The sequence below is a fragment of the Magallana gigas genome, chromosome 4, assembly GCF_963853765.1.
Source record: "Magallana gigas chromosome 4, xbMagGiga1.1, whole genome shotgun sequence".
Classification (NCBI taxonomy): Eukaryota; Metazoa; Mollusca; class Bivalvia; order Ostreida; family Ostreidae; genus Magallana; species Magallana gigas.
Window position 1 is genome coordinate 195073 of NC_088856.1, and position 54157 is coordinate 249229.

Genomic DNA, 54157 nt, shown 5'->3' on the forward strand with positions numbered 1-54157 from the left:
GGGAGATTACATTTAGAAAGTGAAAGTAGAACTTATATACATGTGTATGTATGCTGGCAGGAATCCCATGCTGGCATCTTATTATATTGTGCTACTGCTGCTACAGGTATTATGCTTACCTAAATTGGTCAACATCATAATGATAATCCAATTAAAACACAATAATGAATTCCTTTAGCTGATCTTAACTACCGTAATCCTTTTCTGCATACGGAAAACACAGACATGTATGTATGGGTGTTGCTAAAACGCGGAACGGAAAACGGAACGGAATGGAAAATATCATCACGTTTACCGCTTAAAAAGGGTATAGACTGGCCAGAAACGATTTACTTTGTATCTTTTATTTATATCTAATGAATGATTATCAACATGTTGCTATCTTATTAATATTCATATGAATGTCTATCAATTATAGCATTGTATTCATTCGGCTTTAGTTGAGTACGAAACGGAAAAATCAAATGTATTCGAATTGTGAAACATTAACATGATTAAACGAGCAAATTAGCTATAACTTTTTACTTATTTCTCTTATATAGTATTGCTGGCATATAAGCGTAACGTACGCAGTTAGTAAAAGCGTTTTATGCGTGTTTTGAGTATTTTTATATTATTTTCAAATATGATGCACATGTATATACTTACATCAAAATTGAATTTTCGGTGTTCTAGACGATCTTTTATCATACAGACGATACAGTATCATTGAGATGGAAGAAAAAAACTGTAGGACTGACGACATTAAAAAATTAAAATACAGTAAACATTAAAATACCCGGTAATTTGTGAAACTAGTAATTTGTGAAACTAGTATTTTTAGCAATGCAATTTTGTTTACGTTTGCATTACAAAGCATGCAGTTGTTTATTCCAGCAGCTATATACATATGATCCGAATAGAGAGCTCTAGACGTTGCCTGGTTTGATTTTCCGATTATATATTGGGACTATAGTCTGTCGATCCCAAAATATTCATGCAGCACATTTGGACGATTTATAATGGAAAATGTTGACATCTTTTCTCCATTTGGAAGTCACTCAGAAGACCTTGCACAATTTTTCAACACTATCATCCGGGTCTGTTAAAATGCAAAACCCCGTAGACTTCTTTATTTTTAGCCGTGTATTTATACCAGCTGATAAGCTAGAGAGGACGTTTTAAAGAAAGAATAATGAGAATGTTTAATGCTTCTAAAAGAGAATCGCTTGAACCCTGAGGTATATATAAATATACAGCAAAAAGTGAATCGAGGATATTTTGGGGCAGAATATAGTGGTCAATGCATGTACTGTTAATTTTGAGGAAATAAATATTCTTGAATAAATAATCTAATATTGCTAATATTTAAAAAAAAATTAAAAAGGTACATAAAGTATATCGTTTTAGCATACTTAACAAATCTATGAGGTAAATAACATTAGATAAGATTTTCCGTTTTCCTTCCGTTCCGTTTTCCGTTCCGCGTTTTAGCAACACCCATGTATGTATACACGTGAACCCATTTAATCGAAGAGCTGGGTAAAACTAGTACCCGCTAATGAGACATGCAAACCTGTGTTGTGTACGTAACTTCAGACAAAGATCAGTCATTTGTAACATGCATGTATTTTTATGACCTATTCTTCAAATCCACTTGCACTATTTTATTAGGTAAATAACAGCTTTAAGGTGGTGCAGGACACCTGCATATTGTGATGTACATGTATACTTCCTATTGAGATAAACAATAAAGTATGTTGAATATTGATTAAATATTTACCCCCCAAATAATGTTACCTAACATTGAAGCGCAATGGGTTAGAGCATTTACATGTCTGTAAGAGCATTGGGGTCCAAGGTGTATTTTTGGTAATTTACGAATTTTCATGGGGAGGGGGGGGGGGGGGATCTGGACCCCTCACTCCCACCCCTTCTCTAAATCTGTGCACACGATGATGTTCATGTAGGCACACAGAAGCAAATCTAAAACCGGCAACCGCCACGGGGAGGGGGCATAATTTAATTTTTAATTTTGTTTGTAATAATTATATAGACCATTATACTTCCTATGACATAAAATGTTAAGATTATTGATTAACTGAAAATTCACTGCAAACAGTTCTACCCCAAATTGCACATAAAGTGCTGCTCATGCCACGATGTGTATTATCATATGGGCAGGGATCTCATCCTTCAGTTATGAAAATTATAATTTTTAAATGTATTACCGGAGTTTGCATGTATAGCCTTCATTTTTAATTAAACTTGTACAAAACAGTGTTATTTAGGGGCAAACACATGGTGCGGGTATTACTGTCTAATGACAGCATCTAGTTATTACTTGTCCTAACTTCACCAGACTTCCATGGATTGTGCGTCTTATGATACTGATGCACCTGACAGGTTTGAATGCTGAGTCTGAGCCATAGGTTTCAGATGCTGGATATGGTTAAGTTTTTTGGAACAGGTCACATGTTTAATAGATAATAGTACTTTTTCAAACTTGCATAGATGATTAAAATGTAGTATGAATGAATCACAGAGGAAGCTTTAGATGCAGAGCTTGATCTCCATTATCAAGGATGCTAAAAAATATATCTTGGTTATTACAGGTCCTAACTTCACCAAACTTGAATGGATGGTGTGTCTTATGATACAGATGCACCTGACAGGCATGGATGTTGAATCTGAGCCATAGGTTGCGGATGCTGGAGCAGGTTAAGGTTTTAATTGCTAGTGCCCTCTGATGATGATATCTTAGTTATTACTGGTCTGAACTTCACCAAACTTGCATGGAGATGCGTCTTATGTATACTGATGCACCTGACAGGCTTGAATGCTGAATCTGAGCCATAGGTTTCGGATGCTGGATGAGGTTTAGTTTTTTTGGAACAGGTCACATGTTTTATAGATGATAGCTTGCATAGTTGATTTAACTATATTATAAATGAAATGCAGAGGTTGTTTCAGATGCAGAGCCTGATCTCAATTATGAAGGATGCTAAAGAAATCTCCTACCTCACTCAAACCTGCTCGATAGATAGATGTGTTTGTTGATAAATGATATAACATGATTCCTATGATAAAGTATTGTATGGTATTAAACAAATTTGTTTAATATGATACAATATAATATCATATGTAATATTATAAAAAGTTATATGATACGATATGATGTTGTATAAATTTTTTTGATATTTTATGTTATGATATTGTATCATGATATCGTTTACGTTATGTATAGTATTGTATATTATGAAAAGATTGATTGTATAATATTATATTGTATTATTAATTTATTATTTAATCACATGAAATTATTACATAAGATATTGCAAAATATAATATTGTATCCGATGATACTATATTGTATATTCTATAATATTGTATCATATGATTTTGTATAATATGATATTAGTTTCTGTAATAAAGAATTATATCACATGAAATTGTATAATATGATACTGTTATATTATATAATATCGTATCATACGATATTGCATAATATTATATTGGTTTATAATATGATATATCATCACATCACATGAAATTGTATTGTATGATATTGTAAAATATATTATTGTATCCTATTTATAATATAATATTGTATTATATAACATTTTATTTTATCACATAATATTGTATCATTTGATATGATACAATGTTGTATCAAATAATATTGTATCATATGATACAATATCATATTATGTATCAAAAATGATACAGTATCATACAATATCATACTATATTATACAATATAATATCATATGTTTCAATGTTACGATGATATACGATATTGTGTCAAAACAGAATCGATGAATATCCAAGATCATAAAGTATGATTTTCATTTAATATGATAAAGGTGGTCTCATAAAGGTGAAGTCTCATAAGGGTGATGTCTTGTCTCGGTGAGCTTTGTAATCTGTGATTACCTATGTTTTAAACTTCCCTTGGAGCTTATTTTCATGCAGGTTAAAAACATTGTTAAACTTGTATCTCATTATTATATTGTGTACCCTGTTGTTTCATCACAATTTTTTTCACAAATCACTGATTAAAAGAGTTATTTGTTTGTGTAAAACTTATTTTCATGAGTACTTTATTTTGCTGAGCTGCTTGTCTCAAAAATTATATGTTTAATTCAACTTAAACCCCAATTTTATTGATCCAAAACTAGAAAACAAACTGTTAAATTTATTTTGACCATTTTTCATGCAGTGGAATCATGGTTATCTATCTATTGTTTTACACAGGGAGGTTATAGCTTAGAAGGAACATCCCAGTGCATGAACATGTGTGTATCCGCTCTACTTGGAGACCCACTACCAAACATACACAGTGCTGTCCCCAGTAAAAGGTAAATAAAACATTCACAATGCTGTCCCTAGTAAAAGGTAAATAAAACATTCACAATGCTGTCCCCAGTAAAAGGTAAATAAAACATACACAATGCTGTCCCTAGTAAAAGGTAAATAAAACATTCACAATGCTGTCCCCAGTAAAAGGTAAATAAAACATTCACAATGCTGTCCCTAGTAAAAGGTAAATAAAACATTCACAATGCTGTCCCCAGTAAAAGGTAAATAAAACATTCACAATGCTGTCCCTAGTAAAAGGTAAATAAAACATACACAATGCTGTCCCCAGTAAAAGGTAAATAAATCATCACTTTAATATCCACGAAACAGATATATCAAGTACATGTGCACTCACTTTGGTCATCGGTTTTGCTCCAGAAGCCTTTAGGGGTACTATTTAGAGTTGTAGCACATAAAGAAAAACCCTTTAAATTACTGATAGCAGTCATCAGGGGCCTTAAGATGTCAACATCTGTAAAATTTACTCCTAATTTTAAACTATACAAAACTTTATACTTCTTAACATAAAAGATAAAATTTAGTGACAGATGGAGGTCATTCATCAGGTTCAAAGGTCATCCATGAAGTTCAAGGTATTAGGTCTTTACATTGATTGCTTATTTATGCATTTATACTATAGAGCACAGTGTTAAAAACACATCCTGTATTCGTATTACAGCATCAAATATAGATTTTTATTTTTTTATTTTTAGTAGTTTAGAAACCTTGCTCCTTCTGCAAAATTTAGAGACTTTTTAATTTCAGTGGTGTTGAAGCTATATGTAAAACAATGGAAGTTCAGGAGGCATTCTGGAAGACTCTTTTATTTAGAGGTAAGTTTAGTGTACATGTTATTTTAATGAATCTGTTAAAAATGTAACATACAGAATTCTGTCTAAAAGTACACAGAACACTTTCTTATACCAAGAGAATTTGGAAGCAGTGACTTTTTTGAACGCTGAGTTTTATTTCTGATTTTAGTGGAGTTACCGTCGGAGGAACAGTTAGAGGTGATCAAAGCAGAAAAAGCACAGAAGTTGTCTACGTAACCATACACAATGAGGAGAGAAGTCGTTACCATACAGGAGGGAATGAGGATTGACGGCTTATCTCTGTCATTATATTTGTCTACAGTTCTTCTACCTCTCTGTTTGACATGTACCGGTACATGTACGATGTGGATGGGGGTTTTTTTAACCAAAAAATCACAGAAAAAAATCAAAAAACTTATTATTTCTAAATTATTAATAAGACTAGTGTTATCATATGAAATTTTTATATAATATATCCTGAAAGCTCTAAAACCAAGTATAGTGTTTGGAAGCCTTGCTGGTTGTGTGTTGGATGATCAGCTTCAATTATCACCGGACGAACCCCTGGACAGTTAGACATATACCTGTGTAGTTTGTTACCTGATTGACACCTGATTAGATATCTACCTTTCTTGATTTGATATGAACCTGGATAACAGGTAACTTATTGATGATGGTCTATCTGTTTTGGGTGCGTCTATGTACACCATGGCCTGATATCAAAATAGTCAGTCCACTCCAAGCATACTCTGGGTTAGAATAGTTGTTTGTTATATTTCTTGATTCACGGATTAAAAAAAGAAAAAGCCTTCAGGTAAATGAATTTATATCAATGTCAAATTAGAGCTTTGTTTTTACCTGTCCATCTGTTGCTGCCTTCAATTTGTTTATTATACCACAAGATAAAGTCTAAACTAAATGCATTTGTAAAATATACATAGTATTTAGTATGCTAGATATGAAATTGACCTGTTTAGATTTAGAGTTTAGTGAGATAGCAATAAAGTAACAATTTGATCTTATTGCAAATAAGCTGCCAAAAAAAATATTATATGAGGCACAGAGGAGTTGTACTTGTGCGTACAAGTACATGCTTGAATCTAGAGGAGGGGGGGATCCAGAACTCTCTCCCTTTGAAAATTCTAAAATTATTTATAAAATTAACATAATATAATTATCGACAATAGCCTATGTACCCACTGGCATGACGAAATCTTCACTTGGACCACCCTCCCTGGAAAATTGTTTAAGGATCCACTCTGATGTAGGGCTTTTTCAAGGAGTGTCATGATTTCAAAACCATTTTCTACCTCGTTCTGGATATGCAGACAATTTTAAGTGACCTATATCATGGAGTCTCTGACTCAAAATTCCCTGGTCCGGGAATACTTGTATTGACAAATAGAAGACCTCTAGGACATTTGGACTAGTCTATTTCACTGAATATAGATACAATGTAGTTACGTAAAAGTATGCATGCATAATGTTATTTGTATTTTAAAAACTTTTGACTCTTACATGTAGCTAGTTGCTTATGTCAGAGTCATTCTAGTCTACTTTACATAAACTAAACGCACAGCTTGTAGGCAGTCCATCATCATCTTTATGAGAGCATCATTGACAATTTTCTTGCTTTTTCAAAAACCTAATTGTGTATTCTTAAAATGTTTTTCAGCTAAATCTGTGGCATCATTCAACGGGGTTTGAATTTCCTCTGAATTTGTCGTATTTTTTTTGGCATTGTGTGAGCCTCAAGACACAAATGGAGAACATTCATTTATTGATTCACATACTACTACTCTGTATAAAGATTTAATTCACTTAGGGGGAAGGGGTATACAATTTACAATAGTGTTACGGGATTTAAATACTGCACACGTGTATCGTAACAGATTTTATTGTGATGATCGAATGAGATATAGTTCAGATATATGGTATCAGAACTTATGCATTGACATCGCTGTATTAATTACTTGCTTATGGAATGACTTTTAGGTCTTAGTCCCAAGTCTGTCTTGAATATAATAATATAAATATATCAGACCGCTCTCAACAGTAGTCACTGGAGAAATTAAATCAAACACCCCAAAATTACTCTACCTTCAAAGAATTCAACCTTTAACCTTAAAACCAACCAACCAAAGTTAAGAATTACTAGACCATGAACAACAATCTCTCTACTTTATATGTATGGAAACCCATAAGTGACTTTACCAAATAAATAACTTGAATATAACTGTATAATACGGAAACATACAGCAGCAATAATAAATTAATTCAAACAACCAATAATTAAAATAACTTGCAACCTGTTCTATCACAAACTCCCCCTTGTTCGAAAAATGACTTCCACGTCATTTCACAAGTAAGAGCAAAAAAAAATTGAATAAACAAGGACAATATCAGTGTTATTTAACAAATAACACAATAAATTTTATTTACATGTATAAAGTTAAATTCAGTCGCACAGATCTATGACATTCATGCATAGACAAAGCTGAAATAAAACATGATATGTTCATTCTGGAATTTTCAATCAGTAACTCAGTTGTTTAAAACATACTTTATAAGCTGAAATAAAACATGATATGTTCATTCTGGAATTTTCAATCAGTAACTCAGTTGTTTAAAACATACTTTATAACAAAATCTGTTGTGTCTTTTGAGATGGTAGCTTTTCTCGTAGATTGGATGAAGTTTAAGATAAAATCTTTTTCAAGTTCGCATCTGGTCCTAAATTCATTATTACTCTTCCAGCCTCTCCTCGAAGTGAACGTCTCACTGCCTGTGTGATGTCTTCTTCTGAATGAGTTTTGTCTTGCATAGCACATTGCACTTCATACAGCCATAGATCAAATGTTGTTTCGGACCCCTTTTTGTCATTTCCGGTAAATATACTGAACCTTGGAGGTTGAATGATATATTTCCTTGATTTTTCAGTTTCTGTAGGTCCTTTTTCCTCTGGTTCTGTTTTAATTACTTTTTCTCCCTTTGACTCTAGATAACTTTTCATCCATGCCTCAAATTCTAGTATGTTATCAGCCTTTGGTACAACCTCCAAAGTTTCCAAAGTGTCAATCAATTTCTGATATTGTTCTGGTGTTTGCGCCATGTTGTTTGATGCAAGCAGGAAGTAAAAGAAAACGCACGAAAAACCCGTCATACGTTGTGCACAAATTATCTAATAGTCGGTTTTCTATTTCACGGATTGCGGTTCGCGGTGTATGGATATCCAACTAATTAAATCTAAGTAATTTAACTAAAGTATTATACTAATGTAAACCTTAATAAATTCTAAATAACTGCTGAAATAACCAAGTGAAAAACTTCAATGAATATTTCAAATACTCCACTGACTGATACCTGCCTTTGACAAACTCTGAGCACTACACTATAATTGATTAAACCAATATAACCAACACTATAGTTACTGGAATACTACACTTCCAAAAAATCAAAACACTGAACCACAATAATTAGGTCAATGTCATTCAGTAGGTCACTGTGAAGTTGAGTATGTTAGACAATTCTTGCTCACTTAGACTCACTCTAAATTATTTTTTTTTTTTTTTTTTTTTTAAATTTAAGAAAAATTTAATAACCAGTAGCAAAAATTTAAACTGGGGTATAACTGCTTAAAAAAATATCCTTACAATTGTTATTTGTTAAGCAATTGCTTCAGAAAAATCGATGCAGTACCAAAATATTTTCAAACTGAATTTGTAAACATGGAACTCTTCAATCAGCTGCAGCTGTTCAAAATTGTAAACAAAATTCTAAGTCAATTCAAGAGATATTTGTGAGTAAATAAATAGTGAATATACACTCACACAAAAGTTGTTAATAAACAGACCAATATAATTGTAAATGTTCAAATCTAATTGACTCCAACCAAAGTTTTCATCGCTCACCAAGACACAAGTTAATGACAGACAAAGCAAATTCGAACTGGAATGTCCCTGTGGATTACTCAGGATAGTACACGAATTTCAACGCCTGTTTTGTTGTAACTGGCAGAAATTGTCGCACAATAGTAGCCGTAAAAGTAATTTAAACATATAAAATATTCATCACATATATAGACTCACACATGGATCCCCTGGATTTGTTTCTGTTTCACGTGTTGTTGTTATTGTTTTCCTTTACGGGCCGCTTCCGGTAGAATACTTCCGGTGAGGCTCCTTGTGGGGTTTTCACTATTGTGAGGCTCCATTAGGGGATGCGTCATTCAAGCTGAGTCCCAACGTGGGCGCCATTTCTGTTACGGGATTTAAATACTGCACACGTGTATCGTAACAGATTTTATTGTGATGATCGAATGAGATATAGTTCAGATATATGGTATCAGAACTTATGCATTGACATCGCTGTATTAATTACTTGCTTATGGAATGACTTTTAGGTCTTAGTCCCAAGTCTGTCTTGAATATAATAATATAAATATATCAGACCGCTCTCAACAGTAGTCACTGGAGAAATTAAATCAAACACCCCAAAATTACTCTACCTTCAAAGAATTCAACCTTTAACCTTAAAACCAACCAACCAAAGTTAAGAATTACTAGACCATGAACAACAATCTCTCTACTTTATATGTATGGAAACCCATAAGTGACTTAACCAAATAAATAACTTGAATATAACTGTATAATACGGAAACATACAGCAGCAATAATAAATTAATTCAAACAACCAATAATTAAAATAACTTGCAACCTGTTCTATCACAATAGATTAGATGTCTACAATCGCTCTGTAATTTACATGTATCTTAATGTCAGTTCTTGAAGGAGCAAATTATAATTCAGTAAAATGATGTGAGACATTGTTAATCTGTGGCCTAATTCAGTCGGGTTTGAGATCCTCTTTTTCTTGACTTTACATTTCTTGTGCTTTATTGGGCAGCTGTGTTTATCGTTTGTGAGTGTAAAAAAAAATCATTCAGTTGTTGTTCATCCTGAATTAATGAAACAGTAATTTCCATGTTTTTAAAGGACGGTGAGGATTACACTAGTCTGTTGTCTAGTCCTAGTATTGTAATTATTCCCCTCACAACCAATCGCCGGGAAGATTTTTGACGTTAAGCTGCATAATTCTTTAGAACATTAGGATTAATTGTTTGCATAATTCTGTAGAACATGTGGATTAATTGTTTGCATAATTCTGTAGAACATGTGGATTAATTGTTTGTTGTATTACTCGGAGCCCAATCAAATCTTCCACTCTGTTTTGTTCTTTAGTCGTTGTCACTGGGTTCTCTATCTATTATGAATGTGTATTACCTTTCTACACTGCTGCCGATAGCTTTGTTTTAACATACCGTTATATTTTTAGTAATTGAAGTGCTATATTATATATATTTTTACTATATACATGTATTTACATCTAAGGAAAAATGAAGTGTGGATTTATAGATAGTTGCAATGTTGTATTGATATATTCATTATTACAGACGTTGTACTGTTGATTGGTTACTATATTATTATCTAGTTATGTGTGTTGATTAATACTGATTTGTTGCTACGTTTTATAAGTGTAACAGATAAAGGCTATTAACACTAAGTTCCCTGTCCTGATCCAAGTCTGCTGATTGTACAACCAAGTATGCCTGCTTGATGCAATATATTTACTAATACGCCATGTTTTTCTGTGGGACTTGGGGTTTTTTTTTTTCTTATACGTTTGTCTCTGAAATTATCTTTCTTGAAAACTTTTTCAACTTAGCTTGTAATCGGTAGGAACTTAATAATTTGTTATAGTTGTAAACAGAAACTCATTTCTATTAATGTCATCAATATATTTAATAAATTGCGAGGGATATTGCACACGTGGTATATAGGGTAGGCAGGGAGTACGCTCTGTGTGGAAGAGCTAGCATAAGGAAAAATAAAATATAAACGAAAACCTTTATTGCATTTATACACATGTGTAATACTTGCTCTTAGTACTCATGAATGTTCATGGTGATTTTAATTATACAAAAACCCCCTTTGACAGGGTATTTAATAGTACTCATGAATCGTCAAGAGGATTAATATTCAAAATTAGACGAAAGCCTCGTATTTTTTTTTACTCGTGAATATTCATGAGGATTTAAATTCGAAGCGTCAATGCAATTCAAACGTAATAAAAAGCTAGGAGTTTTGCGCCGACTTGCACATTTTTTCCCTAGCTTCCTTTTTGTGTCTTCTTTAGATTTGCAATATAACACAGTGATTAATACTGAATCAATTTTAAGGGCTATTTATTACACAGGTGACTGTACATTATAAAATTTGATATTCATGACCAGTAGTATCATTTGCTTAATGCGGCACCTTTAATTGTACTGACACTGTTCAAACACACCAACTGTTATGATTTTTCCTGTAACGATAATTATACCCTTCATGTATTTTTTTTAATTTTGAGAAGAATAGATAGCGTCAAGTGTCTCTGTGACCAAACGTATATATATCCTTATGTATGAAAATATTTCTAGAAATTTGAATTGCCAGCGGCTGCCTGATATATCTATGAAAAAATAAAATTGGCTGATGGGGAGTGGATCACGTTTTTGGAGTCAAACTTTATTCTTTACTGGATATTTCCCCTTATCAATTACTAGTATTGAAAGTATGTAAATAACAGGGGAATGCTTTGTTACATTATGTTATAGGTTGTACCACGTGATTCAGGTGAGCGACCCCCCCCCCCCCCCCCCGGGCACCGACACTGGGTCCGGTAAAATGTAATAACCAATGCAATATTTATTATAAAATTTTAATGATTGGCGCTAAGTCAATATACGTGTGCACATGTATTTTGTTTGAGTCTTTCTATTTCGCGGAATATTTGTGACGTTTTCATTGCTTGTAAAGGTTTCGTGACAATAAAGTAGTCAATTTATGTTTTGATTCTTCAATTCATTCTATACAGTAGTAGATACGATAATGTATGTATATATAAGTACAATTTGTAGTGAACTAGTTGTTGTTTTTTTGGAACCATGGTCGATGGATATTGTCTCTTGATGACCTTTCTAACTTAAAGTAAAGACACAGCAGGCTCTAACGTGAAGCGACACGGGAATTTTCAGAGAATTTAATATATGTAAAAATACCTAATAATCCGTCATAATCCCGCTAATCCCACCCATTGCGGATTGATAATCCGCATTAATTTTTATTTTATACTTATCATTATCAGACTGGATTAATGAATTAACGGATCGTAACACGTTCTTTTCTAATTACCTCCCGCTGAGAAAGACAAATGAAGCTCGCCCTTCCGATCACCTCCCGCAGCGAAAAGCCTAACTTATGAATTATAACAACTTAAATTATTAGAAATCATCAACATTTTTTTAATTCATAAGTTTTACAGTGAATGTACTCAATTTATAGTTTTATTTACCTCTGTTAGAAAAAAATATTAATTGAAAAACTCTCACTCCATTACACTGTTTTAACTGCCAAAAATTGTGTCTTTTACAAAATAGCAATTTTCAATTGTCAATGAGTCCAAAATACAACACTTCGATCAAAGTTATGTTATGTTCGATTTGATATTAGTATGATACGCTAAATTTCAGTTTTGACTCTTCTTTGAGGCAATTCTTGCACAAAGGCAAAATGTTATTAGTGAGTCAAGAAGGGTCGCTTCATCTTATATGGTTTTAATGGTGATAACACGTTAGACCTTGAAAAACAAAACATTGAATAGATAACAAATTACTTTCAATGACCTCGGCTTATAGATTTTGAATAAATTTTAAATATTTAAGATATTGCCAAGCTTGCAGTTACTCGCGGTGACTCCTCATGTATATATAATTATGAGCTGTGCGCTTGGCGCTTTTTGGCCGTTACATGTATGAAGTTGGCTATTTGTCTTTCTCTGCCATTTAGATAAGTAAACAGTGTTAGTGTATTTCTGTTGGTGAAGAAATATTTTCAAATATTCCAGATGTCTAGAACGTTAGGTTTTGTCTGTGATAATGTTAAAGTTAAAGTATTATAATTGTTTAACTCTTCCGTCTCCCCCCCCCCCCCCCCCCTCTCTCTCTCTCTCTCTCGTCAGAATAGAAAATTGAATCGTAAATCAGATATTGTGTTTATTAGTTTTAATTAAAAATAAAAACTAGGGTGTTAAAAATTTAGATATAAATTAAGTGATGTCGTCTGCGTCAGTACCTACCCCCACCCGCCCCAAACCTCGTTGTTTGCATCATACTGTATCCCTGTCCTCCTAAGTCGATGTAGTTCCTTGATGGATGCTGTGTAGACAAAATACACAGTGATGTCAGTTCCGACTGTGCACAACGCCTACGCAACACTTACAGGAAAAGTCTCCGCACCGAAAAAGAGTGACGAATGGTATACAGATGAACTCCCTTACTTATCGGTCCTGATCAAACTTTAGAAAGCTGTCACAAGACTTAGTGATTTATGCAGCGAAAGAATATTTTCCCTGAATATAGCCTTGCTTGTTAAAAAAGTTAACCAAGAAGAACATGCGTTTCTTCCAACCAACAAATAAAATATGAGAGGTGGGTTAACCGAGGCGGTTTTAAATACACGTCCCTTCGACAGAGGTTTCGAGTCGGATCATGTTAGCAGCTTTGTTCGAGCATTACCACCAGATTTATCCCAAAACTGTATAGCCCCCAAATTAGTGAACCACGTGTCAAGCTCGCATAGCAAAGGCGTCGCTAATGACTCATTAAGAAAAAAGATCTTTTTGCACACCAATGGGTACGGGATATCGCTGGAAGCTTTGGGCCCTTTTTTTAAATCTCTGGGTCGTGCAATCAGGGGTTAAGCCGATTTTCTTAATTTGCACCATTTACCTCCCCTGTTTTGAAGACAACGGAAATTAATCCGGGTTTACGACGGTCTTGGGCAACTTTAGAACTAATCGCGGAGCTAGCATTCTCGCCGCTCTTTAGGGGGTAAATTTTTATTTTACTTGAATCAAAATCTTCCGAAATAAAGTCGAACGGTCATACAGAACGGGATTTAACCTGTAAAAAGATTTACCCAGCGTCCTTTATGAAGATAAGGAAATTTTGAATGCAGGAAGATCGGATCGACAGAATTAACTGTAACACAAAATTTAGTGAAAGTTTAATATATCTCCACGGGGGCATATAGATCTGATCAGAGGGAGTAGAGTAATACTCATTACAAAGGGTGTCCACAGATCAAAGACTGACCGGTAGTAGCTGAATGGACCGGTATACTGTGTACGCTCCCTCGCCGTGTGTCAGCGCGTACACTGACACGTCAGCGAAAAACCAGTATAGCCCTTCTACACAAATTTATTTGCGTATTTTTTTCGACAATGACTTCTACATAATGCAAAATAAAGGAATAAAGTGGTTCAAAATGAATTAAGCTGTTGTATATTTTACATCATATGATGATTTTTTTTTTTTTACAGTTTTGAAATACTAGTACTTTAGGAGAGGGTATGAGCTATCGTAAAGATACCACAAATTTTACACATAAGAATCTCATAAGATTTATTGTGAAAATGAATAAAATCTTACTTTTCACTTTCGAAGAAAAATTATTAAGAGATTCTTATGTGAAAAGGGCTACTGCGCTCTCTCTCTCTCTCTCTCTCTCTCTCTCTCTCTCTCTCTCTCTCTCTCTGTCTCTCTCTCTCTCTCTCTGTCTCTCTCTCTCTGTGTTTCTCTCTCTCTCTCTCTTTAAACACAAAAATAAGATTTAGTCCTTATTTTTGATCTTAGGAAATTAAAGCTCATTGTGTTTTTGAAGTATAAACTTTGATAAATAATAGTTAACCAGAATTCTGTTTCTCTAAAGCTGGCCACAAAGTCATATTGGACAGAACCGAACACTTTCTCAAAATCGAGAAAAAGTTAAATACAAAATATGTGTTTGGACTTGTCTCTTTAAATTAAGGTTGTAATAACCAAAATAAAATCGTGCCACATTATTTTACTTCTTTGTTCCAGAAATTCATTTTCAAGGCCTTACCAATTTGCAATGTACTAGTATACCTAAAATTCACTTGCATATTGCATACATAGGTCTTGTAAATATTTACATTTTTAAGTGTCTTTGTCTTATTTTCAATAAATTCATCATTGGCACATATTCTGAAATCGGCGAGTACAGCGGCATCACGAAGTGCATTTGTTTTGCACCTCGAGTTAAGGTGATTCTCTTTACCTTGAAATAGTTTTTAAATCAGCAGAAAATTTAATTAATTGTGATAGATAGAATGGTGCATACATATACGATAAATTAAAATAGGCGATAGATATGAAGTTTTGGGAAAAAATTATGATTTTTAAAAATATAAGTCAATATGACAAAAGCCCCAGACGGATTTGAACTCATGACCTGCGGTTCACAAGCCAGACGCTAAGATGATGCTCAAGCAAATCGATAATTTGAATGATACGTACAATTTTTTTATAGGGTTGACCATTACAGCCGGTACGTGATCAAATCTATCTTAAAGTCCTTTGGGCACTAATGAATTTGATCACGTGTAATGATCATCTTATAAACGTTAAAAAATAAAACAAAACCAACCACCACCCCCCCCACCCCCCCCCCCCCCCAAAAAAAAAAAACCCACTTAGATAATAACCACAAGAGAAATGCAAAAACACAATGCAAATAAAATAAAATAGATTATGTCAAGATGATAGCCAGCAAAAGTCCGATGAGCTCATGTGAGTTGCTTAAAGGGAATTAGAATTTATATCCTTTTTTTTTCGTATATTGTAAGCTTTTTACTTTTGCCAATGTACGCCAATATTTATACATGTACTTAAATTAATACTAGTGTATAACTTTCTCCGTTTTCATTTGATTGTGTTCATACACCGCTTGGCTGAGGTAGTAGCCACCAACAGCGGCCATTAAGCCCGCAGAGGCTACCAGCCTATAAGGAAAATCATCAAAGTACTGAGAGTACTCGAAAAAATTATTTTAACTTTATCATCAACATATCTATATAAATATTAAGATATTCATCTGCAAAATTTAAAAAAGTGGCAAAAAGTTATGAAAATACAAATCTCCTACACAATATATATATTCAAGATTTTAAAGAAACATAGTAAACAAATTCATTAGTCGGTTATTTGTCATGTTAAGGTTTTGCATTGTACAAAAATTCCAATCGACTTTTAACTGTCATGTCGACATTTTACATATAACTTTCAAACAATATTATTTATAGTCTTTCTCTCAATTCTGAAACTATGACGGAACGCTTGGAACAGAAATACAGAGATCAGCTGGTCACGTGGATCGGTAAGACCTGTCACTTCCGGTTGTTGTACAAAATCAGCAGGGACGGGTGTTCCGCCCCCACTTTTCATCAACAGTGTGACGGTCAGGGGGCCACGGTGACAGTCCTGTACAACACAAACAACACGATATACGGGGGCTATCTGTCACAGAGCTGGAACTCGAATGGTGATTACATAAACGACTCGAACGCCTTCCTCTTCCGGTTGCAGTATAATGGGTCATCCAATCCACTGAAGTTTCCAATCAGTCAGCCAACGTATGCTGGATATGGTGACAGTAGTTATGGTCCATCATTTGGAGGTGGCTCTGACATGAATACTTTCACTGGAAGCGTCAGCTCTTCAGGAAACTATTTTCCTCTGAATGGAAATGTCAGTTCTATATGGAGTTATTACAGCTTAAACGGTCAAAACAGCAACTCAATCACTAACAACAATCTCCAAGTGACTGATCTGGAAGTTTATCAAGTCAAAGGTAGAACACTCTTATTCTATATGACAGTCATTGACATTAAACATCAAAATAACATCCCAAAGAAGACTACCTATGTATGTCGACTGTTGCGGCTTTGTGTTTGTCCATAGGCGACATAACTTCTGTTGTACTATCCTAGAGGATACTGTCAGTTGTATCCCGGATATTATTTATTCTACTGTCTATCCGCTTCTTTTAAAAACTGTTTCCTTGATAAACACAATTCTTTTACCGAAGTTAGGAAAGAGAAAAGAGGCTTCAGGCCGGAAATTAATAACTAATACTAGATTAGTTCAGTTTTTGGTCAATAGTCTTTTCTTTTAAAGCTATAGGAGCTGTATTTTTTAGACTTTTATTTTGCTGCAAAAACCTGCTAGTATATCAAGTCTGCATATAACTTAAACTTTAATGATAAAAAAGACTTGAAAGAACATTAGTTTTTGTCAGAAGAAAGATTTCTCTTCTAAGGAATATATAGCAGATCAATTTTTGTACAGGACGACAATAATTCAGTTTTGCTTCAATTAAGGCATCTCAACGACTTTTTTCCCACAAAAATATGGCAAACAGAAAGTTAAAAACCATGATATTTTTGTTATTTTAGTAGACAAAAACATTTTTGTAAAAAAAAAAATTCAACAAAAAAATTGAAGCTCATATTGCTTTAAGGCACCTAGCTCACCTTCTAAGTAAAAACAGTACATGCAGTTTTTGTGTATACAGATGTTATAGTTCTTGAATATGTACGTGGTGTCCAAGAAATCAAAGACCATCACTTTTGATATGTGGAAACGATATCAAAACTAGCTTAGATACTGATGTTCTACTTAAAAATAAATAACTGTAGTCCTAAGTAAAAATAAATATCGCTTCAGGTTTCAAATGTGTAATATTAAATCAAAGTTGCATTAAAAAGTAAACGTAAACTTGTACCTTGTTCCTAAGTTAAATAAATGGCCACAATAGGGTATCATAATTTTTTTTATCAATAAAACAATAGATAAAATCTGAAAAAAAGATGGGTTAACGATATCGATTCAAGCTGTGCTGAATATTTCAGAATTTCATTGCAGCTTTTAGTGACACAATTATATATAACGCAAATAGTTTGGCAATTAACGCTTCTCTTACTCAATGATTTTACAGTTCTCAAGCAGTATTAGTTTCTCAATATGTATTCTATTAATCACAGTCCTTTTTAACATGGAATTAAAAATACTTATAAATGTACTACAAAAATAAATTAGTTTACTGTTTGTTTCAATGTTTTGCAGTATAGATACATTTCTTTTGTGTAATTTAACAAAAAGTATAGTTTGTTTATTCAATGATATAGAAATCTAACTTGTAACTTTTTCTCAAACATGTTTTAAGAAAATGTTTTTATATTTCATCTTTATAATAAGGGACATGATTTAATAAACGGTTCATTTCATACATTTTTAATTTTATTTAAAGTAATTAAATTTTTTATAATAATCATTTCAAAAGTGGGATTTTTTCAATCTAGCATCCTTCGTGAGTGGTGAAAATTTTATTTTTTACTTCCAATCCATTCCATTTTAATTCAAGTAAAATTAAATGTTAGACCAAATATGCAAGCAAAGTAGTGGAGTTCTCAGAAAACCATCCATGGACTAAGGCGACCCGTAAGATATTATCAATTTTAATGCGTCAACAGCATTGTGAACTTTTGTAATCTTGCCAATTAATTGTCATTCCCCGAATGTCTTTATTATTTCGAAAAATATACTCATAAGCAATACCATTAAGAATAACAAAGGGTTTAATATTATTGTATACAGTTTGGGTCCAGTTTTTTTTTTTTTTTTTAGTTTTTTCTTTATCGAAATCCCAAACTTAAATATATATCCAATGATTGGATAAACAGATTATTGAATAAACAGAGTATTGCATAAAACAAACCACCGATACATTACATTTTGCTCATTCTGATTGAAACATTTTTTCTTTTATTTATAAATAGATGGATCTGATCCAAACAAAACGAAAATGGCTGAATCTTCACTTCTAGACAAACCATGGAGAAAGTTTTCCGAGTTTAATGCAGAGGTATATCTAATTTGATAGATAACTCTCTCCATGATAAATAATCATATTAAATACAAAATATTATTACTAGTGAGAAATAAAGAATATATTTAAAAATTAGGAATACTAGATTTTAATATTTAAATTGTATTTATTTGATGACGTGTAGATTATGTTTACTTTTATCACATTTTTAGAATTTAGATTAATGTTTTCTGTTCTAAGAGCAAGTTCACTTATAGTATGCTCATTTTTGTTGCTTACTTATATTTATATAAGCCAATCACAAAACTCAAAAACATTAATTTCAGACTGTTCAATATAAACAGAAAGTGCGCTCATCACCTCTTTTATAGGAACTTTGTCATGACCGTTCAGATTTTATCTTCTAATCAATGACCATAAGAAAACCTATATTCTAGAATGTAAAAAGAAAAATGTATTCAAATGCATATATTGATTTTAATACTAATCTTTTGATGCCCTACAATACTGATTTAAGCTACCGGTATCGTACTGATGAAAAAATATATTATTTAGAATTAAATTTTTCAATGGTCTTAAAGTTTAACGGAATGTTTTTACTTAGTGCTTAATGATTAGCACATCAGCATTTTTTGTTGGTATGAATTTAAACTTGTTTTACTGTATCCTCTAATTATATAGCTCTCAGCTATACAGCTTTCTCAATATATTGTATTCAAACAATGATTTTAAATTATTTCATAAAGACGGCAAACAAACTTAAAGAAGAACTGGTGGACTATGGACCGGACAGTGAGACAGGTGTAACAGCAGCAAACGTCCTCCTGATTGGTCAGATTGGCGCGGGAAAATCCAGCTTCTTTAACTCTGTCAACTCAATATTCCGCGGAAAAATCACCAGCAAGGCGCGAAGTGGGAACTTTGAGCATAGTCTCACCACTGTTGTAAGTTTACTTCTTATTCCTTTGAATGTTTTAATGAATTAAAATCAATTAAATGAAAAAACAATGATCAGTGATTTAAAAATAAAAAAAATCTTATTTCCAATAAGACCTAAAAAAGAGAAGACATATTTTACTTAAGTTACAGCAATATGTAAAGCAAAAGATTGTAAATTTCTAATTTAGTACCGCAAGTACAGCATCAAGGACCATAACTCTGGTCAGAATCTGAAGATTCGCCTGTGTGACACCCGCGGTCTGGAGGAGGAGTTTACCATCGACTCCCAGGAGATATCTTACATACTGGACGGCAATGTACCGGACAGATACCAGGTATGTCAGATAACAGATACATGTACCAGGTATGTTAGAACAGATACCAGGTACATCACAGAACAAATACCAGGTATGTCAAAAAACAATGGAGAGAGGAGTGTGTTTCGGTAATACATAGTCCCTAGGCCATAAACTGAAAACAAATTAAACAAAAGCAGATTTATTGACTTATTTAAAGAAAATTATCTTTTAAAAACGTTTGTATATTTAACAAATGCAAACAAGTAATGACAGAACTTAATTTAATCTTCTAGTCAGTTTGAAAGTTGTACTTGCTTTTTAAAAAGATATTATATTAAAAATACACTTCCTCTTTATTTTCAGTTCAACCCCTCATCGCCGTTTACTACAGAGACGTTTGGGTTCATCAGGAACCCCAACCTAGAGGACAGGATTCATTGTGTGGCTTTTGTGGTGGACGGAAGTACTATTGATGTTATCCCAGAGAAAATCCTCAAACAAATGAAAGCCATGCAGAGTCGGATGAACCAGAGAAGTAAATAAAAACGACGTTCGCTAAATTGTACTTTGCTTACATTTGTAATAAAAACAACTTTTTAAAATAAGTTTATTAAGACCGATCAACCCAATTTTTTTAGAATAGATTTTGAGGAGAATAAATAAAATGTTGTGAAAAGAATCAGTTGTGTAATTTTAGTCAAATAATCAAGTTCGTTAAAAATGCATAGCCTATATACGAGTTATAGAGGTAATTTTCATAGTATATATTATCACTCTTCTTTAGAGATGGTGTTAATGGGAGTGTTACCATTACTTTTTTGTAGTTATTTTTTTAAAAAGCCATTAATTTAGTGTATTCGACCTACTTTCCCTAATCTTTTTAAAAAAGTATTGAAAAATTATAAAATAAAAATTATAAAGTAAAAATATGACTTTAGATGGCCTTACTAACATTTTGTTTTCTTATCTAATAATTGTTACCTTCATTCTTGTCATGAGGGTTTTAGAGTTGTTGAAAGATATCATTTTAAGCTAAAGGTGAAAAGTACTCGAGTTAAATCCAAATCATGTCCATAGCCAGCAAAAAACCGCATTATTAATTTTAAAAAATTCTATGTTAACCCTTTCTTTTTACATTTTTTTAAACAATTTAAATCAGCTCAATTAAAATGAACACAACACAATGAATCATTAATTGCTTCACCAGTATAGGTTTGTAATGTATACATTTCGTAATTTTTATCCATTTTCTTTATGTATAAATACAAAAGATCCCCTTTACTTTAGATGGTTTTTTTAGTTGAGATTTTATTAACTTAATCTGGAAAATAACTTCTTCATTGACTGTAGAAGCTTTGATAATAAGATGTGATTATTACTATGTATGAATGGAATGTAGCTAAACGGGTTGTTGAACTGTTTAACTTGAAATAAAACTATGCATAAGCTTAGTTGATTAAGTCACAGTCATATTTTGTTAAGTAAAGTTTGACCTTCCCATGTCGTATCATCTTAACTTGTTTGTTTACACAGATGTCCCTCAAGTGGTGTACCTGACAAAGCTGGACAAAGTCTGTCCAATGGTGGAGGAGGATGCAGGTCACATGTTCCACAGTTCAGCGGTCCGTGAAGCCGTGGATAAAATAGCTGACGTCATGGGACTACCACGTGGTTTCGTTCTACCAATTAAAAACTACGAGAGTGAAACAACATTAAATCAGAATATAGATATCTTGATTTTGAAGGCTTTGAAGCAGACGGCAGATTTTGCTGACGATTACATGGAAGAGCAAGTAGAAAAACTGGCGGCAGAATATGGACGAGAGAGAAAAGAGAAAGAGTAAACTGTCGTTTAGAACCAATATCAGACCAGAGATTATTATATTTACCTATCGAAAGACTGAGGAGTTCATAAAAATATGAGGAGAGACCTCATTCAGAAGAGAAAGTGTAAATCTTGACTGTACGTGATATAAACAGCAAAGTCAACTAAATGTACTTAGAAAAGAGAAAAAAGCAACGTGGCTTAAGACTGAAATGATTGTTTAAAGAAATAAGAATATTAATTTTATTGTCTGTATTGGGAACCATATTCATAATTTACAATCTGTCTTTGATTACAAATTAAAATAAGAATATGCATACAACCATTGTGAAACGGGATTTGTTACTTTTTATGTAATATCTGACTCTCATCTTGCTTTTTTAATCGTTTGTCATCGGAAACCTGAACAAATTTTTACTGGGACAAAAGGGACTGAACATTCAAATATTTTAAAAACTTGATAAAATGTTTTTTATTGACAAGGCTTTCGTGCTTATTATTAGCTATAATAAAATTATCATTTCTTTCTTTGTATCTGGTTTTTTTTTATCAAAGAGCAAACTTATCTAAGGATTCAAAGTTTTGAATTTACTTTACAGTTTGTACATAAGTACATAATTATTAAAGTGTCGATTTTCTTACAAGTGTATTCTTTCATTTTGTTTAAAAAATTGATACATGTATATATTAATAAAAACAACAAAAAGAAACCAGAAGCTTTGAGCAATTAAATGCAGCTCGCAACAAAAAGGGAAATGTTAGTTATTGGTAAATTTTTTTCATAAAAAAAATGATTGTAAGTAAAATGAATATCTTAAAGAAGCCCACTTACATGTATCATGGCATAAAGTTCAACCAAATAAGGACCAAGTGCAAAGTATTCCAAATTTATTCGAGCACAAATAGTAGATCATAAGTACTTTTTTCCCTTTTGTTTACAGAAAATGTTCAGCAATGTAAAATCAATCGTTTACATATTCTTTATCTACTGTGTCGGAATTGCCAAAACAAGAAATAACATTAGTAATGGTATTGATATATAAACATTATTGAGCCATTTCGTTAATCTATGATTCTTGCTTTAAAAAATACAATACGTATGTGCTGAGACTTTTGGATTAAATTTTGTTTTCATAAACAATTGCTAGTATATTGAGGTCAGGGTTTTTCTCATATTTTCTTGATTAAAGTCATTTAAAAAGTGATCGGTTATGGAGAGACTGTGTAGCGTTAAAGATAAATGTCTGAAGTAGAGAACCATTTTACGACACCAAAACATATATCATGAGCAACTGTTCTTTTATAAATTTGCAAATTTAAAAAGTTTATTTTATTTAAAAAAATTAATACAATAAGGTGTTTATTGTTATACAAAACGTAACTAAACGCCAATTCTTAGATCAATTCTTATACGTATTTATTTATCTGTATTAACATCTGTTCTAAATATAAATGTATTTCTTAGAAGCATTTATTACTAACATTTTTCGGGTTTCGTCATATAAATCACCACTCTATATTAAGAGGATAATAATAACAGGATAAAAATATAATGGGTTTTTAGTTTAGTACTGTTACAAAAGAAATGTTATGTAATGCCTCAAATCAATTTTTAAAAGTACTTTTTCGTTATTAATTTTCAGCAATCTTTTACAAACAAATAATCACATTTTCCAGCGTCTTTGTACGTGATAACACTACGAATCGATTTTGTAATATTATGAGCCCTTCGGACATTTTTGGTTTTGATCACCCCCGACCGTATTTAGTCACCTCATAATACTAAAAGAAAGATTCCTTATTCTTTAATACAATTTCAAATATGAAATAAATGGAAGACTTAGTTATATTTCAGTATATCTGAGTAGATTTGACTTACAAGGGTTTATTCTTTTACGTTATCCGTTCTGTGATTCAATTTACCATGCGTTCTGTGGTTTCATTGATATTCAAGGGTATCAATTTTCGTGGATAAAGTGAAAAACACAGTTTCAAGGATATGTAAAATTGTGGCCGATGACCCAATCAATACAAAATGTAAAAAGAAATTGCACTTCAATGAACAGTTAACTTCATGGATCAACTTGATAACGAAATCCACGAAAATTGGTGTTCAACGAATATTGATGAAACCACAGTATATCTTTCATTTATCTTAACGTCGACTTTCAGCATCTGTTTAGACTTTAATGTATTGTAACGTGTCGAGGGGTCCGTACCTAGTCAATTCTAGGGTCTGGGGGTTGAATATAAAAAAAATATCGAACAATAATAATTTTCCTCTCTAAAATGATAAGTGATTACAATTGGCCTACAAATATTTACAAAATGGCCTTCCCTTACTTAGGGTAAAATCACAAATGAATCTGGTCGGCCGGGATTGTGACTTTATTAATACCACGAGATAAACACTATTATATGCCTTATTCAGGCGGTAGTGAATACCCGCGGCACGCCCTAGCTGGGTAACCTACTGAAGAGGTAAACCCTTAGTAGAGGCAGTCACTGTGTTAATGCCTTATGCAGGACGGACAGTGTACAACCTCTAACCAAAGGCGTACCCCTTCCCTAATACTACTAGAGTATCAGCGACGACTAAGCCAGGCTAACCTCCGAGAGGACAGCCTCTATATTAACCAACTAGTGGTCAAACACGGTTGGTCCTATTAACTATGAAAATGTTGGAAGCCTCTCTCTCAAGGCAACCCACCTACCAAAACCGTACCTTAGTCTCGCAATTTCTCTCTCTCTTCTCTATGAAGACTGCTAGGGAAAAGAACGCTGCAGCTGCGATGCGCTCGTTTATATACCCTCTGTGGGTCACGTGACAATCTCCGCTGGTTGCTAGGCGACAATACAAACACAGCTATCATGTGCCGTACGCATGATTCAACATTACATAAGTTAAAATCGTTACACTACCCACGCCTTCGAAGACATGCGACCCGCATGTAAAGAAAATGTGAAAACTACCAAGTTATATTTATTTAGCATATGTACTTAATCTACAAAGTTTCTTTACTTTGCAGAACAAAACAATTTTCCTTAAAAATGAATTTCAAATGATTCACATATCAAACACAACTTTTTCTTTAGAAACAATCTTAGTGTCAACATTTCCATCTCTGAATTTCTTGACAGTTTTCGTTGTCAGGATTCTTTTCAAAGGATCCGTTTGAGTTCCGCAGTCCCTCCTGCTTCCAAACGAGTTTCCAAAGTTTTCACCACTTAATGGAGTCTGCACGGCTTGATCCTCCTTTCTCAACTTTTTAGGTTGTGCAGGAGACAAGTGAACATCCGAAGATTTCCGCTTACTAATTATCGGAAGCGAAGGCGTTGTCGGCTTCCTAAACATCCTTCCCTCAAGCAAACTTTCATCTACCTCTTTCTCTTGAGATTCAGCTTCTTTATCACTCGTGGTGTCTCCATCATCGTCTTTATCGCTATCCTCATCTGAAATTTCTCCAATAAGATCTCCCGGATCTTGAGCAAGCCAATCGTCTTCCCGCTGTTCTCTCACTTCTTCACACTTATCCTCCTTGCTTCCCAACTTAACGACTTCTTCCTTGGCTAGGCCAGGGTGACATCTCTTCATGTGTCGCTTCAGGTTAGCTTCTTTATTATTACAGAAGTCGCACACAGGACATTGGAAGGTCCGCATAGCACACTTGAAGACGTGTCCTTTGTAGTCTTCTTCACTTCTTGCTGAATAGGAACACATTGGACAACGCCGAAACTCATAATTTGGAGTGGTCTTAGTCTTTGCCATCTACAACAAATGAAAAGAGTATAAGTCACTGTACTCTTACAGACATTATCATACTTAACACTATTTATCAGGTTTATCAACATAATAATCATGAAGCCATTTAGGTGGCCTTCTATCTCTAACAGGTCTATTATTACGGACAGGGCTATCATATGCAACATCATCTTTGCCCTCTTTATCGAGTGGCTCTTGATCTTCCTCTAGTGGTGGAAGTTCCTCATTTGAAAGTACCTGCGGATACTTCTTTCGCATACGGTCAACATGTATAACTTGTTCACCCCCTTTAGGACCACAGTTGATCAAATACGTTATGTCAGACATCTTTTTGATAACCCTATATGGACCTTGCCAATAGCTTGTAAATTTTGAAGAGGTCCCGGGCTTTCGTCTCGGAAAGAAAACATATACCTCTTCACCGCTAACAAATGTTTTCCATTTCAGTTTTCTATCATGGTAGTGCTTTTGTCTAACCATGGCTTGTCCAATATTTTCTCGGACAACATTGTGAGCAATCTCTAGGCGTTCTTGGAGTTCCCATACCCATTTGTTTGACGGAGACTGTTTAATGTTACGAGGTGGTTCATACATAACATCTAGTGGCGTCTTTGTCTCTCGGCCTAACATTAGCATATTTGGAGTCATCCCAGTAGTTTCCTGTATGGATGATCGATAGGCCATCATAACATATGGCAAATGGACATCCCAATCGGAGTGGTGCTCATTTACAAAGGCACTGAGCATAGTTGTTTAAGTCCGATTAAAACGCTCTACCATACCATCTGACTGTGGGTGGTAGGGAGTCGTATGTGTCTTTTGAATGTCAAGTAGCTTACATGTCTCCTGGAAGAGTTCACTTTCGTATTGTCGACCTTGATCCGAGTGTATTGTGTCTGGGACACCAAGTCGAGTAATCACCTCTTCTACAATTTTTGTAGCTACTGTTTTCGACTCCATGTTAGGCATTGCAAAGCACTCCGTCCACTTAGTAAAATAATCAGCTACAACTAGTATATATCTGTTGCCATTATCAGTCTCGGGCAGTTCTCCAAGAATGTCAGTGGCTATTCTTTCCATGGGAGATCCTGAACCAACTATTTGCATCGGGGCTTTATTTGTCATAGTAGGCGCCTTCCTCTTGGTGCAAACCTCACAACCTCTAATGTATTGTCTGACATCTCTTTGCAAACCCGGCCAGTAGTAAGACTGTCGTATTTTTGCCAAGGTTTTATGCACACCGAGATGACCAGCTGCTCGATCATCATGGCAGAATTTAAGAGTTGTTCTCCTTTCTTCATTTGGGATTACAGCTTGTAATTTTTGACTCTTTGAAATCAAATCATCCCACTTTCTGTATAGAACACCTTCATGTAAAATCAATCTATCCCATTGAGACCATAACGATTTTACAGTCATGGACTCCCCTGAAATGGCATTGTATTCAGGACGCTTTTTATTTGCCAACCACTTCTTTACCATACCTAGATTTCTATCGGAATCCTGCATTTCACTCAAAGTAACATCTCCAGTGAAACCAAAGGCATTGTCTGAATCCTGCTTTAAAGCAAGGCAACCCAGTCTATGATCACTCTTACACTGCTTGCATGGCATTCTGCTCAAACTGTCCGCGTTATTGTGAAACTTTCCTGGCCTATGTTCTATATAGAAGTCATAACTTGACAGCATTTCTATCCAACGAGCCAGCTGCCCCTGGGGATCTTTAAAGTTCATCAACCATTTTAATGAACTATGGTCGGTCCTTATTTTAAACTTTCGGCCATACAAGTATTGTCGAAAATGTTTGACGAATAGCACAACAGCTAAGAGTTCTTTGCGAGTAACGCAGTACTTCCTTTCAGACTTCGATAGACTTTTACTCGCAAATGCTACAGGTCTCTCTACTCCATTCTGTATTTGCGAGAGCACCCCGCCTACGGCTTCATTGCTAGCGTCAGTATCAAGTATGAATTCTTGATCGAAATCGGGGTGAGCTAAAACTGGGGCTGTCGCTAGTTCTTTCCTGAGCCTATCGAAGGCATTTTGACAGTCATCGTTCCATCTAAAGGTTATATTCTTCTTCGTCAAGTCATGTAACGGTTTTGCAATCATTGCAAAATTTGGCACAAACCTTCGATAGTAACTGCAGAAGCCTACAAATGACCTTAACTCAGTGAGGTTAGATGGAATAGGCCGGGGCATTACAAAGCCCGAATGGCATGACCTTAAATTGATACAAGCCTCTTCTTGTAGCAAAAGCTGTCTTGCTACGATCATCCAGAGACATTTCCACTTGCCAGTATCCAGAGTTTAAATCAAGAGTGGAAAACCACTTGACTCCATTCAACTGATCTAGTGAGTCGTCAATCCTTGGCAAGGGGTAAGCGTCTTTGATTGTCACGCCATTAAGCTTGCGATAATCGACGCAAAATCTGGTTGTACCGTCTTTCTTTTTAACAAGGACGACAGGTGACGACCATGGACTTGTTGACTCTTCAATAACATTTCTCTTCATCATGTCATCCACATGTTTATCAACCTCTGTTTGCATGTGAAATGGAAGTCGTCTTGGGCGTTGTTTGATGGGCTGTGCACTTCCAGTATCAATCTTATGCTCAGTCACATTTGTTTTCCCTAATTCTGCATCTGATACAGCAAATAACTTTGAATACCGCATTAAAAACTTATATATCAAATTGGCATCTTTGGCACCCATTCCTTTTATTGTTCGTTCGTAAAGATCATGGAGGTGATCAGGCATTGCCTGTTGATTGTCGTCAAAGCATTCATCATTCTTTACATCCTCTACATTTTCTACTGGCACCAGGTTTGCCACTAATGTCCCCTTATACACATTAAGAACTTGATCAGACAAGTTCAGCATTCTAACTGGTGCAAATTTTTCTCCAGTTACAAGAGCTCGCGCTACTAAGGCTCTGTCTGACTCCATAAACCGACATGAAGGTTCTATTAGACCTAATTCTGGGACTTTATCAAATATTGGAGGTAAAACATTGCACTTGGCGACAACCTCACAACTCGGTGGTATACAAACATCATCTGCTAATGTGACCCTGCAACAGCCAATTTTACCTTCCATGTGTAAAGCATGCCGTTTGCCTCCTACTTTCAGTGACAGGGATTCCATATCTATAAAGCAATGGTGGTCTTTCAGAAAATCAAGACCTAGTATACCATCAACCCCTATTTCTGCAACGGCAAACGCTTGTGCAAAACTGTCATTCCCTAACTGCATGTTGATTGTTAGTAGACCGTCAGTCTTTAGTGGTGTACCATTTGCAGTTACTATTGGTCTACTCAGCCTCACAAGCTGTGAGTTCCGAAAACCAACGGAGTTTAAGATATCCGGAGATAATATGCTCAGTGTAGCTCCTGAATCTACCAGCAATTTAACAGCTTTGCCATTCACTAATGCATGTAAAAACATGCCAGCCTCTCCAACTTTGTAGGTGACACCAGACCTTCCTGCAGAACTTTTTGTATTTGGTTTGTTGGATTTAGGCAGACCATTCTTCGATGGACCTTGGTCTGAACTCTTTGTCTTATCTAATAACTCTAAGTACTTGAAACACTTGGCTTTGACATGTCCTTCCCGTTTACAATAATGACAAACTACAGTAGATTTTTGTCCGCCTCTTTTATGCGTATCTACTGTGGGATGGTCTCTGTCTTTCTTTAGAATTTTTATTTCATTTTGAAGGTCAAGTACCGCCTTTGCCAACACCGAAATTGGGTCTAACTTTTCTTCATCACTCTGTGTAGACCTTGCATAGGTTGGACTGTCGTGCATTCGATGGTCTGCCGCCTGAAAAGCATCCAACTCAACAGCATGTCTCACGGCATCATTGAGATCAATGGGCCTTGCTTGTCGAACCCTTAGACGCATGTCTCTATCTCTCAGGGCGTCTATAAACTGCTCTTTGGAAAGCGTCTCTTTTACCTCAACTGGTGCTGTTGGGTAGGCAAGATTGGTAAGCCTCCTTATATCCTGACCTAATTCAGGCAATGAATCTGAGGCTTTCTGTCGTCTCTCACGCAGCTCTATAGAGTTCTGTCTGATTTGTCGGGGAGAACCTCTCTTCAAGCGCCTTACACAACAGTCTGTAGTTGCACTTTTCACCCTCTGGTAGGTTTCCTAATACACCCTGGGCTTGACCCCTCAATGATACCGCCAAATGCATCCCCTTGTCTGAAACAGACCATTTGTTAAGGGCGGCACAAATTTCAAAATGTGATTTGAAATCAACCCAGGATGAACTACCATCAAACTTGTCTGCCTTAACTCCTGAACGGACGGGCTCATTGTCATCCTTTTTCTGACGCCTGCGTGTTACATTGTCCTTGTAAGGCCTTGAGTCATCTGGGTCATCAATGGCTGCAGAGTCGATATACGGTGTACTTGATACACGTTGCTTGCGGCTTGTCAGCTCATTGAGGTTTTCCACACAACTAGGCTCGTCATCTCCAAGAAAACTGGTGGTCTTCTTTAATTGCTTAGGTTTCGCACCAGAACTCTTATATGACTTTTCACCCAGTAATGTGGTGTGCCTGCTGTCAGGTATGCCTGAATCTCTGGCGTGCGATTTCTCTGCTGTCTTAGGCAACCCGTCATGCAACTGCCGCAATTCTTTTTCTAATGCGCTCATCATAATTTCAAAAAATTAAACACAATACAATCAAAAGAATTTATTCCGACTAAAATTCACATAAAGTAATCAGCTAATAATTCAACAGTTACCCAGATCCCACCGCGCTGCCACCATTTATTTTTGTAACGTGTCGAGGGGTCCGTACCTAGTCAATTCTAGGGTCTGGGGGTTGAATATAAAAAAAATATCGAACAATAATAATTTTCCTCTCTAAAATGATAAGTGATTACAATTGGCCTACAAATATTTACAAAATGGCCTTCCCTTACTTAGGGTAAAATCACAAATGAATCTGGTCGGCCGGGATTGTGACTTTATTAATACCACGAGATAAACACTATTATATGCCTTATTCAGGCGGTAGTGAATACCCGCGGCACGCCCTAGCTGGGTAACCTACTGAAGAGGTAAACCCTTAGTAGAGGCAGTCACTGTGTTAATGCCTTATGCAGGACGGACAGTGTAAAACCTCTAACTAAAGGCGTACCCCTTCCCTAATACTACTAGAGTATCAGCGACGACTAAGCCAGGCTAACCTCCGAGAGGACAGCCTCTATATTAACCAACTAGTGGTCAAACACGGTTGGTCCTATTAACTATGAAAATGTGGTAAGCCTCTCTCTCAAGGCAACCCACCTACCAAAACCGTACCTTAGTCTCGCAATTTCTCTCTCTCTTCTCTATGAAGACTGCTAGGGAAAAGAACGCTGCAGCTGCGATGCGCTCGTTTATATACCCTCTGTGGGTCACGTGACAATCTCCGCTGGTTGCTAGGCGACAATACAAACACAGCTATCATGTGCCGTACGCATGATTCAACATTACATAAGTTAAAATCGTTACAGTATGATTTAGCTGCAGTACTGTTTTGTTAATTTACATTTACATCCACCCGAAATTATTAGTATCCTATGAAACGTAAATTCTGATAATGTGGTCTATTGCCATTAAATAATTTGATTTCATTTTATTTTGGTTGCAAGTTTTGAACTTTGTTTTTTTTTAGTCATAGCTATTACCGTTTTATAATCAGGAGTCTGCAATATTTCATTTTTATTGACAAGGTATAACTGAAAAGTAATTACTTTGTCTGCCATTTTCCCCTTTTTAGAAAACCGCTAAGCAATCCAAATTTCCTCTCCTCACTGTGCCAAATATTTTGTTGTACACATCTTATTCCTGTAAACATATAGCTTACAGCGCCATAGTTACTTATAAATTTGCGATGAAATGCAAATGATAAAATTATGCTATTCACCTAACTGAGAGATATTAAGTGAACTGAATTGGCATAATTATGTCTGTAGACACCTTTCCATACATTTAAGTTTCATTTCAATTGACTGAATGGCAGAACTTTATCCTGTGGTGATCAAATGTGTGCACTTATTTCACAACAGAAGAAAAGAATATCATTTAAATGGGTTAATGCATTATAGACTAACATAATTGCTCCGAATAACAAAGATATACAACAGACACTCTGACAGGTGTTCAATCAGGTGTAACAAGTACAACGTAGACCCGTGTACTGATATCAGAGATAACGAAACTACTATCATGATGGTATATGTTCATTTATAAGCCAAGTTGTGTTTATAATGTGTTATTCGTTCGATGTAAGTATGAACAATACAACTGTAAACTTCTAACTTAGAGAACATAACGGTCAATTTAATAATAATGTAAAGATATCTTTCTTATTCGAATTTTACAGTTTGTTTGTCGACCGTTATAAAGCCTATCCAGTTTTGGTAGCTTTATCTTTTATAATTCGTATTATTTGTACTTTCATTTTTGATCTTCTGTATTTTTACCCATGTGAGTTATTATACTAAACGATTCCATAACTGCGTAGCAACCTCTATCTAACGGGATCATAGAATCATTCAGTATATCGAATACGATTCCTTTTCGTCAATTTACACAACGTAATACAGATTCATACGAAAGCCGAGAAGGATCATTCGAGATACGAGATTCGAAATACGAGATTCGAAATACGAGATTCGAGATTCGAAATTCGAGATTGAATATCTAATTAACCAATCAAATCAAGGATCTGAAAACACGTATCCTAGCGACATCAAACTGTTCTAAATAAAGATTATTAGTACATGCTCTTATATACAAATAAATGCTATGTTCACTTCTCCCTAGCTAACTAAATAATTCTTTGTATTTATTTTTACACAGAATATTCAAGTAGAATAGTAATAATGCAGTGTGTTTCGCAGATCTATGTGATTTTGTTTGCCCTTGTGCATTTCCACCTGATGCGTTTGAACCCTGGGGTATTTCACCACCAATAGTTTAAACCCCGGCTTTATTCACCCTTTTTGTGTACAAATGCAGTTTTTTTCGGTAGGGGGGTCCTAGGCCAATTTTCAATAATTTTACTATGTATATTAAGCTTCAATTTTCCCGAGGAAAGTCCAGACCCCCTGACCCCCTTCGTTATAGACCTCCTCCGCGCATGAAGATTAGTATCTAAAATACGTTTTAATCTAAATATAAATAATCAGTCCAGGTTTCACCAATAAATATAAGCATTACTTATCGTTTTTTATGTATACAGGCATACACTAGTACTATGATTATAAACTAATCATTGAAATATTATCACATCATACGGAATTATTAATATATACAATTTTTTCCCCTTTTCTTGAGTAAACTTACTTTTGGCATTGTTTTCAATATAGAAGGATACATATTCTGTACAATTAAAGGTAGGGATAATAGGGTGCCAATTTGTTCACATTGCCGATTTCTTGTGCAGAGAACAGTAAAATTTTAAAAATTTGATTGTGCATGAATTTTTTAAAATCTATTGTTGTAGTTTGTTATAATTCATTCATTGATATATCAACAAGAAAGAATAGAAGGTATAGACAGGCATATGTATCACACCCAAGTTGAGTGTCTCTGTAGTTTCCTACCCCCCCCCCCCCCTCAACGCATCAAAATTGACAATAATTGCATATAAATCATACAAAAGTTTAATTTGTATGAAAGTAACTCTCTAAAGATGTAAATAAGCACTGCAAAGATGTGTGTACGTAATATACTACTACATTACACTTAGCCAGATAAAATGTAATCAGGGTGATAGCTACAAGTGGCGAGAAGTGCAAATTTACCAATTTGTCGCCATACACACAGAACACCAAATAAAGAAACTGTGTGTGGTGTGGGGAATGCATAGAGGATGGCGGCAAATTATCTCAAATAACCAGTGCGAAAATCAACAAATAGGCTGTTATTTGTTACCTATCCTGCAAATACATTGATAAAAAATGTTATCGTCACATAACATAGCCGATTAAGTTAATGTTTACATATTATGGTCAACGTACATGTAATTCTAATGTACATGGAGGCGGACGTATCAGGCGGGGATCCAGAATTTTTTTTCTCCAAAAATGATCGGTTGAATTACATTAAATGCTTTGAAAATTGTCTTACAGTATCGCGCGGGTCAAAATGCATGATAGAAGCTATGTACAGTGTAATTGGAAACTTTCATTTTATATCAATATGTAGTAATACCTATCATAACAAATGAGAGTATAGCCCAACTGCCACAAACAATACATGTCTTTTACCGGCACCACCCCCTCCCCATAAAAAATGAAACAATTGTCGTTTTATTTGCTAAACATGTGTGTGGTTCAAGATTTTTCTAAAGGACATACCCGATTAGAATTGAAAAATTAGTCGTTTAAAACTAATTTTGTCAAATTTTTTAGATTCATTTAGTTATATTTTGGTTCATTTGGGTAAATAGATGCACCAGCGCAGCTCTAATTTATATATAATCAGGCCATAAATTCGAAATATTTTCAAAAATTAATAGCTTTCAAACCAGTGGATAAAAAAATGAAAGTCGAACTCGATTAGTGCTAATACCTGTGTTGAATGAATGGTACAGTAGGATATGCGCAAAAAAGTCCCGTCTACTCTTTCCTACCCTATATTTATTAATTGGAACATTAAATCCGATTATAAGAGTCAAATTTAATTAAGTACGGATATATTTTGCCGAGCCAAATAAAAAAAAAAAGCCTGGAAAACGAAGAGAGAACGAAGTGGGGACAGAATAACTGACAAATTAAATTAGGACTATGTAGCCCCCCCCCCCCCCCCCCCCGAAATTTATATATTGAAAACAGATTATTGAGTACAACATCCGCACACACTTTAAAGAAAATTCCATGTTTTTTTTTAATCATTTTTGGTAGCTAATGTAAGAAATCACAATTACCCCAAACCCCTCCACGGAAAAGAAAATGCTAGGTGATGAGAGAGAGAGAGAGAGAGAGAGAGAGAGAGAGAGAGAGAGAGAGAGAGAGAGAGAGAGAGTCGATGTAAATCACAATCACACCGTTCACAATCACACCGTTCAAATTAAAGCTTGCTAGTTGGTCTGCCCTATCCTAGCTACCTCCTCTCTTTTCTCCTTTGAGTGGCTTAACTGTCTGTATATGCTTATATCAAATCAAACAATTTCAAATTCTAAATCAAAATTGAATATGACACTACAAAACTCTCTCTCTCTCTCTCTCTCTCTCTCTCTCTCTCTCTCTCTCATATCGACAATGACATTGATACCCTACAATACACTATTCCTATCTGGATTGTTGTCGTTGAGGTTGTAAATCATTATATCTCCTATGGTTTAAAACTTTATCATAACCTATATTTTGACATGTCGATTATTTCATTGAATTTCGTTTCATAGCTAAAACCACACTCAGTTTTAATTATTTAGATCAAACAGATCTTTTTTAGCAAGCCGATTTTTACACAGTTGGGGCGAATACACTACGGGTTAAAATGGTTCGGGGGGAAAATACATACAGGACAAACAAAATCACATAGATTCGCAAAGCCAACAGTGTTTTCACTCATTTAATTGTTTATATTGTGTGGGGTTAATTCATTAATGTTAATTTAACCATTTTATAACCATTACATAAGAGCTATTAAGACATTTATTTGCAGGAAAGAGCATGTACGAATGATCTTTATTTAGAACAGTTTAATGTTGCTAGGATACAGGTTTCAGATCCATGATTTGATTGGTTAATTTAGATATTGAATCTCGAATTTCGAATCTCGAATCTCGTATTTCGAATCTCGTATTTTGAATCTCGAATCTCGAATGATCCTTCTCGGCTTTCGTAGATTCATGATATAATTCTTTTCAGAAGGTTTGAATTTAACTTCCTTGCTCTTAATTATATTTTTACGTACTGCATTTATTAATAGTCATGAAAAGAGCATACGACAACCTTTAAATGAAATATTTTAAAAATCAATTCGATCAGTAAATGAATTAGCACATTTCCTAATGTATCAGTCTTCAGTAGACGATATTTGTTTACGTTTTAGCGACTTCGTAAAACACAGACAGGTGAATGGGGAAATGGGATTTTTTTTTTTTGGGGGGGGGGGGGGGGGAATAACCCAATCCACAATTTGCAAAAGTTGTGTTCCTTTGCGGGTCTAACCCAAAGGTCAAAAGAGAAAAACTCAAACTTTTTTTGTTCTTTGTGATACCAAATATGTGGGCGTCCTGAGATAGATCTCTTTGAGTTTAATTTATTCCCTGGATATTTGGGTTGCTCCATCCCGGGGCAATCAAAATACACAATAGAAACGGAATTTTAATGTCAAATGACAAAGTTACAAACCTCTGAACTACAAAGGCTACTGTGAGAAACCTATAGGTTTTCCCCCAAAGATGGCGGCAATGGGAAATATTTTTTGTAAAGTGTGGATTGGTCTATAAATCTTCATATTTCCCTCACCATCATGCAATAAATGTATAAAGTGTATTGAACATTTAATAACATTTGTATTTTAACCGTCAAAAAGACCTTTTGAGAATAAAACATATTGTCTCCGGTTAACTTGTTCTTTATTCTAGAAATTAATTTTTTGAATAAATGTAGTGCAACAATATACTTATCAAATTTAGTGTTACTAATTACATAAATATTAATCATATGAGCTTACACAGTTACTTGTGAAATACCTAGAAAGAATCGCAGGGATATTTTCCGAGATATATTTCTAGTCGTTGAAAAACTCCAACGGACCAGGCAATGTGTTTAAGATTTTATTCGTTGACGATAGACTGTTCGTATTCAAAGAGCTACGAAAGAAGGATATATATGAATATAACTTAAATATTTATTATGGGTTTGAATTTACTGAGACATTTAAGGAGACTAAGTGGTAAGCAAATTAACCATCAATTCTGCCTTAAACTTTGAAATATTATATTTGTGGCCATACAATCAATATTAGTATATTAATTTAGTATATAAAATCTAAATAAATTAGCTTTAAAATAATAAAACATCGCATAACATGTCCCAGACAACGTTGTAGTTCATATGAATCCTAATGTTGACACTGTTTCTTATTTTAGAATACATCAACAAAATTTAATATGCAGTTTGTTGGACAATCTAATTACAATTAACTAGATTAACCCCTTCTTTACAATACGCTATGCAAAAGTGTTGTAGAGATGCCGTCTCACAAGTCTAATTGAATTGCAAACAACAGACATTTTAGTGTGTGACAACGTCATTTTAGAGTTCATTTTTGAATTCATGGCGGCTCTTTTGAATCAGCAAGACCAGCTGATCTCGTGGATAGGTAGGCCCTGTGACTTCCGGTTGTTGTACAAGATCAGCAGGGACGGTTGTACCGCTACTAAGTTTCACCAGAAGTGTGACGGTCAGGGTGCCACCGTGACGGTCCTGTACAACACAAACAACACGATATACGGCGGCTACCTGTCTCAGAGCTGGAACTCTGATGGTGGATACATAAACGATCCGAACGCCTTCCTCTTCCGGCTACAGTACAACGGGTCTTCCAATCCATTTCAGTTTCCTGTCAGTGATGCAAAGCATGCTGGTTATGGAAATGGTAGTTACGGTCCAACATTCGGATGTGGTCATGACTTATCCACTTTTTATGGAAATATTGCACCTCAAGGAATCAATTTTCCTCTCAATGGATATGTCGATCAGATAGGAAGGTGTTTCACTTTATATGAGCATGATTGCAACATTATAACAAACAACAACCTTAATGTGACAGAGCTTGAAGTTTATAAAGTCAATACCCAATATTTCTTATGTTCAACTGTCAATTATTGTAATTGAAAGTTTAGTTACCAACTGTGGCGACGGCTTTGCTTTGGTATATTGGATATTATGTTTAAGTGTGGTATTGGAAAAAAACCCACCACAATCGTTGTCTATTCACGATTGATATTTTCACTCCAACCACTCCTTTATGGATACAAAACTAAGGAAATGGATAATAAATATGTATTTGTCTTATCCAGTATAATTTCCACTTACTTAACTTAAGCATTTTAAAGGGACCTAGATACAATTTGAGGTCCAAATTGTTTATTTGTATTGAATGATTCACCAAAAATTCAATTATAGAAATCAAGTTATGATTAAGAGAGATACAATGTAATAATCAATTGTAATGTAAACAAAGCCCTCAATCTAATTAAAATTAGACCTTTCATCTCGCTCTCTGTTATATATGGATACCGCTCGTGAATCACCATACGATCAGACTGCAAACGTTTTCGCCATCCCTGGCTCTTCAGGCAGTTATGTGCATATATATATATGGTCGTTTACCTTAAATTACAACCTACTTGAGTTATTGGCAACGCATCCTATGTGTACATATTAAAATGAAGGTCGAGCTCAAAATTATCTGAAGTTTTAAATATTTCTCATAATGAAAAACAAAATCCTTGTGCTATTTTTATAGCAAGGTTCGGCACAGTCATCGCCATTTGAGCCCGGCTTATCTGCTACGAATTTATGACTATGATTCATGCAAAATTGATAGGTTCAAAAATATCCGTTCGCCGCTTACTTTTCCATGCGTATATCCGTTCATTATTCATATGAATAAAGGATACAACCGTCCCTTTTATTATAACCAAGCTCCGAATTTAATATACTGCTTCCCATATCGATAACACAAATTTTAAATTATGGACCATCCACAGATGAAACTCTTACAATCAAAGATCATAAGTAATAACTATTATTTTACGCTGGAAATTTCTTCAACAACTTAACTTGAGTTATTTATCTTTCTGTCATCGATTTCTTTTTAATATATTATTGATTTATTGATGTGTGTTTAAATGTCTTTAATATCATTAGATTGCATATGTTTTTAAGTACACGTAGGTATTTACCAATTAAATTTCTGGATCTCTACTCATGAACATGAACAGATATTCAAAGCTTCTTCACTTTTTTCTCTTAACATACATTCCAGGTTTAAAAAAGTAAAAAGAAGAAAAGATACCGACCAATTCAATAAATTAAGAGAAATCTATTTATTTTCTACAAATGAGGAAAACTGATAAAGATTTTGTAGTTATCTGATAATACGCATTATGTAACATATGATGGTATTAATTACCTTTTTGCAAACATATCAAACTAATGATCAATGTTAATGAAATACTATCACTTTTCTTTTACATACACGAAATCGATGGTAAACGGTTTTCTAATAGAATCACTTGTACAGTATAACTTTGCATTTAAAAGTACTGATGATGCAATCAAGAATTTGTCGATAGACGCATTATTTACAGTATATTTTCGGAACGTTATTTGATTAACATTTTGATATGTTTTAAGCTTGCTAGACTTGTTTGAAAGTATAAACATGTATGCTGTTTTAAATGAAAATTTTAAAAGAAAGAAATATTTTCATTTTTCCATAAAGCAAAAGTTATAAACTTTGTGCAAATTATACAGTTGAATTCAAACGCATTTAAAAGTATTTAATATAAATTCGAAATTATTTTTTTTTGACCGGGCCGGTCAATAAACGCCCGACTTTAAAATATTCATTAGCACGTGATGTGACAAGCTAATTTTAGAACGTACAACAAGAGGTCGACGCGGAAACATGGTCGGTCCATTGGCAGTGGCATAACGCGTTCGAAGAGAAAAGAAAGAAAGAGTTTGACAGCAAATGTTGTAAAAATGAGAATCTATATTGAAGATCACTTTGGGCGGTGGACACATGTTAGAAACTTCGTGTTTAACTTTCTTGTTATAGACCAGCTGTGGGCCAGCTGTGGACAGGTGGGTCACACAGCAGTGTACTTTCTTTGTTTAATAAGATGTTCACTCCTAAAGGAAAAGGAGCTTGCTTGTATGTATATGATACAATATTCATTGCCTGAATATGATAAAACGTGACTGTAAAGCTATCACTCGAATACTTAAAATCTATAAATTGTATATATTTTGAGTCGAGGGGCCCCAGACGGGACAATTTTGACGTTGTATTTTGATAATATATGTTGTCAATGTGTGAAAATAATGGTCAGGTACAAAAGACCTCTCATCGATTGTCTCCGATACCGATACGCAACCATCCTCATAAAATGCAGATGACAATATCTGATATTTTTCTGTTAACAGCACACAGACCTGTTCATATGAATTCAAACAGACGTAAACAAACCTGTCATATTACCTCCTTCTGCATGCTGCCCTTCTAAATTATTATTCCCGCACACATGCGCAGTTCCACCCTAAACGTTAATCGTTTATGAATATGCATAGGTAAATCTCCGTTATTCATTTTCAAATTATGGCTAGTTCCTCGTTAATATTTATCAAAAAATTTTCATATATCTAGTTATGCTGACAAAATTTGGGTCTAATTCTCAACATTGCAAAAATGCCGTTTAAAACGGTATAAATACCGTTAACGGTAAAGGTTAAAATCGAAACTACATAAATTAGATCATTAACAAGTCTGGTCAAGAATTTTAAAGCAGATATAACAATGCAATTTTTGAATTAAGTATTTTAAGGAGATTACAAAGAATAGAAATTAGTTATTTATTTATCTATTCATTTTATATTAACACTTCATAATCTAAATATGTAAAAAACAAACCTTCGAGATGTATAAAACATTAACTTTCTGTAGAAAATGTTATTTGTTTCGCTAATTGTCAATTACATCATGTTAAGCGTTTTAGAAATAATTTAATTTTTTTTTTTTTTTTTATAATTGGTTTTGGTTTTGATATAATAAAAGATATATAAAGATCCGCATTTTGAAATTATTTAAAACCAGTATAGCTCATTTCATTACTAAGATTAAAAGGTGCGACATTTATTGTACCTAAAATACAATGTATTTTTTTATAATTTGAAAAAATGCTTTCATAAAGGAAGAAAAACAAATACCCAGCAGCTTATAATTATATAAAAAAAATATTGTATTTCTATTTCTATTATAATTGAAGCAGAAAATAGAAATTATGTTGAGTTTATTCATTAAAAAATATTTCTGTGCATGTTTATGTTTCATTTTAGATATCTCTTCTGCGTATAGAACTTACGCACATATCGGTAATGCCCTCTTATTAACGTGGTTTTTTTTTACAATGAAACTATCTTCCTTATTAAATACAATATGAATAGAGTTAGTAAATTCTTCCTTCAAAATGTTGTTGTAATAATCAGGCATTTTTGGAAAAAGCAACACAATAAGTGAATTTCTGAAAAATATTAATCGTAATGAATACTTTTTACCTAAACAAAAATCGAAAAAACCTTTAATTAAGGTGGCTCTATACACCACTTTTTGATGACGCAGTACGCAAAAAAGTAAATCTGGTAACATGCATTTCCGGTACTTGCTGATTTAAACTGAGGTAAATTGTATGGGAACCGATATTTGAAAAATTTATATTTAGGAAATTTTCTTTAACTCAGAAATGAAAAGCCCCCAAGGTGTTTGGGCCTTGGGACTTAGGAACGATAACCCTTACACGAGGAACTTTAATACCAAATAAAATTTAAAATATTCTTTGTGTTTATTTGTAATGGTTTTCATTCAATTTTTATGTCACATTTATTAAAATACATTTTCTTATAACATCAAGCAACTTTTTCAGATGATTTGTCAACAGAGTAAGAAAATATGAAAAAAAAATGTTTTGGGGAAATACTAAAAAAATTGCAATAATAACATTTTTGAATGTTAAGAAGTGTTATATTTTTTTTATGTGTCCGAAGGAAATATCCATCATATGACAAAATAATTTCTCTCAATTTGTTGATAGCTGTCTTTTTAAAAAATATTTGACAAAAACACGAAAAAACATTTTAAAAAACTCTTTAAAAATACCTATAGTATCCCTATCGTCATTTTAACACATTTTTGTATTTGATAAGTATATGTTTTGTGGTCTTCTATTGAAAATTGGAATAAACTGTCGGTGTATAGAGCCACCTTAATATTAAATCAGTTTTCAAACAGGAAAGCAAATCAAATTGTTTGAATGTATGTATGATAATGTCATTTCGTCCTGTTGCTCTTGAAATGCATGTGAACTCTTCCCGTTTGAATCTTCCTTTAAAATATCATATTTTTGCTTTCATTTGAAGTAAAGGTCGAACAAGATATCTGTGAGGTTATGATCACCCCAATCTGATGTTAATATACCGAATAAGCGTTGGGAAGTTGACATTGACTTTGTTTTAAAATGGTTTGCTTAAAAAGAGAGTGTGTTAAACTTTGACAATTTACGATGAATATTTTTAAAAAAAATCTTTGTCATAACTTTAGGCTATAAATAAACATTGTTGTCATTCAACAGGAAGTTAATATGTGATTGCTACTGACTGAATAATACCAAATAGAAACATACATCATTTATTTCTTAGGCACAGACATATTGACAGACAAACACGGGTTAAAGAGCATACCCTCGCTCCTTCGGAGTATGGGAATGATTCTAAAATATGGTGTTTACATCTACACACCAAAAGCACTGGGGTTAAAGAAAGAAGGCCAAACGGTTATTGCTCAAAGAATACGTGCTTGGAAATTTGAAGAAACTATCACGAATACAAAGTCCTTAAGCAACATATATTACTCTAATGTTACAATGCATGATGTTTATAAGTTCAAATTGTGCAATTTACTGACAAACGGTCATGGTCTTTGGTTGGCAAGTTCTAGGGATATAAAAGACAGGAATATGCTTTAGCCTAACGCTTGTCAATAAAAATAATTGCACGCTGTTGCTCTATATTGTATTTGTCACAGTCCTTCCAAAAAATACAGTTTTCGAGTTGCAAGGGTACATGACCTTTTACCCAAAAGGAGGCCAATTAAACCCGTTATATATCATATTGTTCTTAATACTGGTACACCACTTTAACAGGGTCACAGGGGTCAAGTACAGTGGTAATGGTGTATTTTTTATTCATCTATAAATAGTAAGCCACTTGAAGCCATTGAAAAATTATTGGTTTACTGTTGACTGTTTATCTATTTTCTAACGCAAATGGCTTATCAGATCATAGAGCATATGATTCAAAGTATAGAATAGAGATACAGACAGTATACTACAATAGTATTTCCATATCTGGATATATCAACCATACGAGGTTGGTCAAAAAAACTTTATAAATGGTAAAGAAAAACTTGCTCCATTGATAACAGAAACAGCTATCACAGTTATTTGGCATGGCTTTATCTAAACAATCTAATTTGTTTAATTTCATACTGATAAGAGACGAAGTCAATATATAATACTTGGATATGAAAATTACCACACCTAAAGATAGTACAAGATAGTCTTTATCAATGGTATGTAGCTGAGCTTCAAAATGGAGTCCATCTCCACACAAATGTAAGTAAAAGGCAAACCTAATAATTTGACGAAGACAACCCATTATCAAAGTTGTTGAATGTTTAAGCTCATTTGTTATAAAATAGTTTTCAACTCAATCCCCATTTTTTCGAATTTCTAACAGAACTTGAAAAATACAATGAAAAAAATTAACTTTCTTAGGGGAGATGTGTGGCCATCTATTACATTTGAGGATAAAGTTGTAAACATTTCTTAAACTGTCTTGTTTTTGCTCAAAACTGAATTAAACTGTTGTCAAAAGAAAAAAGCAATAAATATGAGATTCTGCATGGTGTATTGCATTAAAAAACAATGCCTTTTTAATTATTTTGAACTGCGCAGCTACAGACTTTAATTCAAGATTTAAAAATCTAACAAACTATTAAAAGGAGGTAATAAGTGACCACTATTCTATCATTTGTTGAGAAAAATGTCTATACTCTGTCCTAAATTTTTGCTTCCACCACTTTTCGCTTGATATTTTGAAATAATAAAAACCTTTGTGCTCAAACTACGTTCATCAACTAAAATAAAAAATGTCCAGATTATCTATTTTAAAATGCCCCCTCTACCGCTTCAGGTCTCAATACACATCCCAAAATAGAAACTCTACGGGGATTTTACATTGCATCAGCCATAAATAAGCCCGATTGATAACGTTGAAAAACTGCACGAGGTGTCCCGAGTATTTCCGAATGGAGAAAAGATGTAAACATTTCCCGTTATAAATCTCCAAAAGAATTTTGTTTTCGTTCCTGTAAACATATGAGTGAAAAGGGATATTTTTTATAATGAAGATATCTTGGATATTTTCCCTTACAGTACTTCTTTTACAGGTATGTGTATTTTTATTAAAAATCATCAAAAATGATGGAAGCAATAACTTGAGACAGACTATAAACTTGCATATTTGATTTGTAACTATGTCTCAAAAGAGAGTACCCCACTCTTAAAATGGGTCTAAAAACCATCAATTCGCAGGAGATATGTTTCGTCTGTGTCTATGGTAGTACATTGAAGTTCCCGTATATTTTTATTGAAATATATAGTTACGTATCTTTATTTTTCAATTAAGGCAAAAATATTTTTGGACCCCTACACAACTCTAACACTTTAATTCAATGTATACTTACATAACTGAAAAAGCACATGGAACTGGTATATAGAGATGTATGTCATATTCAACACAGATTCTACTGAAAAAATTTTTTCTATGAAAATATAACGATAAAGGGCCTCCATTTACCCAGTTCTGAGTACAGGCTTGATTTTTCTTGTTCTAAAAATAGATACCATGCCGACTGATTAAAATAGGGTACCCTATTATGAGGAAGTTACAGTAACTGTAACTATAATAATGTGCAAGATTAAACCTTCTTCTCTATAATGGTTATAGAGCCGACATTGATACACCTTTTTCTTTTTTTCAGATTTTTAATGTTAAAAATAAGTCTGCCCCTTCGCAGTTCAACAGCTGTTTTAAGTTATTAAAAATGCATTGTCCTGTTTTTCCATACGTAATCTGTTTACTGACCAACATGCAGAACCTCATATTTAGCTTTTTCAACTTTTGACAATAGTTTTGACCACTTTTGGCAGTTCAAGGAATGTAAACATTTTTATTCTTAGGTGTACAAGATGGTGGCACATCCCGCTTAAAAATAGAGTCACTCAACAGCCATGTTATGTATTCGCTGGAAAGACTTATATGTCTCTTATATGTATATCTTAAATTATATTATTGAATTTAATTATGATTTTGTTAAGCTCAATATATGGAGCCCTGTATTTACATAAGGTTAGGAAAAGTAGTGGGTGTCTTGATGCTTTCATAGTGCATATTAGGGTGTTTCACCGCTTGTCGGAAGATGCTGCAATTTTATATACGCTGTCTTCATGTCTTTATAGCGAAACCAACTCTACCTACTATTTCAACCTCTAATTACTTGTATGTGTAAGCACTTAAAGCCCTTAGAAACTAAGTACTTCATCCTAATTTGTTTATTTGATCAGAAATGTTGCTACCTGGAAATGCATCAAATTTCAAAATTTATACATAGTATTTCAATTTGATCAACATCAATCATGCGAATTGGTTATAATTTAGTTCAAGAAAGTTAAAGTAAAACCCATTGGGGTCATGATTTGAACAAGCTTGAATCTACACTTCCCGAGGATTCTTTCTCACAAGTTTCAGCTTTTCAGACCAAATGATTTTGAAAAGATTTTTTTTCAGTAATCTTAACATAACCTCAATAATATTTACATGTAACTATCTTTTCTTATAAAAGTCTTGATCAAGAGATCATGAATTTCACAGTATTGGTAGAAGGCTTTACATCATTATCATGCACAAGGTATCCTCTGTCTGCTGTTAAAGTAAAAGCTAAGAGTCCATATATTTTCACAATAAGGTCATATTGACCTTAACGAGGTTGAGTACAGTTCGAGTACGCACGCTTTCGCGCACCGTTTCATTTGCAATGTGACGTCATCTCTTTGCTTGGTTGACGCCATGGAATTATGGTTTCAACTGCAGATATTCAGCAAAATTTGTCACAAATAGCTCGTTCCAGGCGTAAAAATGAAATTATTTTGTAGAATTAACATAAATGTCTTGAAGTATAGGCTATTTTTGGGCTCGGGTCGAAAACGTGAAGAAGGTTAAGCAAGCCTGGCTTTGTGTCACGTTTTCTTACCCCACCTAAATATAGTTTTAAAATACATGTATTTCAAGACAGTAACCATGTATTTTATATCTATGTCGCTTTACATGTGATGTTTTATATATTTTACCGCTTAAATATGACTGAAGGTTTTTAAAATACTATAAAGATCACCATTTCCGCCTTTGTCAAATACAAAATAGCCATTATCCGACAAATCTAAGAAATGGGATGTACAAAAAAAATTGGATAAGGCCCCTAAAACAAACCAGGTGGTAAAAGGCTTTTTTATTTGATTATTTGATACCTTTTAGCAATAACTTTAATATGTGAAAAAGAAAAAAATCACTAGGGAATCAATGAAAAAAAGTGCAAAATTGATACATATCAAGCAAAATCCCATGGGGTCTTATGTTAAAAATTAACAAACTTTTAAAAACACCCTTAAAAACCGATGTGTAAAATGTTTGATTTTTTGTTTTAAAATGATTATCATATCAGTAGAAATGCATGCAAAAAAAATCATCATAAAATCTAGGGCAGAACAAATTAGATATCTGACCCAGAGGCCAGCAACTTCGCAATTTAGGCAGAGGGCTTCTTGTACATCGATTTTATGTATTTTGTTTGATTTTAGGTCCTCTGGGTCACTCATGTGAATAATTGCTATTTGTCTTTGTCTGTCGCCCTGCGTCATCTGTCGTCCCTTAACAGTTTTACATTTCTTACGTCTTAAAAACTACAAGGCCAATTCTTACCATTTTGGTTTAAAGTATCTCTAGGATAAGATGATAATAAATAGTGAAATGTATGACCCTACAACACCAGGGACCTCATGGGCAGAACAATTAAAAAGTTGAAACATCTTCTCTACTTCCATACATAGGGCCTGAACGTCTAACCCAGAAACCATGGATTTTATAATTTAGATAGAGGGCATCAAAGACATTTTAATCATGCATTAAATTTTTCTCAAGTATAAATAAGAGTAAAAAAAAATATATTCTATAATTAAATATTCACCATTTGGCCATATTGGCCAAGAACGATGTCTGACCTAGTAGCCATTAACTATACAATTTTTGTAGAGGGTTTCATGGATATCAAAACAATGCACTTAGTGGGTTTTTTTCTTCAATTTTTAAGGGAAAATTTGGTCTCCTCATGAGGCCCCGATGGGATAAATTAAGTTATATGCTACACAAATTTGATTCCTTCTTCTCAAATTGGCTGTTTTCACTTAAAAGGTAAAAATACAAAATTTGAATGCACGACGCACAAGAACGGATGAAAACCAATTAATGATCACAGGTTCGATTAGCGACTTAGATGACCTAAACAGATTTCGCTAGTATAAGAAACATTTTCCCAAAGGTATCGAGAACACTATGTATCTAATGTAAATATAAATTAAAACTAAATAATCTTCCTAACCCTGATTTTTTCATCTGCAAATTAATACTGACAGGTATGAAGGAATGCAGCACATGTCAGAGGCAGTGTTTTTTGGGATGTCTTGGATAGTGGGTACCTCCTATCAGCTTGCTATGAGGAGGCGGACAGTGGACATCTGGGAAATGGTCAAGAGAGGAATATCACAAAATGATTGGGCCGTATTGATGATGGGTGGAAGTTACAGAGAAGGTTTTAGATGGATTGGATCAGATATTGACTGGATGTTATGGCCAAACAACCACCGGGTGATAATGGACAAGTCTCAGTCTGGTTCTTACAACACAGCCAATACAACCTTGATTCTCTCTGACATTTCTGAATGTCCACCAGGATTCACTTTACTTCAGTTACTGACACCATCAAAAAGAGAACAAGTAAAGTTAGCATGTGTCAGAATGAATGACAGAAACTATATATCAAGTTCAAAAGTCAGACAGTTATCTTTGCCAAGAGAATTTCCTGATTCTACTCAACATGGACCATGCTACAGTGGTTGTGTTGCAGGGATGGTAGAATTTGATCTTGCTTCTTGTTTCGCTTGTGACTTTTGGCCTCCGTCTGCTACTGCATGGACAGACAGATGTCATTCGTGGCCTGATCCTGAGGTTGTCAATGATATTGTAAATAATGGATGTCATTTTGTAGCAATAGGACACCCATTAGGACTCCATCAACATGAAGAATGGAGAATTTCTTTTACTCAAGCTGAAAATAAACTTGTTAACTCAATGAACCACTGTCAGTTTTTGACATATGCGTTGTTAAAATTTTTCTTAAAAGAAGTAATTAATCTGGAATCAGAAGAATCCGCGCATCTGTTGTGCTCCTATCACATGAAGACAGCAGTTTTTTGGGCGATTCAACAAAACCTACTATCTCACTGGTGTCCACAAAATTTCCTGGCCGGTTTCTGGGTCTGCTTCAAACTCCTCCTTAAATGGGTGCATGAGGGGGTTTGTCCTAATTTCTTCATCCCACAAAACAACCTGTTTCTGACAAAGGTCCATGGCTCAGCACAAAATAGATTGTTTCTACAGTGTCATGAATTGTATGAGAAAGGTCTAGCCTGTCTATTACAGAGTTCCACTATCAGGTCCTGTCTTATTGACGCTCTGTGCTATCCCAGAGTTTTTATTTGTACAGATCAAAATGTAATGCAGTCTGAAGTTGATAAAGATTTAGAAATCATCAGCGAGTCCTGTTCTTATATTTTTGATTCGCAAACACCAATTAGTGGAAACCCAAGTGGCCTTTCCAAAGAACTATGTCGCATCATCAAAGGCATACATATTATGGAACAATTAGTAGTTTCAACCGTTACACCATATCAAGTTATCTTGTTACAAAAACTTACATCAACTGTTCTTCAGTATGCAGCCTTTCTATTACATATGAACACTAACGAAAGTGTAAATAAAAAGATGTATATTGCAGACAAACTTTCCTGTCGCATGCTTAAATTTGCAGCCAAGTTTGGGTATGTGTCTGATTTGCTGCATATTGCCATGTATTATTACAAGACAGGTAGATACAGGAAAGCTTTATCTGTTATAGATATCACAAAAGCCAGGTTAGCAAAGCCATATTTGGTGTATTTGAACCAGGTAGATAGAGAGATATATACTGAGGCTTTGGGGGGACAGTCCTGGTCTACAAAGATTAGACAGGCTGTAGCAGAAGACATTAGACTCGATAACCAAATCTGTTATATCAAGGAACTTGTATTGGAACAACGGTCAGGTCGACAGAAAAGCATGGTTGCATTAAATGTCCCAGTCTTTGTAATGTTACACTTCCTTGAGTTCTTGTGTTACAGACACATCGATACAACATTATCACTAAGAGCTTTAGATGAGCTACAGGTCCTAGTTCACTATGATGAAGGACACTATTTAGGTTTTATATTTAGAGACATCTCTTGGGAGATCCTCGGAATCTGTCAACACATCAGAGGGAATCGCCAGGGTGCTTTGTACTCGTTCCAACAATCACTGAACGTACAATATCCATACAACAGAATACAAGCTGCTACACAGAGGAGAATACAAGATGTTCAGGCAACCTCATACCAGTAATGAAATGAGTTATCAGAAACAGTCAGTCCATCAATTGGAAATGTTTGTCAACTCTTAACTTCTAAATTATTCATCTTTGGCTTTTAAAAAGATAACCGTTCTTACATGGGCGCCGCCATGTTTGACGCCACTTAATAAAAACTGATATTAAATATTGATGGATAGTGGCAGAAAAAAAACTTTTTTTTTGCATTGTCAAATGACATTTTGTGCATATATGCGCCTGGATATTAAATATTTAGCTATGAATGTATTTAGGATGACGGGTTGTTGTATCTAACACTGAAGTCAAATAGTTCTGTGCGGCGTGTGTTGGTGCCAGGAGTATTGTTTCTGAACTATGTTGATCCCTTAAAAGCAACAGTTTATGTCGAAAATAAATCATTCGACATTTTCTTTACTTTTTATGCACTTCACTATACCTGAACTTATTTTTATGTTTTATATGTTTTTAAAATGTAACTTTTTTCAAGAGCATTGTATTTGTCTTAGTTACTTCACATCTCAAATAATTCCTTAGTTCAATTGACCGGTGTAAGGTGGAATGAATCATGTAGCATAATCGGATCTTGTCAACATAGGTATTCTTTATTTACGGAGGTCATTACCTGCATGAGACCAACAACTTCATATTTAACAAAATCATTGTTGATGTTGTATATCATAATGACACAAGAAATTTAATGTTTTGCTTTTATTCAATGTGATATATGTGATATATGATATATGTGTCTATTTTCTTTCAAATCGTAAAATATATCATATAATCAAACTTAATTCTATGTTAATAAATATTGTATCGTATTTTGAATCTCTATAAATCACATAAAATGTTGCAATTACTTAGTAGTATATTTCATTTTATGTTGCGATTCAATAATGTATTTTACTTATGGAAAACTGTTGTATTTTTTAAGATTTTCATATCAAAATAAGCGAGAACACTGCTAATGTCAATGACTTTTAAATCATTCATTGGTTATACTACATGTACAACTGTAAATACAAATTTGAAAAAAGGAGACTGCAAAAAGAGAGAATAAGCTATAAAGATCTAAGACACTAGCTTTAATATACATTTCTCAGATATGTGAAAAATAACTATACATTACCTATGTTGCTAAGGTGGAAAACACTTTTAATACGCGTAAATTGTTTTTGTAACTTTTTTTTTTATAAATAAGAATAAGTTATAAAATTATGTTGTTTTGATATTGGGTTTTTATTTGTAATAAATCTGCATGACGTTCAATTAATTGTGCCGAAAATTATTTTTTTTCCAGATATTTGTATCATATTTTTTCTGCAAAGTCGCCACCTTCATATCCCGAATGAATCACATTTAAAAGAATGCATTTTATTGTTAAAATAGTATAAATATATGTCACAGTTCATATATATTTATGCATTTAATGTTCATAAGCGCGCATTGCTGATAGAACGCATTTCTGTATGTATGAATGAATGCACGTGTGAATGTTGTGATATGTCATATGGTTTTTCTTAGTGACCTGCAGGCATGTTCACGAAGCAATCTTAGGACTATGGTGCGTCCTAAGTACATCTTAGGACATGTCTTAGTCTTAAGTCTGTTTTTCGAAGCTCTCCTAACTTTAGGAACCGCCATAGCTTTGTCCTAACTTGAGGACATCATTTACCTTGTCCTAAGATCATCCTAAGGCTGTAAAATTACGTTTTTTGGGAATATTGGGGCAGTTACATATGTATGAAGGTTTTTCTTAAGGCCGGTCGAATAAAGCAATATTTTCTACAGTTCCAGCATTTCCGACAAACCTCAAATTCCCAATTCGGGAGGAAGAAGGGGGGGGGGGGCAGAGTCATTGATTCTATCATGTATGTATCATGTATGTTAGTTTTAACAAAACTATATGGAAAGAGACCCTAACCCCCCCCCCTTTCTCCGTTGCTACGTGCTTCATTTTTTAGCAGATATTGTCTTTGTTTGGCGAATGTAAATTAGTCACTTCTTTTGAATTTCTACTATGTACACTAATTGAGTTACATTCTTTGTTCTGATTACTTTTGGAAATTTTTCAAATGTCCTTCGCTAAAAAGTAAATTTACATTGGTTTATATAAGCCATGCGCGATCATTCCTAATTTTTATCACATCAATCTAAAAAAAATAATCGTTATAAAATTTGAGTGTTGAATAAACTGTATTAATGTATTTTCAAGATACATCACAACTTATTTCTTACTTAATATGTTCGTGTGTTCTATATTTTGCAGATTAAAGGATAATATAGGTTGTGATTGCACGTGTGTGTTTTTTTTATATGTAACGTTAACTTTATGAAAAAAAATAATTTACACTCGAAGAATGCACAGGTGTTGTGTAAATTTAGTATTTGTAAATTTTTAAAAATGTATACATTAAATTTACTGGTTTTAAGTATATTAAATTGTGTTAACTACCGACACGTACACTTTTCTCTTGCAAAATATTTAATGATTTATTCCTACAAAAGTCTCTCAAGTTCGATATGTATGGATAAATGTGAAAAATAAGAATTGTTGTAGAAGGTTAGGATATCCTGACTTAAGATGTTCCTAAGTAACCGTCGAGCTTCATCTTAAGACGTGTCCTAAGTTGATCTTAGGATGTTCCTAACTTTTTTCCTAAGTCATATCTTAGGAACACACTTAGGTCATATCTTAGAAAAGTTTCGTGAACATGCCTACAGGTATATATGTCTCATTGACCAATGACAGACGACTTTTAAGTCATAACTTTGCATGCCTTACTAACTTCGTTCACTATATAAGCGCAAGTCCCGCCAAATCCAGAACCCACAGATGCTACCCTTTACGGCGCTAGATTCATGTACCAATGTACTTCTGATCTTCAAAGATTCAGTATATTCCATTTATTATTTAAAGTCCTGGATACCTGGTAAGATCACTGTTAAACATAATATTGTAACATCGTATTCAGTGATACTGTCGGTAAATCACCGGAACTATAATTGAGAAAACCATTGTATTTGTAATTTAGTTAAATATATGTAGTACATGTAATTGTCTTTCGTCAACGTGTGTGTGTTGTGTTGTGTTGTGTTTTCTAGGTCTCTTTTCTTATATCATATAAAAGCATCTATAAGCACGAATCCAGACTTCGATCGTTATTTCTTTACGACCCTGTGACATATATTGATCACGAGATGGATGCAAAACGCAGTGCCAATTTTGTTAATGTCCTTCTAGACCAAACAAGATTTGGATAAACATGTCTGATGATCTTTGTGCAATAGATGTACCATTCTAGCCGCATGTTAAGCTTATGGATGACACCAAAAATTATATAATCGAACGTTTCAATACCGAACGGCAAAACGTAAAATTGCCGAAATTTGCTCGTTCATTGTTATTGTAGTTTGTATTTAGAAAAATAATGACCGTTTTCTTTTAATTTCTAAGGAGATATGGAAATATTACGGTGGCGTGGAAGGGCTAGGTGATAAAAAACTTATCTTATTTGTTCGGACAAATTAGGATTTGTTCGGACGAATTAGCTATTTGTTAGGACAAATACGTTATTTGTTCGGACGAATTACGATTTGTTCGGACGAATTAGCTATAATTTGTTCAGACGAATAGGTAATTCGTTCAGACAAATTAGGATTTGTTCGAACAAATTAGGATTTGTTTGGACACAATAGCTATTTATTCGGACAAATAAGTTATTTGTTTGCACGAATTAGCTATTTGTTCGGACGAATTTCGATGTGTTAGGACGAATTACGATTTGTTCGGACAAATTACGATTTGTTCGGGTGAACTGCGATTTATTTGGACAAATTAGGATATTTCGGACGAATAAATTATTTGTTCGGACGAATTACGATTTGTTCCGACGAATTAGCTATTAGAATAATTTATTTTTGTATATATAATCAGAATTTTTTTTGAGTAATTAACAAGACTATCTGATTTGGCAATAATGTAGATGATAAAAGGGGAGAGAGTCTGTAATCAGGCCACCCCGGGTCTTTCCTGGAATGGTGTTTTTTTCCTTCTTTTGATAGCACCTAAATGTTATACATGTACTAGTCACTGACATTTCAAAGGTGTTGGAACAGGGGCGGCAGAGGCGGTCGCCGCCCCAATAATTTTGCACAAAAATGAACTGAATTGAAATCTAATAACAGCGATCTATATTCATTGTAGCGGCGATGATAACGGCAATTTTTGTTAAATGGGCGGCGAAGTGTTAACGTTATTGTTTACACGGTCAAGACTTAGAGTGCAGTATATGATACATGTTTCTGGCATTTTCTGACAATCTCACAACAGTGGAATAATTACATAGGTTCGACATTAAAGAAATACCGTTCTTCAGCTTTGATGATCAGTTACAAGTTGTAAGTTGGAAACAACTAATCTCATATATTTTATAAGCTTTGAAAAATATATATAATGTGTAAGCACATCATTCACGGAAATCCATTTTAGGATTTTTGAACGTTTTCTTTAATATATATCTTGATAAACGTATTAGATTAACTACAACTTTGCTTTGTCTCTTAATATAGTGGCATCAAATAAGCGACAATGTAATTTATCAAATATAAGAATAATTTGACACACTGTTGAATAATTGAACAACTTAAATCTGGTTACGCCCCCCAACTTATCGATCAATTTAGCTACCCCAATATGAAATATAATTCGCGCGATCGATGGCCCTGCATTTATACAATTTCTGACATATTTTGCTACCAGAATACAAGCTTGTCTCCTATCAAAAT

General features: G+C 34.0%; 4 protein-coding genes and 1 long non-coding RNA gene across 5 annotated transcripts; 4 read left to right on the plus strand and 1 right to left on the minus strand.

The window, feature by feature from the left end:
- Positions 1-4260: 4260 nt before the first annotated feature.
- LOC105348104 (histone deacetylase 6) lies at positions 4261-5460 on the plus strand (the record flags this gene model as incomplete). The annotated part of the gene is given in 3 exon segments (XM_066080776.1): positions 4261-4340; positions 5107-5174; positions 5323-5460. Coding segments are annotated over 3 exon segments (216 nt in total), but the record flags the coding sequence as incomplete, so codon positions are not given.
- LOC105348103 (interferon-induced protein 44-like) lies at positions 5416-22538 on the plus strand. The gene is made up of 7 exons (XM_066080771.1): positions 5416-5967; positions 16359-16906; positions 18894-18979; positions 19690-19887; positions 20071-20217; positions 20545-20716; positions 21715-22538. Exons 2-7 carry the CDS (start codon positions 16381-16383, stop codon positions 22023-22025), a joined length of 1440 nt encoding a protein of 479 aa, XP_065936843.1. The 5' UTR covers positions 5416-5967; positions 16359-16380; the 3' UTR covers positions 22026-22538.
- Positions 22539-24976: 2438 nt separating this feature from the next.
- Positions 24977-31266, minus strand: LOC136274312 (RE1-silencing transcription factor B-like). Its single transcript, XM_066080779.1, has 2 exons — positions 31091-31266; positions 24977-25775 (listed from the first exon to the last, which is right to left on the minus strand). Exon 2 carries the CDS (start codon positions 25773-25775, stop codon positions 25074-25076), a length of 702 nt encoding a protein of 233 aa, XP_065936851.1. The 5' UTR covers positions 31091-31266; the 3' UTR covers positions 24977-25073.
- Positions 31267-31830: 564 nt separating this feature from the next.
- Positions 31831-38008, plus strand: LOC136274313 (uncharacterized). The gene is made up of 2 exons (XR_010712584.1): positions 31831-32058; positions 36882-38008. It is a non-coding gene; the product is annotated as an uncharacterized lncRNA (long non-coding RNA).
- Positions 38009-43103: 5095 nt separating this feature from the next.
- On the plus strand, positions 43104-50052 carry LOC105348117 (uncharacterized). The gene is made up of 2 exons (XM_011457424.3): positions 43104-43190; positions 47325-50052. Exons 1-2 carry the CDS (start codon positions 43168-43170, stop codon positions 49384-49386), a joined length of 2085 nt encoding a protein of 694 aa, XP_011455726.3. The 5' UTR covers positions 43104-43167; the 3' UTR covers positions 49387-50052.
- Positions 50053-54157: the final 4105 nt, after the last annotated feature.

Coding starts and splice junctions, on each gene's coding strand:
- LOC105348117 (XM_011457424.3), top strand. CDS start 43,168: ATGGAGTCCATCTCCACACAAAT. Junction 43,191..47,324: donor GAGTCCATCTCCACACAAAT/GTAAGTAAAAGG, acceptor TAATACTGACAG/GTATGAAGGAATGCAGCACA.
- LOC105348103 (XM_066080771.1), top strand. CDS start 16,381: ATGACGGAACGCTTGGAACAGAAATACAGAGATCAGCTGGTCACGTGG. Junction 18,980..19,689: donor TTTCCGAGTTTAATGCAGAG/GTATATCTAATT, acceptor TATTTCATAAAG/ACGGCAAACAAACTTAAAGA. Junction 19,888..20,070: donor AGCATAGTCTCACCACTGTT/GTAAGTTTACTT, acceptor TTTCTAATTTAG/TACCGCAAGTACAGCATCAA.
- LOC136274312 (XM_066080779.1), bottom strand. CDS start 25,775: ATGGCAAAGACTAAGACCACTCCAAATTATGAGTTTCGGCGTTGTCCA.